Source organism: Aplidium turbinatum, chromosome 16 (assembly GCF_918807975.1).
Source record: "Aplidium turbinatum chromosome 16, kaAplTurb1.1, whole genome shotgun sequence".
In the NCBI taxonomy this organism is placed as follows: Eukaryota; Metazoa; Chordata; class Ascidiacea; order Aplousobranchia; family Polyclinidae; genus Aplidium; species Aplidium turbinatum.
In genome coordinates, this window is record NC_137487.1 from 16,106,197 (window position 1) to 16,178,285 (window position 72,089).

The 72,089-nt window shown below is 36.9% G+C and overlaps 3 protein-coding genes and 2 non-coding genes across 6 annotated transcripts in view; 3 read left to right on the plus strand and 2 right to left on the minus strand.

The window, feature by feature from the left end:
- Positions 1 to 2,502: 2,502 nt before the first annotated feature.
- Positions 2,503 to 12,698, plus strand: LOC145785749 (uncharacterized). Its single transcript, XM_082597457.1, has 9 exons — positions 2,503 to 2,692; positions 3,508 to 3,592; positions 4,673 to 4,808; positions 5,235 to 5,424; positions 5,698 to 5,838; positions 5,948 to 6,047; positions 6,526 to 6,591; positions 9,139 to 9,231; positions 12,251 to 12,698. Exons 1-9 carry the CDS (start codon positions 2,550 to 2,552, stop codon positions 12,437 to 12,439), a joined length of 1,143 nt encoding a protein of 380 aa, XP_082453583.1. The 5' UTR covers positions 2,503 to 2,549; the 3' UTR covers positions 12,440 to 12,698.
- A 1,840-nt stretch (positions 12,699 to 14,538) lies between these two features.
- LOC145785259 (very-long-chain 3-oxoacyl-CoA reductase-like) lies at positions 14,539 to 35,768 on the minus strand. The gene is made up of 9 exons (XM_082596940.1): positions 35,627 to 35,768; positions 35,237 to 35,283; positions 34,848 to 34,923; positions 33,902 to 34,035; positions 29,645 to 29,663; positions 20,248 to 20,312; positions 18,513 to 18,695; positions 15,535 to 15,684; positions 14,539 to 15,332 (listed from the first exon to the last, which is right to left on the minus strand). The coding sequence occupies exons 1-9, from the start codon at positions 35,766 to 35,768 to the stop codon at positions 15,246 to 15,248; spliced, it is 903 nt and encodes a 300-aa protein (XP_082453066.1). The 3' UTR covers positions 14,539 to 15,245.
- Positions 24,806 to 24,888, plus strand: Trnal-uaa (transfer RNA leucine (anticodon UAA)). Its single transcript has one exon. It is a non-coding gene; the product is annotated as a tRNA-Leu (tRNA).
- On the minus strand, positions 29,409 to 29,491 carry Trnal-uaa (transfer RNA leucine (anticodon UAA)). Its single transcript has one exon. It is a non-coding gene; the product is annotated as a tRNA-Leu (tRNA).
- Positions 35,769 to 54,198: 18,430 nt separating the features above from the next.
- Positions 54,199 to 72,089, plus strand: part of LOC145785635 (uncharacterized) — a 21,157-nt gene continuing 3,266 nt past the window's right edge. Inside the window, exons 1-6 of one of the 2 annotated variants that reach the window (XM_082597314.1) lie at positions 54,199 to 54,385; positions 54,657 to 54,764; positions 62,881 to 63,147; positions 64,002 to 64,049; positions 68,252 to 68,299; positions 69,192 to 69,383. In XM_082597314.1, coding sequence (XP_082453440.1) covers positions 63,003 to 63,147; positions 64,002 to 64,049; positions 68,252 to 68,299; positions 69,192 to 69,383 — 433 coding nt within the window. In that variant the 5' untranslated portion in view covers positions 54,199 to 54,385; positions 54,657 to 54,764; positions 62,881 to 63,002. The remainder of the gene's footprint in view (positions 54,386 to 54,656; positions 54,765 to 62,880; positions 63,148 to 64,001; positions 64,050 to 68,251; positions 68,300 to 69,191; positions 69,384 to 72,089) is intronic. The other variant, XM_082597315.1, reaches the window with a different exon arrangement.

The following is a 72,089-nucleotide window of genomic DNA, read 5'->3' on the forward strand; positions in this document are numbered from 1 at the left end:
CCTGCAGTAATTTTTTCTGAAAATTAGATCACTTAGTTGTAATACTGAGTTAATGAAGTACTTTTAGTCATGGCCTCTGAGAGAAATTTTTACTAGGGGTACGAAGAGTCACTCCGGGCCCCCTTTGTCTTGGGCATAACGCGTGATGTTTGCTTAGGCGTATTGCACACCATACAACATTTTACTGCAGAATTGGACATCTTTATCTATTATTTGGTGTTTTGTGCAATGTGCATATCATGTGATCTGTCTCTCGCCAATTTGTGTATCCTGCATTGAATTCGTGTGTCAGTTGTTAATGGTAGGCTACTCTTGAGAGGTGTACTGATGAGAACACTATGTGGTGTTGAAAACGTTGGATTTAGTATTTTCTTTTCTTGTTTTTTTTTTGTGTGTTAAAAAATGTTAAATCCGTTGACGTTTTTAACCCCCCCCCCCCCCCCCGGACAGAAAAATAACCAACTTTTATGATTTCATTTAGGGTAGGCCTATGCTTTTGACAGAACATTTTTGCACGTAAAGCATTAAATCACCACTTTGGGTCCCTAATTTGCTTGCAATGCACTCAATTACCTTTATGGGCCCTTTTTCTACATTACGCCCCCCCCCCCCCCCTCCCAGGACTAAAGAATAACAACTTTTATGCTTGAATTTAGTCGTTTAGGATGGTTTTAACCAAACGTTTTTGCGCGTAAACTATAAAAACACAGTTTCGGGCCCCCCAACAATCACAGGTCTGGGCCCTCAAGGCAGTGCCGGTCTTAGGGTAGGTATTTCGGGCCCTGTGCGGAATATGCTTTGCAGGCCCCAATGACAATGATCCAATTCAGTAGCGTACGGTAGCTAGGTATTTTGAAAAGGGGGGGGGGTTGACGGCCGGGGAGCGAAGCTTGACGGCGTGTTTGTCAAAGGCGACACCCAGCGACGGGGGGTCTGGGGGCCTCCCCCAGAAAGTTTTGAAAAATTACTTTGAATTTGGTGCATTCTGAGAGCATGTTCAACAAAAATTACTGCATTTTCTGAGTAAATTGCGGGCCCCCTAATTTGCGGGCCTTGTGCGATCGTACGGTTTGCACACCCCTGAAGACCGGCACTCCTCAAAGGTACGCCGTACCCTCTGTACCCCCCTCTCATAGGCCTACAGGCAATCATAAATCGAAATCGATTTATGATTGCCTAATTGAACTGACTTGTGTAAAAATGAATGTGTTAGCATTGCAAGACATGTAACAGAGTCGTTGATATCAAGCATTGTTGTGGTTATGGGTTTGACACCTGTCAGAAGATATTTCATTTTCTTGATTATTCATTGGAGCTTTTATGCTGCGGCAGAATCATGTGCATTGTGCAACACTGCTGTAGCCAGGATACCACAACGCTTGCTCAGGTGCATTTGTTTTGGTTTTTAGATTTATGGTTTTAGTTTTGCAGCAAGAGGGATAGAGTAGAATTTCTATGAAAAAAATTCTAACATAAGTACCGGTATTACAGTACAGTTTAGTAGCATACACGGCCTTGGTGTGATACTTTTTATAATATGAGTTTACTTCAGTCGCTTTTCATGTGCTGTTGACCTAAAAATATAGCCCAGGGCACCCTCCAGGCAAATACTACGATATAGCCTAAGTAGTAGGCTAGACTATACAATTTTTTTCAGTAGTTAGCCTAAATTGACATTTGGTGTTTTTCTTATTATTTGTTTGTTTATGCATCAAAGACACAGATAAAGCAGCACATTCCAGATCAAACCAACAATTATGTCAGTAGGTTATTGTAGCCTTTTTACTTCTGCAATGCATAACTCTTAGCATTCCTTAAAGAGAGACAATGAAAGGGCTTAACCGCATTGAGCTCAACATTAGCTGGATCTCACTGGTCAGATACATCAATCTTGCAGCACAGTGTGGTCTAGGTAGACCACAAATTTTTGGAAGGAACTAGCAAAGTATGACGTAGCCTTGAACAGGAACTTTACCTACCCAATACTCCGCAAGGTGAGAAAGACACTTTCAACAGACAGCCAGATCATATCCTCGACACAAAGATTTATGGCCTGTATACTCAAAATTGGTTGATCAGGCTTATAAACAACAACAAAAACTTTAAGAGAATATGTGCAAGTCAATGAATGGAAAGAAGTGGTTCAATCAGTGCCACATGAGATATGATTCAGTACAATAGGCTATTGAAATAGTCTAAAAAAGGCCTCTTCGTCTTCTCAGCGTAATCTGACAAATTTTCAGTTAAAGGTAATTAAAACAGCATTTTTTAAAAGAAAAGAAATAACCTATCTTTTGTCGGAACGTGCTCCATGTCTATCTTTTAAACTCAATCATCTCACCCTTGCAAATTCTTATCTATATGTTGCTGTGCTTTTAGTATTACAAAAACAAGTACCATGCAGAAAAATTGTACCCTTTGTAATCAATTTTCCAGACTAAGATAAATAGACTAATTTTTCCAGACAGACTAGTCTACATCTGATTTTATGCGCAGATTACAACTTCAACAATTATAATAGGTTTGTATATGCAGAAACAAGCTAGGCAATGAGTAGTGTACCACACTCCACACACGAGTACCTGAACCACAATAAAGCTCAAAATGAAACTGAAAAGCATCTTTCTGGAACTGATAAAACAGAAAAACCTCATATTGATACTGATGGAGACATAAAAATTTTAAAAACTGTGTAAGTTTGTAATGGACGTAGGCTATAATGGTAATTATTATTATATACTTGATAACATTTCTCTTGATATTATACTTAGTTTACTTTATACCATTTTAAGTTATAAAATGTATATATGCTTTTTTTAATTAAAGTGAAAACATTGTTGGTAATAACATGATCATATTGGGTGATCATATGGTGTAAAAAGTGATTTAACTTACTATTAATTACCATTTCAATGAGTTGTAGGTCATATGTCCGAAATAGCCTGTTTTGGAGAATTGGATTCGAAGAGATTGATTTAGAGAAATTCCAATTCGAAAACAGCCTTTTTCAAAGAAAACCGATTCGGTGATTTCTTAAATCCAGTGACGACTTCTGTTTATTTAGAGAATTTGTAGGGATCATTTGGGTAATCGGTTTTTGTGTTTACCTTCCCATACCCATGCAAATGAGAAAGTTATTATTTCAGTGAGATAGATGTAAATTAGCTGATATCTTGCGGGTATAGGCTATAGCAATATCTAGCAACGATATTTAGTAACTTTAGTTAAGACATTTTCGCTGAGACTTCATTTGATTAACCATTATTGTTAACCATGAAACGCCATTTAACAAACGTTTTTTTTTTCTTGCTGAGACTTCATTTGATTAACCTCTATTCTAAGCTAATTCCTGTGAATAAACAGATGCTGCTGTAAGATTTTAGAAATCTCCGAAAGAGGCTTTCTCCGAATTGGGATTTCTCTGAATCGGATTCTCCGAATTGAATTCTTCGAAACCTAGCATCATATGTTTGTACAGTACCGGTACTTATTGTGTTTCTAACTTAGAGATCTCAAATGTACTGGATTATGCTGCAAATTTTCAGAAACTGGTGAAAAACTTGCGGTTGGATTAACAAATGGAGATATTCAGGTTACTTTTTTGTTTTCAACCTAATGTGTTTTAACATTTTATGGCCAACTGACAAACAGTAGCCTACTATTTGCAATTAGCATGGGAAGGTTTTAGCCTTTTGGAACAACGTTTCGGCCAAACCTTTAAAACAAACTGGAATGTATTTAAAAAATAACGGCAACAAAATTTTGATAGCTGGTATACAAGTCCCCCCCCCCCCCTTGGCAATTCATGACAAAGAGGAATTGACCAAAACATGTGGATTGAAGTGTGTGAACAGTAAAGCAAAGGTAAAGTAGTTTCACCCTATATGTTTGGTTGAGTCCTGTCTTTGTCATGAGTTGCCAGGGGGGGGGGGGGGGGGACTTGTATACCAGCTCCAAATTTTGTTTTGAAATGTTGTTGTTTTGAGCAGGTAAGTTAGAATGATTAGTGCTGTATGCTCAATGCAATCAGTCAAAACAGAAAGAAACAATTTTATAAAAAAATAATGGCTTTATTATTGTAATAATTTGAAATTATGAAAACACACGGCACGACCTCTGGTTGAAAAAAATTTGGATCGGACTTCAACAAAATATCACAGCATTTAACAAACTGAACAACCTAGCAAACAAACATTGAAAGCATACAAAAATCATACAGTAGTATTAATAAGATCAATCCAGCTAAAATTGCCTAAAAGAAAATATGTCAAGTCGATCATTGATGATGATAGCCTACGTTTAGTTTTCATGCATTTGCAAAATAGGCAATTTAATGTAATATTTTAAAAGGTTTTTCCATTTTTCCGCTGCGCACCTGGCAACCTTCCATGACCACCAGTGCGCCGAAACGCTGCTGTGATTCAATATAAAAAAACATTATGTTGCTCGTTACGCCTATGTAGCATATATGCCTATTGCCTACATATAACTAAAACATTTATTGAATTTGTGTGACAAAATAAAAAATTTGAAAATTAAGTGAGTTAATTAGTTTTAACTTTAGACCGTTGGCAAACAAACGCAAACAGTTCTTCAACACATTATGTTGTTTTTTCGTTGTAATGGTCAGAAATAGAAACAAACTTGACAGAACACATACATTATTGGACAGATATATCGTGGATCAACTGGCAGCCTAATTTGCCAATTATCCGATGAGCACACTAAAGCCGATCGTCTTCCGGTGACATCGATAAACTTTATTCCACCAAGACTTTCTGATCATGGAGAATTACTAGCTGCGACATGTACGTAAGAATTGTAAGATGATCGTTTTCCATTCAACAAAATGTTACTTTCACTACAAGATTTTTATCCAATTGTAACACCATTTTCTTGTGGATGACTTAAGAAAAACTTGAAAGTTGTTACAGGTTATTTTAAATCTTGTCAGTTATTGCCCAGACAGCTATCATTTTTGCATTATTCAACGTCTAATCGTCTATAGACGTTAAAGCAATGTAAAAATGACGGATTTTGCTGTTTGGGTGTTGCTCACTAGTGGGTTTGCTGGGTGTGTCATCACTGCAGCTGCTGCTCAAATTGACTAGTTTTTATTGCCTGCCAAATAGTTTGGTTATAATGTATTGTTATCATAGTTTGGTATATATATGTATTGTTATCATATCTCTACAAGATTCTATCCGACAAATCTGGAACTTTTTCTCTTGTAGATGCCAGCGGAACAATAAAATTTTGGCATATTGGTTCTGGAACTGCCGTGCAGACAATTCATGAAAATTTTCAGCTGCTCACTAGCTCTTTAGCGGCTTCTGCGAGTCAGTTAATTGCGGCCGGAAATTCAGAGGAGATATTTGTGTATGATGTCAAGTCCGGAAAGAAAATTCACACTTGCTGTCCAAGGTAAAATCAAAACTGATAAGATGATATTCAATTTACAAATGTCCGCTGCATGGTCCAGTGGTTGAGAGCCGGTTGGAAACCTCAGGAGAGCACGGTAGATATGGCTTGGCAAGACAGTCAAAACTGGGAGCAGCTGACTCGATGAGTGCAAAATCTCTCGCTGCTTTCTGTTGTTGTAGAATTCATCACGTGACACTGCACGTGACCACAATGGGGGCAAAATACATCCGCATCTCCAAGTTCTAGGTACTAATATTCAACTTCGTTTTGTAGTCATAATCGGTTGGAAATGGACGGACACAGGTTCCGTATATGTGCCGTCAAGCATCATCCAGAAGAAGACAACATTTTCCTTTCCGGTGGATGGGATGATACCCTCCAGATATGGGACCAGCGAGAGGAACACGCTATACGGTAGGTCTAAAACTTGGTATGTCAGTGTGGTCCATTTACGTTAGTGTATTTTGGTGATAGGTCACAACTGTTTGTAGCGGATTCGTATTATTATGCTTTTACATCGCAGGAGGATATTCGGGCCTCATATTTGCGGGGAAGGCATAGATGTCGACGTAGCACAAGGCACCATCTTAACTGCATCTTGGAAAAAAGAGGATGCTCTTCAAGTGGGTTTGATTGAATCATATACTCCCTTGTCATAATTACTAAGAATATCACTTGCTGCACTAAAAGTGACGGAAATTAAGCAATCTGTTCAACCATGAGCATCTGACGGACTAATCGTAATATTCCCAAAAGTTGATTATTATACAGTACATTGCTTCAACCATAGAAAATATTCACTCCCCTGTAACAAAGAGTTTAAGGTTAATTCAGAAAGTTGGCGCTCTATCGCACAGTGTTACATCACCAGAGTTGTATACCTTACAACTTCTACTTGCTTCTAGACCTCTGCTATGTTTGACTAGTAGGCTATTGTTTTCGTTGTGATGTAAGAAACTGAGCTTTTGTTTTCCAATGTGCAGGACCTCAAAGTAAAAAAAGCGCAGTCAATTAGGACTTTTTTTTTATTTTTTTTATTTGGTGTAAGTTAGCAGTTTATAGATTACCCATGTTTGCAATGAACGCAATAACCTCTTCCAGGTGTGGGATTACAATACGGGAAATCGCATCAAGACAATTCCTGCTGATTTTTCGTGCGACTCTTTGGTAAGTTTGTCTGCATGGCTGATGTACTAGAAGTGCTAGACCTTGCACATAGTTTAATTGTAAACATATTTGTTGATTTTGCTATCCGGTTCCAAGCAAACTCAGTGGCGAACAGCAGTGGGCCGGCAGCAGTGGCCGAGTGGTTAGCGCGTTGGGCTTGCAGTCGAGAGCCTGCATGTTCGACTCCAGCCACCCGCACTTGCTGTTGTTTCTCTGGGCAAGAAACTTTACGATAATTGCCTCTACCCAGTGACCGATTTCGAGTAATGGGTAGTACCAAATTTAAATCATAAGTAGAGTAGACAACCGGAAACAGACATTGCAGTCGGCTACAACGTGGGTCAGGTGTACGTCGGAAGGCGTACACTGATGCATAGCGCTCAAGTCCGCTTTCCCGCAATGCAGGATAAAGATAATAAAACAAAACAAACAAAAAACAAAACAGTGGCGAACAAGTGCCTTTGCTTCTAGCACATGTAGTATAGGTTCGATTTCAGGTTTGCCTATATCAAAAACAAAAATTATACTGATTGTGTTCTTTCTTGCCGAATGCACTGGAGATGTTAGGGTTAAACTTTAAGATGATACATTATGATATATAATTGAAAAATATATATATTCACTTTAACTAAGTTGAAAGTGACCATTAATAAACCGTAGAGTCATTATTTTTGATTTAATAATAATAATAATAATAATGTTAGTTTTTATATAGCGCTGTATCCATCGCAGAATGCGTTGCTCTACAGCGCTTTACAAAGCAGACAGTGTCAATGCAGCCGTATAGAGGCGCAACTGAGTACATTATTACCCGAATCCATTCCATTGCTCAGTGCCAAGCAGAAATTAGATTCAGCACCATTTTTAAAAAGTCTTTGGTATGACCCGACAAGGTATCGAACCCATGCCTACCGCTTCAGAGGCGAGCGCACTAACCACTAAGCCACCGAGCCGATTTCTGCGGTGGTGGTTGATTGCAAGCGATGGTTGTCTGGTAAACGTATTATGACAATTTTTATTGAGTCGTAGTTTGGTTATCCAGTATCCACTGCTAGCATTTAAAACTTTTCAAATACTATAGCTCCAATTGTGTTAACACGTCAACTATGGAATTGGGCAAGTGCGGTCACTGTTGGAGTAAGTTCAGTGTTGCCAGCATTGATTGAAAATTAAAGTTTGCTTGATGGATGAGATTACACGGAGGGGTAAAGTTTCAAGTTGAACCTCTGTTGTAAAGTGGCATCCTCCCATCTTTGTTCATGGCTTAAAAATGTAACTAAAAAATGGACAAAGAACAACTAAATGCTGCTTTATCGTTTAAAAAACATATGTGCATGTTGTTTTGAAGTTTGCTGATGGTTATGTATGGTGAAACTTCATTCTAACTACTTCTTGAAGTCAATTGCAGCGTTATTTTAAAAATTGCTCTATTTTCTTTTTTTGCAGTTTCAAAGGTCAGCAGAATGCTGCTGTTGTTGCTTATTCTCCTTTCTCAAAACGATCTGTAATGAGTGTTGTCGTGCTTTATTGATCAAAGCTTCTGCCATTATCAGAACGAAATCTGAATCCCCCAGCTAATCATCTATTGTAGCACGTTTCAACAGCCCATTCAAACCATTAAGGTTGACTTTTATTTTGAAGGGCGGCGGAGATCTTTCCCTTTGTTTATGTGACATGGAAGTTTGATGTTTATTTTCTCACCTTCTGTTGCCTTCTCAACTTACAGGATTATCACAAGCAAAACAAAACTCTTTAGAGGGGAGTTTGCTGTAGAGGGGAGATTGATTACTGGTGAAATATCCATTTTTAAACTGAAATACCCCTTTTGAAAGTTCAATCCTGACAGCTTCATATACTTGTAAAGTTTTAGAATGTCTAACGTGAGCCTGGCAACCTGGTTTTATAAGTTAGAGTTTTTTTCGTCATAAAGTAGAATTGTCTGAATTGATATTGACTATTACATTATTTCACCCAAAACTTTCTTTTGAGTCTGGACGACAAACTTCTTAAGGCCTGCAGTATAATCCTATGCTAGGCTACGAAACATAGAATCGCTATCAGTTAAGCGACACGTGCAATACTAACATAAACAATTATGCAAAATATAAAATACATATACAAACGCAAGCCTCTTTTACAAAAAATATAATCCTCCTTCAAGTAGGCATCGTCTATTAATCGACGCCGTCTGAGTGGCTGAGTGGTTAATGCGCTGGTGCAAGATTCGAAAGGACGTCGGTTCGACACCTACCGAGAGCATGCGCTGTGTATTCGTCAAGACGCATAAAGATATGTTTGAAGTTACACACGAATATTTGGTCCCTTGCTTTCCCTGAAATTTAGGCCTAATCTAAATCCTGATCAAACAGCATTAGTCTTGTAGTTTATTCTGCTGTTTAATTTTTTTCTTAAAAGCGACAGCGTGACTCTGTCTTTACTTTACGGAAGAAGTTCGACTTTAAAATGAACTTCAATTGCAAGATCAGAACTTCAGGCTGACTTCTTGACGTCATGGCAGTTGAACAAATGACTCACATTGTGTTGCAGCTCTATTGCGGCCAGTGGTTGGGAAAGGACTCTATACTTTGCGGGGGTTCGGATAACCACATGCTGCGTGTTGTAGAAAAAACAGCAATGTTGGTACGTCATAGAGAGAAAAAGTGTTGTATAGAGCTAGATTATGAGTTTGTGGTCACTTTTGAACGAGCATTGACGTTATCTCACTACTGAGAGAGAAGTGGCGTTAAAAGTGTTGCCAGATGTTTTTTTTAAATGTTACCAGATGATCTTTAAACATGTTGCGAGATGTTCTTTTGGCCTAATTGCTATTTTTAAGTATGTAACGCATTGGTAGATCAACCCTGGCTTTATGAAACTAGTGGTGCCGGTTTGACTCTCGCGGTGTCCGCTTGAGCAACGCATTTCAGGACTGCTCTCCATTCAATGGCACCTAGCGGATGGAATAATTTCCAGGCAACAATATTTCAACAATCGGAAACTTCACTTTGCCAATCTCTAACCGGCCCTGGGTCAAAAGCCTCTACAATTATGCGAAACAACCCGGAATCAAGGCTTGGTCCGAGGGTAAAGGTTCAAAACCAACCAAAGTACATGAGTTTGGTAAGACAAAAATATTCTCTTTTTAATGCATATGTACCAGTGGCGTATCCTCAATGGAAGCAAGGAAAGCATTGCTTCCCCTGTCAAGATTGAAAAAAGAGAAAATTATATATTTTCAGTAAAACGGTTTCGTAATTTCTATACCTGAATATAAATTAGAACGGTTTCTAACTCATGTCACGTGTGATTTCAGCTCGGTTTTAATTTTAAAAAAGTTGGAAGCTTACGGAAGCGACGATTCGTGGGCTATCGCTTCCCTTGCTCTCGTTTTTGCTACACTAAGAAACAAGTGAGAGACTAAGGAAAAAAAGCAGAGCAAAGTTTGCGCGAGTTACGTTTCTTTTAACTAATCCATGGAAGCAATTTTTCAATCGCTTCCCTGTCGCAGGATTACCAGATTGGCTAAATTCCTCAAATTAGGCTTTTTTTAAATTAATTCTTCAAAATGCATAATAATCAATATTTCTCAAATATTGTAACCCTACCAGATGAAACCATTTTCACCATTGTTCAATATATGTTCTATACTTGTTTAATACTCGTAATGTGGCGAATTAAAACTCATCCACTACAGTCCTTTGTAGCCTACTTGCTATTTTTCGGGCTATACTTGCAGAATTATTTTTGCTATAATTTATTGAAATCCGCTACAAGTCATAAAATGTATGTACATTTTATTATTTTTAATAAAAACAGGTAAATATATCCATTTGGCCCTTTTGTCTAATTTTTCCTTGTTTTGGCCTATTTTTGTATTATTTTAGCTTTTAGACCTTATCATAGTCTGGCAACTCTGCTCTGTTGAATATTGCGTCGCGGGCTAAAAATAAAAAAATTTAAAGCGCTGTTATGGTTATAATATCGGCCTAGTAAGCAAAAGTTTGAGCCAAATGTTGGCTTTACACTGCTATCCTGGCTGGATAAACTTTGGCATAAGACAGGATATGTGAGGTCGAGGCTAAACTTGACTGAAATGAATTCTGGCTTAAGCTACTACAGCAGTAGGTAACTGTAGCTGAGTTTTGGTGTTTTCCAATTTTAGCCGTATTTTTTGCCCGTTCGTGCGTTAGAGCTACCAATAATAAGTTAATAGCTGTTTATCTGCTTATAAATTTTATACAAATGTTACCCTAAAAGTGTTTACAGAAAGCACTATAATCCATTATTTGAGTAATTTTGCAAAAAAAATTCCGGGGGGGCATGCCTCCGGACCCCCTACAAAACACGTGCCTTCGGCACGTTCTGATCCCCCACGCAGTGCTTCCACTTTGAAGAATTTTATCCCGAAATCGGGATTTTTCAACGCTTCGAAGGATAAAAAAGGGATTTGAAGAAAAAAAGGATTTTTTAGGGATTTTTAACAATTTTACAAGGAATTTTTGTCTTAAAAAGGGATTTGTTCTTTTTAGCAATTTTAAAGAAAATTTTATTTATATTCCCTTTCAAAAGTTCTAAAAACGACTGGAATAGCGATGATCAGCTGATTTCCATCGTCACTCGCCATCCGGAACCCCTCTTACTCTCTGTCCCATCCTCGCCTTTCTATCGCTTGATTTCTTTTATCGCCACTTTGGGAATTGGACGTGATTGCAGACTGTAGTGAGAGAGATAGTTCTCTATTCTTTGAGTTAAAATTAGGTAATCCGTTGATTTACAGTTGAAGTTGAGTAGCAATGACAAAGTTCACTGAGGTTCGACGTACAGTTAGGTATGATAAGCTTAGGCTAGTGATATCTTTAGTGCTAGTGATATGTTTAGAAAAGTTAGTTTTTGCCTATGCTAACTGATGGTGTCATAATAATAGAGGCTATGTAGTATGTATACAACATGTATAGTGTACACAGTCAGACTGAGTCAGTATCATGAATAGGCCTATAAGTATCCTATTCCTGGAGTTTTTCGTCAGTCTCAAATGATTGTGAAGGCGTTACTGACAAGGGGAACTAAACTAAACACAAAAATAAATTTATTAATGGATGGATAATTCGTTGAAACTGGACATTTACCACCTGTACATTTTTGCTGTTAGGGATAGGTTAGGAACTCCGGGTAGGAAAGATGAGAGTGGTAAATGATGTCCAGGACTCCAGGTGGTAAATGTCCCAGAACCGACTAACTGACAAGCAGTTTTTTGGCTGGACAGTGAACAAAGGAAGTAAACCATGTTATTGTAAAATATGGGCTGGTTTTGTGCAGCCTACTGTTCTAATAAAACAACGTTGCTTCGACATACCGGTGCTACTGAATAAAATCGAGATTAAAATAGCTTTAACTGAGATTATAATAACTTTAAAGTTGTATTAGCACTTTTTTTAACCTAAATAACCTCGCCTGTGAAGGAAATTTTGAAAGATATCCGACTGAGGAAAAAGGGATTTTTCAGGACAAAAAAGGAAATTGAAGAGGGTTTATCAATTGTCAGAAGTGGAAGCACTGCCCCCACGAGTTTTATTGCTTCCCTTGCTCAACCAACCAGGATACGCCACTGATATGTACCATGTTTTTAACTAACAGCCTACACACATATGTTTGTCAACAGAGCTCGGGTATTATCACTGGCCTCCCATCCGGAGTGTACAGCGTGGATCACGACAGACATCGCTTGCTGCATCATCACCATGGGCATAATGACATCACAATGATTACAGCTGTGGCAGGGAACAATCTGTATTTCATTTCAAATGCTCCTGTGAAACGTGATAAAGCTGCTTCAGAGGGGCAAGCGTAGAGTTAATAGAAATATCTATTGTGTTTTTTTTAATTGCACTATTTTTATAAATGCCGCCAGAGATCTTACTAGTTCTTGTTACATCATTGTCTATTTAGTTGTCTATGCAAGCAGCAACCTTTAACGTTTTGTTTGGATATGAAACCGTTCAGTTCAGTTTTATTTTTTATTTCTGACCATATAGGCTTACCTAAAAACCGCTAGTAGGCTTTCTAGAGTAAGAATTTAAAAATTGCGTGGTGTTTCAATAAAATATGTAGAGAGATTGTTGTCTTGCAAATGCCAGTTTGCGATGAATGCGAATTAGCTGTAGCCGACTGACCATCGCAGCGAAAACAAAACGTAGCAGAGACAGAGACCCTTTACCAATTCACTATGCAAAATTAAGAGAATTGCCAAATGGAAAATGTTTAGTTTGGGAAAGGTGAGTTAGGCTCAGTGGCGTAGCTAGGGGGGGGGGGGGGGGGCGGCACTTTCAGACTACGACTTTTGATTTTGATTATACTGTAATCAGATAAAAAAAAAACGCACTTCATTTTCACATGCTTTTTCTTGAAGGGGCGGCAAAATCTGAATCCGCCCCGGGCGTCACATTCCCTATAGCTACGCCACTGGTTTGGCTTCTATTTTTTGAAACCGTCTCTAGTCACTTACTGGCTAAAACACAAGGAAAAACAGGTTAGCCTATAGGAGCCGCCACATGAACGCAGTAAGCGTAGAGCATGTGCTAACAAAGGAGAACAAATACCTTAGAAGAGCACTGAATTTGAAGTTGAGTTACATAGGTGTCAGTCTCCTGATGAGAGAGCTAAATAAAGAATTTGTATAAAAATATAGTTGACCGACTGAATGCAGCTAAACATTTATAAAACGTCATGCAACATGTAATACAATGTCATGGCCGAGTGGTTAGCGCGTTGGGCTCGCATTCGAGAGCCTGCATGTTCGACTCCAGCCACCCGCACTTGCTGTTGTTTCTCTGGGCAAGAAACTTTACGATAATTGCCTCTACCTAGTGATCGATTTCGAGTAATGGGTAGTACCAAATTTAAGTCATAGGCCTAAGTAGAGTAGACAACCGGAAACAGACGTTATCGTCGGCTGCAGCGTGGGTCAGGTGTAGCCTACGTCGGAAGGCGTAGGCTACACCGATGCATAGCGCTCAAGTTCGCTTTCCCGCAATGCAGGATAAAGATAAACAAACAAAAAAAAACATTAAAACGTTGCAAAAGTATTAAAAGCATATTTTTGGAGAATGGAAACATAGAACTTTGGGGTGGCGATTGTTCCTCAAAGCCCCTCCCCCCGTGGCTCCGTACCTAAGATTCACTCTGGCAATCTCGGTAACCGGCCCTGTGTCAAAAGCCTTTACAAATATGCGAAACTACCAGGAATAACCAATCAAGGCTTTGTCAGTCCGAGGATAAAATTCAAAACCAACCAACCTAGTCCAGGCTAGATATCAGAACAAGTGTCGAAAAGCCAGCGGCATTTACTTTTTGCAGGCTACACGAATCTCGTTTAGCGCACGCTAACCTCGTAGGTTAGGGTAGGCTACCGGTAATTCATTCATGGTAGGTAGGATAACCTACACATTAAGATGGTGGAAGAAGGCAATGGACACAGCCTCCTCCCATCTGTAGGCTATATAGCCTATCTGAGCGTAGGCTAATTACCTAGATCTGAAGAGGAAATTAAACCTTTGAAAAACAACAAGTGAAGGATGAGGCAAACAAAAGTTGGATTGGAGAAGGAAGATGAGACGATCCGATGGAGAAAAAACAGTCACACCCGACTAGACTAAAATTGGGGAGTGATAATAATGCAACTGATTTAACAACCAACAATTGACTCAAATTGTGATTACAACAAACTCAACCATGGCTTAATGATCATTGAATAATTTCACAAGTGTAGATACAAACGACCTGTTTTAGCCTGCTGGTTCGCCATAATAGTAGCCTATATAGCCTAGCGGTTTGTCACTAGCTAGTGACACTTGTGAAGCGAACAACGATCGTACTGCTAAAAATAAAACTCAATCTACTATCTTTGAATAAGTTTATTGAAAAATTATTGAAAAAATACTTTGAGTCAAGCAGAGACGTGAATCACAAACAGCGTATCATTTTGTTTGTTTAGCTTAGGCTGCAAACAGAAATATAAACATGTCAAAAACCATACTCATTCGTATGGTTTTAAATCAAAATAACAAGTCATTGCCATGGATGTAGGCCTACGTTCTTGCAAAACTTGTCACTAATGTCACATTTCGAGGAAAATGACGGCAAGTCACTGGGGACAAAACCAAAATCGGATGATGATGATGATGTAAACACGCAAATAGTCTTGTCATTTTGTAAGCTAGCCCAGGCCCTAGGCTACGGCATAGACTATTGTATGTCGCAGCGGTCATTAAATTGATTGAACAGGGCCTAAGAATAAGAATGTTTAGCCTAAAATCTTAAAACAAATAAATTCAATAAATAAAACAATTTTATCCTTTTTTTTAATTACCGTACTGTGGATTTGAATAGGAATAAACTGTAAATCATGAACTGATTTTCAAGCTCATTCAAATCATAACTAAACCCTAATTGTAAATTAGTGGCACGTAATCTGTAACAAGTTATATTTCTTCCTAAAAAATTTTCTCTAACATCATAAACGTGTCAAGAATTGACAACACACAGCTTGGACCAGAATAAAGCCCAATCAAAATGGATTTCAAATGAATTTAATTACGGTAGGCTACGTTTCTAATATGAGGAGGTCTCGTCCCAAGATTCGGAAACGCTTATTTGTTCTACATTTGTTTATCTTCAAGTCGTTTCGTTCTAGCATTCATATACCGCTTCAGGATACTTGCTGGAATCAAACTAAAGATAAAATTCTGAAACAGAAAAAGCATATTTCAGTTGAATAACCTGTCTTCTTCAAATTTCTTGTTTAGGTTATTCTAAAATTGCTAGTAGTTGATAGTCTTATTGAAAATTTTGAGAATAACACAACTGTTAACACCATTGATGCTGTTTTTTTTATTTTGTATTTCTGAACAAAAATGCTTACCCTACAAAAAAGTGCAAATGGCTTACTTGCAGCGCAAACCCAATACTTCCCACTGTGACTCTTTCTTTACCAATGGTTGCAAGCATAGACCGTACATAACCTTCTGCTGAGGGCATTGTCTCCCAATTCGGCGCAATTTTTGTCATGTTGGTTTTAACAAAGAAAGGACAACAACACTGCCAATGAAAAACAACATGTTATTTTTTCAAATGCGTTGCACATCGAGTAAAATAGACAAGGATTCACTTACACGCAGTAGCGTTTACAGGGGTACTTTTGAACCCACCAGATACTTTTCAACTGGAAGTAAACACAGCGTATTTTCTGGTCCTGTGGTGATACACTGCATTTGCACAACGATGTCTTGTTTCAAGAGCGCGATAGGCTACCATTGGTAATGAGCCCGAAATTAGTTTTTTTAACGACTTGCTCATAGTCATACAATACTAAAAGATGAAGAAAAACTGTCGACATTACGCGAAGTAGGCTACAGGAGTGCCCAAAATAGGCTTATATCTACAAAACTTTGAGAAGCCATAAGATAAACAGATCACTATAATTTGTTAGCAATTTAGGAAAGCCTACTTGAATCAATTTAGCCTATATCAGGTTAAGCGATTGTGGCGTCAGAATGGCTGTGAGTGAGATTTTTTTAAATGTGGCCACTGGCCAGCAATGCTAAAGTCACAATGTTAATAAACTAAATCAATCAATCATTTCAATCCTTTTATTTTTCGTCATTTACGCGTCCGGGACGAAAAAGATACTAACTACAAAAATCGATATAGAGTCTATATCGATAATATTTATTATCCATTATAGACCTACCAGCACGTTAATGAACGGGAAAAGGTGGCAAAACCTTGAAAGGTTTAAAACAGGGGTGTGCAACCTTTATTACAGGAGGGCCAGATATTAACAACTGGGTGAAACCGCGGGCCGCACGTTTATTTAACATATGATTTCTAGTAGTTGCAGGCACAAAAAGTAGTTTTTTTGTTATTCATGTTATTTTTATGGCATTATTAGGGGTTATCTCCTTGCAGAAATAATAAGTTAAGACGCATAAATTTCTGAAGAAAACTGCTATTCAAATTTATCGTCACACCATCTTTAAACGAGTTCAGTGCGAAATTTGCAGCTGGTTTCTTTTCCCGACGACTTTTTCCAAATTTACTTTAATGGCAGTGCTCGCAATTCGAAGTCCATTTTCCAAGTGTTCGTCTGTCAGAACCGATCGATAGGGGGATTTCATGACGCCCATTTTAGAAATAAATTATTCGCACAAATACTATGAGCCAAAAAGAGCCATTTTTGAAGCCATGGATTTTTTGAAATGTGGAAAGTCATCTTAGTTGAGATGTTTTCGATAAAAATCGCCAAGATTTATTTTTAAATACTTTACTTTCAAATCCGTTTTCTCTTGAAGATCAATCAGTTCAAGTTAGATGCTGGTGCTTTGTCAATGTCTGTGTTGAATGGCGAAGCGATTATACCAAACAAATGTTCATGAGATTTAAAGTCCTTGAAACGAGCCAAAAATTCATACAACAATTTTTCAAGTTGGTCAGCAACTTCAGTTTTCTTTTCTGGATGCATTCCATAGTCTCTTAAAGTTGGAAAGTGGAAAAGATTTCCTGTCTGTACGTGAGCTTTCCAAAGTCGTAATTTGTTCATAATGCCTTTTATGACCATACATTTTACGTTCCAAATAACTAAATACAATGGATTGGTGGTGGCCGGTGGGAGTTTTAAAATGATTAACAGAAGGTACGAAATCTACAATAATCCACTCCACAATAAATAGTTCACACGTACCAGACTAAACTAAATTATAAACACGTTTCGCGGGCGCACACAATTCAAAATTGACACATCTTCGCGAGAATCGCGGGCCTCACAATTTTTCTTCGCGAGCCACATTTGGCCCGCGGGCCGCACGTTGCACACCCCTGGTTTAAAACATGCCTGAATGGAAAATCATGTAGTAGGCTATAATGTCAGTAGCCTACTTAGCACGGCCACAAAACCCAAAAAATAAAACAAAAATAGAGAGAAGCACACATGTAGTAATGAATGACAGCCTAATGAAAAGTGTTGTGGATTGAATTTGCCAGTTCTAATATTGATGTGGATGAGCAGTCTTAATAATAATAACAGGATGGAGAAAGAAAACCAGACATAAAAGAAATCGATCCTCAGGCAAAAGCCCGTTTCGATGTGGCCCAGGAGAGCAGGTGTTAACTGTTAAGCTCTTTCTATGGTCAGACTGCACATCACACAGTAGCCTAAACTTGAAGGTTTAAAGTTAAATACGTGAGGGTACTGGACTGCACTGTAGAATATGACACAAAAATGTAGGAATGCGAAACCACAGTCGGTACTAATTAACCTTGACCCTCAGTGTTGTCACGTGTAGCCTAATCGGCTAAAGACCACCTGGACACAAGCCGGATTAAGGTTTTCATGAGCAGCCTAACCTAGCTATATGGGGATCAAAAGCATGTTAACCTCTTGGTTAGGCCACTTTATTTCGTTCTACCCACTATTTATTGTAGTAGTAGTAATCTTTATCGTCGGACTGGGGATGCTTCTTAGAGAGATTGTTTGTGGCAATTTCGCATACTTGTGCAGGATTTGAACCACTGACGCAGGCCGGTCACTGAGATCGACAGAATAAAGTTTCCGTTTGTTGAAAAGTTATTTGCATCAATTTTCAGAAATACTATTAATTGCTGGTCTACTTTTTATAGATACTTTCAAAGATATCTGTTTCTGGCCAAACACGGACTTGTATGTGTTACAACAACTTTAGACGCATGGATCCATTATTTTGGATCCATTATGGAAACATTATCGAAACCATTCTAGGTGTACCTTTCCATTGACATTGCAAAGGTAAATTATAACTTCTGAAGCAATGCATACCAAAGCATGAATATTTACTTTTACCGAATCAATCAATCAATCATGATTTCATTGCAAGCAGCTACATGATGGTTACCTGAACTATAACTCCTTTGTCTTCACACTCGTAACTGAGAATTTCGGAAAAGTGCTTCAGGAAAGCTTTTGACGCGGCGTACATTGAAAAGCGGGGAAGTGAAAACAAGGCACTCGCTGAACTAACGTTTATGACGCAGCCACGTCTTCTCTGCTCCATTCCAGGAAGAACAATTTGACTCATCTGAAGTAACCATAACTAACGTCATAAAATCAAATTAGTGTCGTGTTAGCAGAAGTTGAAATCACCATTAAGCTATTCAAAAGAAGACTATATTTTTACCAAAACCAGGCAAAGTTTGAAGAAAATAAGAAAATTTCTTTGTTAAACATGAGTATTTTTATCTTCGGACTGAGCAGGCCTCTGACTGGTTATTCTTGGCAAATTTGCATACTTGTAGAGGCTTTGAACTAGCCTACTAACACAGGTTTAGTCACAGAGATTGCAAAGTGAAGTTTTCGAGTGTTGTTGTTGGGTTGTTGTTTGTGACTAATTACATCTACTGAATGCTGTTAAAAAACGAGCAGTCCTAAAAATGCGTTGCTCAAGCGCACACCCCGAGAGGCAAACCAACGCCGCTTGATCTTGAGTTTTTTGTGGATAAACTCAGGGGCTTAACCAATTTAGAAACTGGGACTGGCTACTGGTTGAGGCTTTGAACCATTAGCCCGGTCCACAAGCGTAAAGTTTCCGCTTGTTGCTGCTTGGAACGTGTTGTTGCTGGACGAAGTTATCCTGACCTAATTTTCTTTGACCTGCCCTTAATTTTGAACAATCTGTCTGGGAAGAAGAACCAGCAGTTCCCAAAGGATTTTTTCTGTTCGCTACCACTGAAGAAAGAGGTTCTCAACGTTGGCCGTTTAGTAAAAAGGTAAAGGTGAGTTCCATACTTAAATCCAAGCATCGGGAGATGAGAAGATATATAAGGTTCTCATTATACTAAGCCTTCGGCACTAACGAGAGTAGGATGGCCAGTTCCTTTCTCTCGGCCGCTTTTCCTTCAACAACTACGCCCACCCAATTTATTACACCCTGGGTAGAGGTGAGCGGTATTTTTCAACAACCAGCTTAAGCCGGGAGTCGAACCAGGATTGCATGATTGGAAAGCAAGCGCCTTATCCACTGCGCCATCCCACCGCACTGCCGTTTAGTACCCCAAGCTTAGAACCTCAAGTTTAGTACATCAAGTTATAAAACAATCAGCCGGAACGTTTTTTAAACTGTATATTGACTAATCCAATATAAATTATGATGCAAAGAGTATTTTCATATGATTTAAAGTTTAATGATTTTATATGGTAGGATCACAACAAGTAGCCTATAACCAGCACTTTATAACAATATTTATTAACAATATTTATTTCAACTGTTTCTACTGAACTTTAGTGTGAAGGCTGTGCATGTTTGTTGCAAATACGTTTCTCAATCCAGGAGTGGTATCAGACAAGTAGCCTACTGCCTACATGAGTATTGAGTAAGTCATGCTCCACGTGGAAATCTTCACGTAGGCCTAAACCCTTAGGACTTCGCGAACCCCAGTTGAGAACCTCTGACTTGATTTTCTCAGAAAGACAGCCTAATAATCAATTGGTGTAACAGCCATGCCTGTCTTTTGTAAGTCATCATGACCGCCAAGAAATGAAAGATGTTGTTGATTACACATTTTCAGTCATTTCTATTTCACAGTTTGTAATGTAGACAAATGTTTTATTTGAACAATGAAAGCTTACTTTACCTTCATAGCGCTCGTCATGTTGATTCTGGTAATGTTTGTGATGAGTTTGGAAAGATTTGGCATTTCTGAGTAGTAGTAGAGGGATGGTATTGGGAGTAAATGTAAGAACCCTTGGTAAGAACAGGTAAGGACCCTCCCTCGGTAAGAACCCTACCCTTCGGTAAGAACCCTGCCCCTCGCTCGGTAAGAACCGAAGATAAGGTTGTTTGGTCTCAACTTTGTGGTAAGAACCCTAGATAAGGTTGTTAGGTCTGAACTTTGTGGTAAGAACTTGTAAGAACGGATGTTATGACGTAATGATGTGTAAGAACTGTTGGTAAGAACGGATGTTATGATGTAGCCACCGGTACTAAGCCTAGTCGGTACGAACTTGTAAGAACGAATGTTATGTAAGAACGACCGGTAAGAACGACCGGTAAGAACTCTATGAACGAACTTGGTATCGAACCCTCCGACCTAGGACGGATTCGGTACGAACGAGTGATGCTAATAGGTTATGTATTAAATCTAAGTACGAACTTTAGCTAGAAACTACAAGCTTACTTGCTATATAACTTGGTTTACTTATAAAAAGCAACAAATAAATATTTTTTCGTTTGTGGTCTGTAAAGAGTGATTTTTTTTTATGTTACATTGCTAATGATCAGTGACCTGGGTTCAATTCCCATGACTGAGGTTGTTTTTTTAATTTATTTAACTAGTGATAATGTGATCTGAGGAACTTTTTTAATCAATTTTACTAATGATGATGTGCTCTGTGTTCGATTCCCATGTCTGAGTTGTGTTTTTTTTTTAAAGCAATAAAAATGTAAAGTTTCATACATTAGATGTCTTGTTGGTCAGTTTGCATACATGCATAATCACAGTGGTTGGAATGACTACAAGATATAGAAAAGACTTTAAAACATAACCAGCTTATTTTTATTAATTCACAAAGCAACCTTTTAACCTGAAATTAAAGTTAACAAACTCATTTTTGATTTAACATCATTGTGGGTTATTTTAATGTTGTTCTAACTGTAGACACACAGCTGGGGACCACTGCAATAATCTAACTTCTACCAAGCAAATAACCTAACACCTCGTATGCTAGTCAATAGGAAAGTCATTTTTGATGTCACATTATTGTGGATTCTTTGATTTTGTTTAAATTTTATAACTGTAAACGATGTAAAGTTCATAGATCGGTTAATATACAGGGTTTGTTTATTAATGTGTGGGTTAATATGCGGGGTTAATTTTATAAACGTTTTGTTAACTTTTTGTCGGATTGGGTGTAGCTATGTTTTTCGCAAAGGTGTTTGCTTGTAAGAATAGAGTTTTCACTATTATAGGTAGGTCTATTCGCTCGATTCTAGATCTTTCCAAATGCTGTGTTTTGTTCTTGCTGAATTTCGGTAAATCAATGAGGTTTCACTGCTTTTTGGTTTGTATAGGTTAGTTAATTTCGTTATTCTTTGATTCTTTTAATCAGTGGCTTGCTTTTAGTTTATTGTAAGGTAAATGGTCAAAGGGGTGCTTAGTCGCTTATTAGTTGGTTATATATAAGACTTATTATAATCTATGACTGGTCTAAAAGCTTAATAAATACTGCATTTTAGCATTTTTATTTCGGTTAATCTTCGTTTCGGTTTATGTTGGTTTCGGTAAACCTTTATTCCGTTAGGTCTACATTTTGCTAAAGCAGTGTTTTTTTACTAAAACTTTATGGTAATGTGTATTAAATGTTACTAGTCTGAAAAATTAATTTTGTTGGTATAATATCACTTAAAGGTTGTGAGAATCATAGCTTGACCAAAATGACCTAACTTTAAGCTTGTCATGAAGGCATAACATTTACGGTTTTGTTTTATGATCTTTACAACAACTGCACTACTCCATGATATTAACATAAAGGTACAACTCAACACACAAGCAGTACTGTAAATTGAGACATAGAACCTCCTGTTTTGGTTGTGTTCAACTTAGATCCATGTATCTTATCGTGTTTATCTTATCATTTTGCTAAGCATCCATTTCATAAAGATCGTTACAGCAATGATTTTAGCTAAAACTTTATGGTAATGTTTACAAAATGTAACTAACTTGGAAATTATTTTTGTTGATATAGTATTGCAATGGCTTGGTCAAAACAATGTAACTTTTGTTATTTGTGTTTGCATAAACAACTTTTACGTTTTTTATATGATGCTAATAACAGCTAAACATTTAACGTTGTCTTTTATGGAATGAGAACAACCAAATGAACAGCTATGAAACCAATTGTTGCAACACATAATCACACTTGATGATAATAACACACAAACAAGATCCTGAACACAAGTTTTACTTTGTAATTATTAAACAGAAACTCGAAGGTTGTGATGTTTTGTTGTAGTTTCTATAAACTTGTAAAAAAAAACATAACATTTGTTAAACTATTTTTCAGTTTGTGAATTATGGAACATAAACTTTGTAGTTAGTTAATAATATTTTTTGATGGTTGGTTAGTGCAATAAAAACTTTGTGATTTGTTGAAATTATTGTTCAGTTTGTAAACAAAAATTTAAGTTGTGATTTAAAATAATTTTTCGTGTGTATGTTATTAGAATAAAGTTTTTAGTTTACACTTTGTCAAAACTACTTTTTAGTTTGTAAAACAAAGCTTAACTATTTTTGCATTTATGTTATTAGAATAAAACTTTTAGTTTAAAATTTGTCAAAACTACTTTTTTAGTTTGTAAAACAAAGCTTAACTATTTTGGTATTTAAAATAATTTTTCGTGTGCATGTTATTAGAATAAAACTTTTAGTTTAAAATTTGTCAAAACTTAACTATTGTTTTATTTAAAATAATTTTTCATGTGTATTTTTTTAGCAAAACTTTCATCATGTTTCCTTATTTCACATTTATTAACTTTACAAAATTTCATGTTATGTGAATAATTATGTATATAATGTAAACTTCATATTTGATTTAACTTATAAATTAATTAAGATAATAATAACTCAAATTGATAGCTTTTTTGTACATAGTTTTGTTTGAAACAACAAAAAATTATGATAATGTTTAGTTTACAATAACTTATTACTACTTATTGTGAATAAATGTGAGTTATTCTCAGATTGATATTTTGTTTTCTTATTTCTAAAAAATAATACATCGGCTTATCTATTTTTTATATGTTGCACAATTCAGTTTTTAAAGTTTTAGAGTAAGAAATCAAGATGAGGTATTCCAGCAACCATATCGGAGCGCCTGAAACCATAAAATGTAGCTACTCAAAGCGCACTTATAATTTGCAAACGCTTCAAACATTTTCGATGTGTCACATTAGACTTTTAAATGGCAACACCGTTTACTTAAGGTTTCACCTCCATTCTGTTCTGAAGTTTTTATTGTTGAGCTGTTGGTTCCGTGATCGATCCCATGCTTCCATTTGTAAGAAGTATTAGTTGTAAAGAAAGGAGCGTTGTTCCCGGCTATCAGCACAAGGCTGAGCACTCACTAGTACAGCGAGCAGTTGCGATTCGCTAACCATATCGGTGTAGCTTTCACGCTTGTTAATACTTGGGTCACAGGTATTTTTTCACATTTTCAACCCTTCTGTTATTTTTTGTTAAACACAAGCATGATTTACTTTGTAAATGGTAAAATTTTCATGCTGGTAGTTTTATCAAGCATATTAGAATATAATACAATTCATCTGTAAAGATAATGATTGCCTAAACTTACTGTTTTAATATAGCAATGTAATATTTTTTAAATCGTGGTAAGTTGTATAGTGCATAAATCATTTTTAAGGCCTTTGTGTTTTGCAATCTCCGGAACCACTGTAGGCTACAAGATTCTTTTAAGAAGCAAAGGAAGTTATGTTCTTCAGCTTTTTGTAATTATATCTAACCTAATAGATAAACATTCAACCTCTAACAGATATACTAAACTATTTTATTGCATTGAAAGATGTTTTCTAGCAACCCATCGTTTTACACGTTCTATATGCCTCTAACTTTATGTAATAATTTTACCATATCTACTTATAGCTTAATTTCAGTGAGGTATATTTAAAACAACAACTTTTTTTTTTTACGAGTGTAAACCCACAACTAAATTTTTTCACTTCTATTCGTTGGTGGGTGGAAGCACACAAGCAGGTCTTGGAAACGAAAATTTATTTATGCCTGTTCTAATGCATTGTCTTGTATCCAAACCACACACTTGATCTGTTAGCCTACACTGATTGATTTGTATAAAAATGAACCCACATTTCCTTAATTCCTATCAAATTCGTATAACGAAGTGTATCATACAACTTAATCGCTTGCTTTAATTGGATAACACCCTTTAATAAACTGCTAGCACCTCGTGTTCGAATAGCTTAGGCACCTGCTATAGCACATAATTTCATGATCACAAGTTTTCACAGTCGAATTATGTCTTAAAAGTCTTTGTTTTATCACAGTCAAAACATCTTTTAAATGAAATTACAATAAACTGTTTTATGTTGTATAAAACATACCTAGTATAACAAGTTTTAGGTGGGTCATGCGTACTGAGCACTTGTTTAGGCCACAACAAACTAGATTGACCGAGTGGTTAAGGTGTTGGTCTTAAGTACCAATGGACTAGCGTCCGCGTGGGTTCGAATCCAACATCTAGTATTTTGATTTTCGGTTATTTTGTAACACATACTTTGATTTATTTTGTTTCTTAACATCACTTCAGTTGCTTGTACACACGGTTGTATTTTTTTCTCAGTCATAACAAGGTTCCTTTTTCGCATAAAAACATAGAAATCTAAACATTTCCAATAAGTCACCTTTTGTTTGCTCAGATTTCAACATAAATAGATGAAAAATCTGTTTACCTTTGATCTATTTGACTATTTTCTGATAAATAATAACACTTTTGCAACAACTTATTAGGTTTTTACGTGTGTTCTAACTACAATCTACTTATCACGAGTTTACATGGCGGATAAAAATAAAGAAACTCAGCTTAGAATGGTGTAACCTTCGTGATTTGCGATAAGTTTGTGCCTACAAAATGTCAATTTTGAAACTGAACCAAAGTTAAGCACATATAACCATAACATCTTACTTATTTGTATACAGCAATACCAAAAGTAGTAATTATTTCCAACCATATAACATCATCCATTCTGTTAGAATCGATGTAACCTATTTTTTAAACAAGTCAGAACACGATTTATATTAAATTAGCGCTTTATTTTAAATCGATCACAACATCATTTCAAATTGATTCTCTGGTAATTAAGTTTTTTTTTTAGTTTTTGGTAAATGTTTATTTGTTTACATCATGCAAAGGCACATTTTTTATTTCGCTGTGTTATTGTTTGTTTTGTTTTTTTGTAAATATCTCCATCTTGTGTGTAACTTTAAGTGTTTTGTAAGATCTAAACAACACTCAATCAATGTGATACATTTCATGGTAGCTTTTGAACAGGTCTAAACCGGTTTTGATGAAAATATGCTTGTAAACACATGATGATGCTTTATTAAATGACCCACGTTCACGTATATCAATCACGAGCCAAACCAATTGCAATAATTTTGTTTCACAACATCAGAAGACTTTGTTTTCGTAGATTTTAATAATTGTTTGGTCTGTAATCGACTTTACCGGTTTGTTTACCATCAACTTACGTTTAAACATTAGAAAATTACTTGAACATTCTACTTCGTTACATAGTACTATAGCATTTACGCGTGATGACTTCTTGTAAAAACTACAAACCAATGACACCAATTTATTTAACAGAACTATCAAGTGAAGATTTGTTCATCATTACCGCAACTATTTCTATTGTCTTTTCACCATTCACCATTGAATCATCTCCTCAGACTTTCTTTTGTCGTGTGTTATCATCATCATCAGCCGGTCATCCCACTGCTGGCAGATGGCCTCCACATACATGTTTCCACATCATTCTGTCTTTTGCTGTTCTCATCCAGGTGATGCCAATCTTTTCTTCTATGTTATCTCGCCATCTTCTTTTTGGTCTCCCTCTAGTTCTTCTTGCATATCTTGGTGTCCATTCTGTGGTTATCTTGGCCCATCTGTTATATAATGTTTAATTCTTAAAAATGTGTTATTTGAACAATTTTCCGCTTTTATGCTTATCCTCATCTCAAATAGATTGCTTGTGAAGACAGTATATTTTAATTGTTTCCATATTATAGTAAGGTAAAGATTTCCATGTTTCATTTAACTCTTTTATCTTGCTCCTACATCTAAACTTATTGTTTGGTTCCTCTTGAACTGTCTTTCGGTCACATGTTCCTGGTGCTTCATCTTTATTACCCTATCTCACTTAGAATACCCTGGTTTGTGGTTAGTCTTTGTAATACCGACATAATATGCATATTATGCACTTTGTACTAGTTTTTGCTTCCAAACAGTAGATTCGACCTCTTTATCTTCACTTAATCTTACAGCACAACCGCTTTAATTTATTCCAAACACCTCTTGTTTAGTCTTTCTCTGATCTTATTGGCTCAGAACTTAATAAGTTTACCAACTCGTCTTTCTGTCTTTACATATCCATGGTATTTTACCACCACTCGTGTGTCTTTTCGCAGATATAAACCCAAAGGTAAAGCTTTAATTTTGTGTAACTTTTCAAAATAAATTCAAACGATTTTTTAAGACATGCCCAAAATATCATAAAGTTGTGTTTGAACCTAGAAACAAAAAGAAAAAAAAAATGTATATCTATGTAATACTTTTCACTAAACACAGATGCAAAATTGTTAAATCACCCAGTTTTGATGATGACTGTCTGTTACACAATAACAATCTATCTTTTGCTTGAGAAAAAACGCTTTTCTTTTAGATAAGTCACATATCTGTACACACTTTTCCATACAAGTACGTCACCACAAACATCTCGAGTAAGTGTTGTGGAAGGAGCACCACTTTGTTAGACAATCACTGCGGAAAAGTGTGTACAGATATGTGACTTATCTAAAAGAAAAGCGTTTTTTCTCAAGCAAAAGATAGATTGTTATTGTGTAACAGACAGTCATCATCAAAACTGGGTGATTTAACAATTTTGCATCTGCGTTTAGTGAAAAGTATTACATAGATATACATTTTTTTTTCTTTTTGTTTCTAGGTTCAAACACAACTTTATGATATTTTGGGCATGTCTTAAAAAATCGCTTGAATTTATTTTGAAAAGTTACACAAAATTAAAGCTTTACCTTTGGGTTTATATCTGCGAAAAGACACACGAGTGGTGGTAAAATACCATGGATATGTAAAGACAGAAAGACGAGTTGGTAAACTTATTAAGTTCTGAGCCAATAAGATCAGAGAAAGACTAAACAAGAGGTGTTTGGAATAAATTAAAGCGGTTGTGCTGTAAGATTAAGTGAAGATAAAGAGGTCGAATCTACTGTTTGGAAGCAAAAACTAGTACAAAGTGCATAATATGCATATTATGTCGGTATTACAAAGACTAACCACAAACCAGGGTATTCTAAGTGAGATAGGGTAATAAAGATGAAGCACCAGGAACATGTGACCGAAAGACAGTTCAAGAGGAACCAAACAATAAGTTTAGATGTAGGAGCAAGATAAAAGAGTTAAATGAAACATGGAAATCTTTACCTTACTATAATATGGAAACAATTAAAATATACTGTCTTCACAAGCAATCTATTTGAGATGAGGATAAGCATAAAAGCGGAAAATTGTTCAAATAACACATTTTTAAGAATTAAACATTATATAACAGATGGGCCAAGATAACCACAGAATGGACACCAAGATATGCAAGAAGAACTAGAGGGAGACCAAAAAGAAGATGGCGAGATAACATAGAAGAAAAGATTGGCATCACCTGGATGAGAACAGCAAAAGACAGAATGATGTGGAAACATGTATGTGGAGGCCATCTGCCAGCAGTGGGATGACCGGCTGATGATGATGATAACACACGACAAAAGAAAGTCTGAGGAGATGATTCAATGGTGAATGGTGAAAAGACAATAGAAATAGTTGCGGTAATGATGAACAAATCTTCACTTGATAGTTCTGTTAAATAAATTGGTGTCATTGGTTTGTAGTTTTTACAAGAAGTCATCACGCGTAAATGCTATAGTACTATGTAACGAAGTAGAATGTTCAAGTAATTTTCTAATGTTTAAACGTAAGTTGATGGTAAACAAACCGGTAAAGTCGATTACAGACCAAACAATTATTAAAATCTACGAAAACAAAGTCTTCTGATGTTGTGAAACAAAATTATTGCAATTGGTTTGGCTCGTGATTGATATACGTGAACGTGGGTCATTTAATAAAGCATCATCATGTGTTTACAAGCATATTTTCATCAAAACCGGTTTAGACCTGTTCAAAAGCTACCATGAAATGTATCACATTGATTGAGTGTTGTTTAGATCTTACAAAACACTTAAAGTTACACACAAGATGGAGATATTTACAAAAAAACAAAACAAACAATAACACAGCGAAATAAAAAATGTGCCTTTGCATGATGTAAACAAATAAACATTTACCAAAAACTAAAAAAAAAACTTAATTACCAGAGAATCAATTTGAAATGATGTTGTGATCGATTTAAAATAAAGCGCTAATTTAATATAAATCGTGTTCTGACTTGTTTAAAAAATAGGTTACATCGATTCTAACAGAATGGATGATGTTATATGGTTGGAAATAATTACTACTTTTGGTATTGCTGTATACAAATAAGTAAGATGTTATGGTTATATGTGCTTAACTTTGGTTCAGTTTCAAAATTGACATTTTGTAGGCACAAACTTATCGCAAATCACGAAGGTTACACCATTCTAAGCTGAGTTTCTTTATTTTTATCCGCCATGTAAACTCGTGATAAGTAGATTGTAGTTAGAACACACGTAAAAACCTAATAAGTTGTTGCAAAAGTGTTATTATTTATCAGAAAATAGTCAAATAGATCAAAGGTAAACAGATTTTTCATCTATTTATGTTGAAATCTGAGCAAACAAAAGGTGACTTATTGGAAATGTTTAGATTTCTATGTTTTTATGCGAAAAAGGAACCTTGTTATGACTGAGAAAAAAATACAACCGTGTGTACAAGCAACTGAAGTGATGTTAAGAAACAAAATAAATCAAAGTATGTGTTACAAAATAACCGAAAATCAAAATACTAGATGTTGGATTCGAACCCACGCGGACGCTAGTCCATTGGTACTTAAGACCAACACCTTAACCACTCGGTCAATCTAGTTTGTTGTGGCCTAAACAAGTGCTCAGTACGCATGACCCACCTAAAACTTGTTATACTAGGTATGTTTTATACAACATAAAACAGTTTATTGTAATTTCATTTAAAAGATGTTTTGACTGTGATAAAACAAAGACTTTTAAGACATAATTCGACTGTGAAAACTTGTGATCATGAAATTATGTGCTATAGCAGGTGCCTAAGCTATTCGAACACGAGGTGCTAGCAGTTTATTAAAGGGTGTTATCCAATTAAAGCAAGCGATTAAGTTGTATGATACACTTCGTTATACGAATTTGATAGGAATTAAGGAAATGTGGGTTCATTTTTATACAAATCAATCAGTGTAGGCTAACAGATCAAGTGTGTGGTTTGGATACAAGACAATGCATTAGAACAGGCATAAATAAATTTTCGTTTCCAAGACCTGCTTGTGTGCTTCCACCCACCAACGAATAGAAGTGAAAAAATTTAGTTGTGGGTTTACACTCGTAAAAAAAAAGTTTTTGTTTTAAATATACCTCACTGAAATTAAGCTATAAGTAGATATGGTAAAATTATTACATAAAGTTAGAGGCATATAGAACGTGTAAAACGATGGGTTGCTAGAAAACATCTTTCAATGCAATAAAATAGTTTAGTATATCTGTTAGAGGTTGAATGTTTATCTATTAGGTTAGATATAATTACAAAAAGCTGAAGAACATAACTTCCTTTGCTTCTTAAAAGAATCTTGTAGCCTACAGTGGTTCCGGAGATTGCAAAACACAAAGGCCTTAAAAATGATTTATGCACTATACAACTTACCACGATTTAAAAAATATTACATTGCTATATTAAAACAGTAAGTTTAGGCAATCATTATCTTTACAGATGAATTGTATTATATTCTAATATGCTTGATAAAACTACCAGCATGAAAATTTTACCATTTACAAAGTAAATCATGCTTGTGTTTAACAAAAAATAACAGGAGGGTTGAAAATGTGAAAAAATACCTGTGACCCAAGTATTAACAAGCGTGAAAGCTACACCGATATGGTTAGCGAATCGCAACTGCTCGCTGTACTAGTGAGTGCTCAGCCTTGTGCTGATAGCCGGGAACAACGCTCCTTTCTTTACAACTAATACTTCTTACAAATGGAAGCATGGGATCGATCACGGAACCAACAGCTCAACAATAAAAACTTCAGAACAGAATGGAGGTGAAACCTTAAGTAAACGGTGTTGCCATTTAAAAGTCTAATGTGACACATCGAAAATGTTTGAAGCGTTTGCAAATTATAAGTGCGCTTTGAGTAGCTACATTTTATGGTTTCAGGCGCTCCGATATGGTTGCTGGAATACCTCATCTTGATTTCTTACTCTAAAACTTTAAAAACTGAATTGTGCAACATATAAAAAATAGATAAGCCGATGTATTATTTTTTAGAAATAAGAAAACAAAATATCAATCTGAGAATAACTCACATTTATTCACAATAAGTAGTAATAAGTTATTGTAAACTAAACATTATCATAATTTTTTGTTGTTTCAAACAAAACTATGTACAAAAAAGCTATCAATTTGAGTTATTATTATCTTAATTAATTTATAAGTTAAATCAAATATGAAGTTTACATTATATACATAATTATTCACATAACATGAAATTTTGTAAAGTTAATAAATGTGAAATAAGGAAACATGATGAAAGTTTTGCTAAAAAAATACACATGAAAAATTATTTTAAATAAAACAATAGTTAAGTTTTGACAAATTTTAAACTAAAAGTTTTATTCTAATAACATGCACACGAAAAATTATTTTAAATACCAAAATAGTTAAGCTTTGTTTTACAAACTAAAAAAGTAGTTTTGACAAATTTTAAACTAAAAGTTTTATTCTAATAACATAAATGCAAAAATAGTTAAGCTTTGTTTTACAAACTAAAAAGTAGTTTTGACAAAGTGTAAACTAAAAACTTTATTCTAATAACATACACACGAAAAATTATTTTAAATCACAACTTAAATTTTTGTTTACAAACTGAACAATAATTTCAACAAATCACAAAGTTTTTATTGCACTAACCAACCATCAAAAAATATTATTAACTAACTACAAAGTTTATGTTCCATAATTCACAAACTGAAAAATAGTTTAACAAATGTTATGTTTTTTTTTACAAGTTTATAGAAACTACAACAAAACATCACAACCTTCGAGTTTCTGTTTAATAATTACAAAGTAAAACTTGTGTTCAGGATCTTGTTTGTGTGTTATTATCATCAAGTGTGATTATGTGTTGCAACAATTGGTTTCATAGCTGTTCATTTGGTTGTTCTCATTCCATAAAAGACAACGTTAAATGTTTAGCTGTTATTAGCATCATATAAAAAACGTAAAAGTTGTTTATGCAAACACAAATAACAAAAGTTACATTGTTTTGACCAAGCCATTGCAATACTATATCAACAAAAATAATTTCCAAGTTAGTTACATTTTGTAAACATTACCATAAAGTTTTAGCTAAAATCATTGCTGTAACGATCTTTATGAAATGGATGCTTAGCAAAATGATAAGATAAACACGATAAGATACATGGATCTAAGTTGAACACAACCAAAACAGGAGGTTCTATGTCTCAATTTACAGTACTGCTTGTGTGTTGAGTTGTACCTTTATGTTAATATCATGGAGTAGTGCAGTTGTTGTAAAGATCATAAAACAAAACCGTAAATGTTATGCCTTCATGACAAGCTTAAAGTTAGGTCATTTTGGTCAAGCTATGATTCTCACAACCTTTAAGTGATATTATACCAACAAAATTAATTTTTCAGACTAGTAACATTTAATACACATTACCATAAAGTTTTAGTAAAAAAACACTGCTTTAGCAAAATGTAGACCTAACGGAATAAAGGTTTACCGAAACCAACATAAACCGAAACGAAGATTAACCGAAATAAAAATGCTAAAATGCAGTATTTATTAAGCTTTTAGACCAGTCATAGATTATAATAAGTCTTATATATAACCAACTAATAAGCGACTAAGCACCCCTTTGACCATTTACCTTACAATAAACTAAAAGCAAGCCACTGATTAAAAGAATCAAAGAATAACGAAATTAACTAACCTATACAAACCAAAAAGCAGTGAAACCTCATTGATTTACCGAAATTCAGCAAGAACAAAACACAGCATTTGGAAAGATCTAGAATCGAGCGAATAGACCTACCTATAATAGTGAAAACTCTATTCTTACAAGCAAACACCTTTGCGAAAAACATAGCTACACCCAATCCGACAAAAAGTTAACAAAACGTTTATAAAATTAACCCCGCATATTAACCCACACATTAATAAACAAACCCTGTATATTAACCGATCTATGAACTTTACATCGTTTACAGTTATAAAATTTAAACAAAATCAAAGAATCCACAATAATGTGACATCAAAAATGACTTTCCTATTGACTAGCATACGAGGTGTTAGGTTATTTGCTTGGTAGAAGTTAGATTATTGCAGTGGTCCCCAGCTGTGTGTCTACAGTTAGAACAACATTAAAATAACCCACAATGATGTTAAATCAAAAATGAGTTTGTTAACTTTAATTTCAGGTTAAAAGGTTGCTTTGTGAATTAATAAAAATAAGCTGGTTATGTTTTAAAGTCTTTTCTATATCTTGTAGTCATTCCAACCAATGTGATTATGCATGTATGCAAACTGACCAACAAGACATCTAATGTATGAAACTTTACATTTTTATTGCTTTAAAAAAAAACACAACTCAGACATGGGAATCGAACACAGAGCACATCATCATTAGTAAAATTGATTAAAAAAGTTCCTCAGATCACATTATCACTAGTTAAATAAATTAAAAAAACAACCTCAGTCATGGGAATTGAACCCAGGTCACTGATCATTAGCAATGTAACATAAAAAAAAATCACTCTTTACAGACCACAAACGAAAAAATATTTATTTGTTGCTTTTTATAAGTAAACCAAGTTATATAGCAAGTAAGCTTGTAGTTTCTAGCTAAAGTTCGTACTTAGATTTAATACATAACCTATTAGCATCACTCGTTCGTACCGAATCCGTCCTAGGTCGGAGGGTTCGATACCAAGTTCGTTCATAGAGTTCTTACCGGTCGTTCTTACATATCATTACGTCATAACATCCGTTCTTACAAGTTCTTACCACAAAGTTCAGACCTAACAACCTTATCTAGGGTTCTTACCACAAAGTTGAGACCAAACAACCTTATCTTCGGTTCTTACCGAGCGAGGGGCAGGGTTCTTACCGAAGGGTAGGGTTCTTACCGAGGGAGGGTCCTTACCTGTTCTTACCAAGGGTTCTTACATTTACTCCCAATACCATCCCTCTACTACTACTTTTCTGTAAATTTTTTCATAAGTTGCGAAATTCCAACATTATTCACTAAAACCCCAACGTCATAATCTTTAAGAAATTCCTCAATTTTCTCGTATATCGATTCATCATCAGTGAAGTCGATTTGCAAATATTTAGTCAAGACGCCATGGCGCAAAGCTGTGAAGATAAAGGAACAGGTTTCATTCATTGTTGGTAGGCTACAAATTTTCCATTGCTACTACTTTTCAAAAACGATGTTTCTGTGACTCAGGTATTAGCCGATAGCCTACATTTATGTTTAAGTAGGCTCGGAGAAGATAAAGTAGGTAGGCCCATTGGACAAAAACTTGATAGTAATGTAGCCGAAGAGGTTGAACTACGCAATTTGCATAGCACCGGAAAGTTCATCAATGTTGAACCGTACTCGATATTTTTGTAATAAATACATTCAGCAGGCCTATTCGTCAAGATGATTATTTTAACTGTCGGTCAGTGCTATGTTTTTTTATTGCGTACAGTTTTCTCGTGTGCAAGTTTATCTTCGTCGGTGAACAGTTTAGATGACGGCAAGTCATTGTAAGGTCTTGCCGTAACCTATTGTCGATGTGGCCTTACTTACCACAACTTTTTAAACCTTTGCAGTGGACCACTTTCAGTTTGACTGCAATTTTCAAAACATTGAACTTCACCTATTATGCTACTTGAATTGTTATAACAACTTGGTCACTTGGGGAAGGCAGTAGAACGAGGGAAACTATGACTTTTAGACAATTTCAGCATGACTGGACATTTCCAAAATTTTCAAAAGGCTGTAAGCTATGGCAAGGACCAATATTGGGCCACCAAAATCAATGAAGTCAATTTGTAGGCCTAAGTTTTATATAATAAAATTTTCTATGTTTGCTTCGATTGCTCAAGGCATTTGTTAGACCACTCTGGTAAAATGAACATAGTGACGTGTAACTTATTAAATGATCTTTGTCACTTGCCTATTTCTTTCGAGACTCTTTCCAACTTTTCTATGCTTCTCCCGATTGAAATAATGTTTTGACCTCTCGAAGCAAGCTGCAAAAATATGGCAAAGTTAAATAAAAGGAAGTTATAATATCGTTTTTGTGTCGTGTGAGTTCAAGGAATTCCAATATTCGAATAATATCAAAATGACTAAACAAAACTTATCGACTTTTGTGAATGGTACTGTTTGTGCAGTAAAGTTCAGCGAAAAGTCCAAGTGACATTTTTGTGGACTGGCTTGCTCACATTTGGCGTTAAACAAATAGCAAAACATTTTCTTTCAAAAGCGATGAATTTAATTGATTTATTGTGGTAAATTTTACAGCTAATTAAACTAATTGTTTACATTTGGTCTAGCAATCACCTGGAGTGCAATTTCCTCTCCTATGCCACTTGTTGCGCCGGTAACAACTGCATACAAATATATCAAAACTTTTAAGTACAAGCTACACATAGCCTACCATCAGTGTGCAACCAAAAATGTCAAAGAAAAATACTTGTAGGCTTATGTTTACTAATTTGCTCTTCACTGCAGCCGATGCACAAAAATATTTGGATTTCTGACAGCCTTTGATAGTGATATAGCCTAAGTCGCTTAATGTTGAACAATTCGTTCTGATTAGCCAGGAGCAGACAAAGACCAAATTGTTATCAAATCAGCTGATCCTAATTGGTCATAGCCAACTATTTGAATACAAGTCTTAGAAACGTAGTAGCCTACGTAAATACAAGTAAAAAATTCATTTTCATTTACCTGACCATTTTCCAAACTTTGAAAAGTCAGGATAAGTAGGAAAAATGTAAACTCTCAGAAGGTGGTAGATGTTATAAGTCAACTTTAGCCCAAGGAACAGGGCAAACAACTTTCCAATCAATGTGAAAACACACTCATACATTTTTATCTAGTAGTTTACACAGTATATCAACTCCAAACACCTATAAATTAATTGATTTTAAATTGATAAAATTTTAAATAAGTTACATCGTTAGTAGGTTTCCTAAATAACTAGTTACCTTTGCAAAAAAAAATCTTAAACTTGGTTTAAGCTGCAAATACATATAGGCTATTTACCGTTGTTACGGCCAATCTCTGTACAAATCAAACGTCATATAAAACCGTTCAAGTCTACTGAATATTACGTCATGGAAATTCCTAAAGCATGTGCCAAAATTGCACCATCGTTCATAAGACCTGTTTGGACTTGTTTGGGCCTGTTTAAACAGGAAATATTACATCAGCTTGAACACCTGTTGGAATGACTTCATAATTGTCTTTCATTTATTGCGTCACAGTTACTTTCTACGTGAATTTGAGATATTGATATCTATTCTGGTCATTCGTAAAATGATTGTTTGAAAGTTGGCCGCACATTTAACTGTTGGCTTAGTGCTTGCTAGCTGGACAAAAGTTCCGTCTTTTATCCAATTAATCTGTATTGTAGTGACAGTTTTTAGAGGTGTAGGCGTTGCACCTATTTTCGATAGCCTCGGGCTAATTTTACTGGAATACACTGTTTGAATAGACGTTTCGAAAGTGTGTTTATTTTTGGGTCATTGCATGCAGACGAACGGATTTGGGAATCTTACGTTACAATTTTCCCACGAAGAGATTATGGTTTACCGCTGTGACCATAAAAAATAAAAGACGAGTTCTTGTTAGCTGGTGGGCCAAGAAATTAAAGCAAAAAAAAATAAAAGACGATTCTCTGGCTAGTGTTTGTACGGAAGCACAGGCAGCATAAAAAAAAATAAAAGACGAAGTTGTTGGTTGGTAGGCTACAAAAGCAAAGAAATAATAAAAGAAGATCTTGTTGGTTGGTAGTCTAAAGAAGCAAAGAAAATTAAAGACATTTCTTCTCGGTAGGCAACTGAAGAACTTTAAGCTAAAAAGTAAAGACATTTCTTCTCAGTTTGGTACAGAAGAAAAAATAACTTTGACATTCATTGGCAAGAAAGAAGATTAAAGGCAATCCATCTGTGCTTGAAGATTCAAGTGGAAGAATCCAAGCAAGTTTTGTGGACGTTTGGACTTCACATACTCGTACAGCTACGGTATCGTGCATTTAAATTCTTTTTTGTATTTTTTACGGTCTTGGCAGTTAAGTTTTTTATAACTACTGTAATTTGTGTGTTTGTGTAACTTAATTTTTTAATTGTTAAATTTAGCCCTAACATTTAATATGTCTACACTCGGTGGTGACAAGGACTCGACCGCCGTAGACTCGACTGAGTTTAAGCCTGATGATGTTCTTTGCGGTCGGGCAGGCCATTCTGGGGAGGGACCCATTAACGATGAGGCTAAGTCAGTTCGAGAGGCCCGGCATCTTAGACGGGATATTTTGACTCAAATTGGGGAACTTTCTGTAGCCCTAGGTTCTTTGAGTGATAAGCAGGAACTGTTAATTTTTCGATCTAACTTATCTACTTTAGAAGAGGAATTAAGGCATTTCCATGCTCTTTTGAGTAAAATTGTTAACTCTGCAATCTTGGCAGAACTTCGTGATAGGTTAGATCCCGAATTTAACTCGTTAAAAAATAACTTCGAACAAAAAGAAAGTGAGTTCTCAGATAGGTTGGATGCTGACATACATCCTGAGGATAGCGCCTCAAATGTAAGCACTAGGATGTCTGAGAGCTCGTCACGGATAGTTGCACAAATTAACCTACAGTTAAGACGAGAGGAGCTCCAGATCCAAGCTGAGGCCGAAGCAAGAGCTGCTGAGGCCATCGCAAGAGCAGAGGCCATACGAGCTGAGGCCGCACGAGCAGAGGCTGCCGCGAGAGCTGAGGCCGACGCGAGAGCTGCTGAGGCCGCACAAGCAGAGGCTGCCGCAAGAGTTGAGGCCGAAGCCGAAGCTAGAGCTGCTGAGTTCGCACTCAAAGACGCTCAGTTGAGGGCCGAACAACGTAAAGAGGTAGTTTTAGCTGAATATCGTTCTGAGTTGGGCTCCCGGCGTAGTTCTAGGAAGGGCTCTTCTAGGCATTCCAGAAGTGAACATCAATCACAGTTTAATTTACCTAACCTTTTCCAGACGCCTGTTCAATCCGTAAGTGGACCTGTACAATCCACATGTTTTCCAGCTGTTTCAGGAGGTCTCGGGGCCGCGGCTAAGGGTCTTCCGAAGGCTGTAGAGCCAAGGCCTGCAAATTACAACCGAACTCCTCCCCCAGAGCGTACAGGTCACGGGGCCGCCATTAGCAGTAATGCTTTGCCCCCTTCACAGTTTTCAGCGCCGCTAGTTTTTGATCGCCCAGCTACACGTAATTTGGGTGGTTGTGAGAGGCGTATCGCGTCTCCTGAATTTAACGTGTGTGAGGATCGTGATCGGGCTGTGCATGTGACTGAGCCCACTCAGCCCCTTAAGGGATATAGCTTGTCTTCTCCCGCTAAATCGAGTTCTCAACAGCAGGATTGCTTTTTTGAATACCAAAATAGTAGGACGTTCTTCGATAAGGCGGCCTTGATTGGTTACGACGGTAATAATATGCCATTTGTCTTCTTTAAAAATCGTGTTATGGCCTTGATGGCAGCTTCGCCCTTTAAGGGAACTCGTTTGACTTTGTTGCAAGCAGCTTGTGTTAGAACAGCTGCACAAACGATTGCTAATTTGGTTTCTGACACTCCTGGCTTGTCAGAGGAAGACAGGATAGAAATGTCGTTAGCTCGCTTGTCCCAACGTTTTGGAGTTCGTGGAGGTCTTTTCGCAGAACCAGAAATTAGAAAGTATCGCTATGGTAGCAAATTGACTTCTATCTCTTCCAGTGATTTGAAAGAGTTTAAAGATGAATTGTCGCAGTGTTTGCTTTACGCGAAAGCTTATGGTCAGCGTGATAAATTAGAAGGACGTTTTGTTTTGGATTTGGCTAAGCGACTCCCGTTTGACGCTAAGCAGCGTTATCTTGACTTTTTAGGTGATCAGTATGGTAGCACTGAGGAACCTACTTTTCAGAGTTTGTTTGATTTTTTAGTACGGGAGGAAACGCGCAAGTCGACTGATTTTAGCATTATGCTAATGGGCGATTCTGGTGAGTCGCAGCATTTTAAAAAGTTTGGCAAAGGAAAATTGCCTTCATGTCCGGTTAGGCAGACGTCGGTAAAACCCCATGATAATGTGATTTCAGGGAGTTCGCAGTACTCGACTGCTGTTGGCGCACCGCGCGGCGGTGTGGCCAGACATAGTGACATACCGGCGTGTTTTTGTTGTTCGTCACGTGGTCAAGTTGAATATCATTTTTTGTCTAATTGTAAAGAATTTTTGCGCTTGACACCTAAACGTCGGAGAGATGTCATTGTGAAAGCTGGAAAATGCTTGAACTGTTTGCGCCAGCATATGGTTAGAGACTGTAATCATGCAAACAACTGTCGTAAGTGTGGACCTACCAACGATAGGAAACACTATTTTCTTCTGCATGATTTTTATGTGACGTCACGTGATTCTCTGGATTTGGTCGGTAAAGATGAGGCTGGTGCTAGAGTTCCTGTGCGTAATGTTAAGATTGGAAATGTTAAAGCAGCCTTTAACCGCGTTACTGCTGCTCGTGTTTTGAATCCAATGACTGGCAAATCGAAGTTGGTGTATTGTCAGCATGATCCTGGTTCGCAGTTGACCTTTGTTTCGAGTGACTTGGTGTGCGAACTTGGTCTTAAACCGTATGATAAAGCGTCGTTTAAAATGGATACTCTGGCTGGTCAGAAACCTACTTGTGCTGACCTTGTTAAACTCAACATCCAGTCGTTAGAGACTGATGAACTGTTTTGTGATATAACCTCGGTGGTTAACCCAGCTTGGGCTGACGATGTTAAAACTTTACCCCATAAACAAGATTTAAGTGGTTTCCGTCATTTTCATGACGTGAATATGTTTCATTTGAATGATTGTAGTACTGTAGATGTACTGATTGGCAACGACAACGCTTATTTGATGTGTGCAAAAGAAGAGCGTGTTGGTGACAATCGTAGTGAACCGCATGCTTTGCTCACTCCTCTCGGTTGGTTGGCTTGTGGTGGTAAGTCACCCTTAGTTGAAAGCGTTGCTAAAGTGTGCAGAGTGCAGACGTCTTCAGAGTCGGATGTCATCTCTGGCTTTCAGCGTAAAATTGAGTCTCGCGATATGGAAATAGCAGACCTGAATAAAGTCATTCAGGATTTAACTTTGCAAAATGAAACCTGTGAATTGTCTCGCAATGATAATTTGGCTAGAGAACTTGTCGAACCGAATATTGAGTTGAAAGATGGTCGATTTGAGATACCTGTTCCGTTGAAGGAAGATATCGATCTACCTAACAATTTTGTGTTGGCGTCAGATAGAGCTGCTGCTTTAAGAAAGAAAGCTTTAAAACAACCTGAACTTCGTGATTTCCTTACTGACACCATGAAAGATCTTAAATCTAATGGCTATATTGAGCGTGCTGGTGAAGCAGGAAATGTCAAGGGATTTGAATGGTACTTACCATACTTTGTGACGTCACAATTAAAAAAGCGCATTGTTTACGATGGCAAGTCTGAATTTCGAGGAACTTGTGTTAATGATGTGATGTTTTCGGGTCCTGACTTGTTAAACCCTCTGGTAGATGTCTTGGCTAGATTTCGGCTTGGTAGATTTGGTCTCATGGCTGATGTGACTAAATGCTTCTTTCAAATAAAGTTACCTGAGTCGCAGAGGGATTTGTTTCGTATATTGTGGTTTGAAGATGATGACCTTGAAAATGGTAGAATGGTACCCTTTCGTTTTTGTGTACACCCTTGGGGAATAAAGAGTAGCCCATATATCGCTTGCTTGGCTATAAAGAAAATGATCGAGCAGAATCCCAGCGGTGCTGGTGACCTGACACTCTGCAATATTGCAAATAATATGTACATGGATGATTTTATATTTTCGGTTGATAGCTTAGAGGAAGCTCAGCAAATCACTCATGAATCAATTGCTTTGTTTGATAGCCGTGGGTTTAAACTTGTTAAGTGGAGTGCTAACAAGGAGGCTATGATTGTCTTGTCAAATTTGGATAATGAGATGCTCTCACCTTTGATTCGTGATGTGGACTTTCAGACTGAAAATATGACTTTGCCATCAGCGAAGACATTGGGTTGTGTGTGGCAAACCGAGTCTGACGAGATGCGTATCGCATGTTCCTTAAAGCCCTTAGCTAAACACACGCGCCGAAGTATGCTCAGTCAGCTTGGACAAAATTTTGATCCGCTAGGCTTTGGAGCGCCATTTTTTCTAAAAGCACGCCTTATACTTCAGCAATTGGCGATAGACAAGTTTGATTGGGACACCGAGGTCCCTGATAGCTTTGTTAAAGAGTGGGAGTCGTGGCTTCGCTCTTTGGACCTGCTTAAGGATTTTTCGTTACCGAGATGGTATTTTGCAAACTCTGGTGTGTGCAGTCCGGATGATATTGTCTCATATCAATTGCATGGGTTTAGTGATGCTTCGAATCAAGCTTTCTCTTCTGTTGTTTACTTACGTAGACTGGTTAACGGAGTTCCGAGTGTGTCTTTCGTTCTGGGTAAATCTACCATTGTTGTAAAAAATCAGTTTTCTTGGCCGATAGCTAGGAAAGAGCTTGTTGCCGCTTTGAATACAGCAAGACTCGTGAAGCAGGCCTACGAGGCATTGAAGATGCCCGACTGCAGTAAGTATTTTTGGTGTGATTCTCGGACTGTGTTGCAGTGGGTTAAGAACCCTGATTTACGTTTGAATAAGTTTATTACGCGTCGAGTTGAGCATATTTTATTGTTGTCTGGAGCCCAGGATTGGCGTTTTTGCCCTACCGATATGAACCCAGCTGATGTTGGCACAAGGCCAAATCTTATTACAAAGAAAGAGTTTCGAGAGTTGTGGTTAAATGGTTCTAGTCTTCTCTATCAGTGTGAAGAAATTCCATCTGTAGAAAACCCCACTCCAGTACCTGTCCATAGCCTATATCTTCGTGACGAAGAGGGGTCGCTTGACGTTGCACAGGGTGGCCTTCACAGATTGATCGAGGCCGCACCTTCTTTGTATGTTATGAAAAAGAGAATTGCTTATTTGGTTGCTTTTGTTGAATTTTTGTGCTGTAAAACGAGAAAGCGTAGCTTTATGAAGCCAAAACTGGACGCCTCTTATCTTAATAGAGCCTTAGACTTAACTGTGAAGTTTGTTCAGAAGAGCGTGTATGGCGATGTGTTACATTTAATGACCAAACGATCGCCGGATGCACTTGAGGAAGTGATAAAGCGGGGTAGTGTTGGCGCTTCGCAACGTGAGAAGGAACGCTTGAAGGAATTGCGTTCACTTAAGAAGTACAGACCTTGTGTAGATGATGCTGGTGTAATCCGCATTGAAGGGCGCTTAAGTAACTCTCCCGAGATTTCTCTAGAAGCAAAGCATCCGATTGTTTTGCCTTCGAAACACCCCTTCACTAGGCTTGTTGTACTGTCGCATCATAATCGAAATGCGCACTGTGGAGTACAGCACACTTTGTTGTCTACGCGACAGAAGTTTTGGATCGCTAATGGTAATGCTTCCGTGAAGAGGTATCTTAATGATTGTGGTGTATGTGCGATTGAGAAAGCTCGGCCTATAAGGCAGCTCATGTCTGATTTGCCTTTGTCTCGCACAACTGCCCATAGGAAACCCTTTTTTGATTGCGGCTTAGACTATCTTGGACCATTGACCTTTGTTGAAGGTAGGAGTCACAAAAAAGCTTGGGGACTCTTATTCACATGTATGGCATCTCGCGCTATTCATGTTGAGCTGGTCACGTCATTGTCGCTGAGTGATTTTTTACTTGCCTTTACAAGGTTTACAGATTTACGTGGGCAGGTTAATGCTATCTATTCCGATAATGGAAGTACCTTTCAGGCAGCATCTAAGAAGTTACCCGAGTTGATAGAATCAGCTGAATTTCACAACGCCCTGAGACAGAGAGAGATAAACTGGGAATTTATACCTCCGTATGCTCCGGCGCAAGGTGGCGCCTGGGAGGCAATGGTAAAACAATTTAAAATCGCATTTTTTCACATTTTGGACTCTTCAATTCGTAAGCCCAATTTTATTGAACTGCTTACGTACACAGGCAGTGCCGTTCGGATCGTGAACGAACGCCCTTTGGTACCTTTGAGTGACGACCCTAGGGATTTTACTGTCATCACCCCTGCCTCACTTTTGACCCCATACTTAGACCCATACTGTGCTGTTGGGCAACCACATGATCGTGACCAATTAAGAAGGGATTATCGGTTCAATTTGTCACTTTCTCAGCAGTTTTGGAATAAATGGATCGATTTTTACTTGCCAGGTCTTCAGGGCCGGAAAAAATGGCTAAAAATGGCCGAGAATTTGGAGCCTGGTCAACTTGTAGTGGTAGGTTCTCTCCAAGACATTGGTAAACGTGGGAAGTATCAACTTGGGAGGGTGCATGAGGTAGTTCCACAAATTAGGAAAGGGAAGCCTGTGGTTCGTAGAGCCAAAGTTGCCGTCTGCAACTATGATGAGAGTACGGGGAAAGTGAAAGTAGACTACGTGTTGAGGGATATTTCGTGCCTCGCCCCCGTAAAGAACACCTAAGTGTTAGGGTTTGAGCCTGGTTTTGTCTGCGGTGGCCGATACTTGTCTGAGCCCAGAACAGTCGGTTATTATCGCAATAATTTATTGTATATAGCGTCATTTTAGCGTGTACCTATGGTACCAATTTCATGTATCGTGTATTATTTCGTATTGCTGTTCATTCTTTGCATGCCCTTTGTATTTGCGTATTAACTTAACGTGAGTGACTCAAGCAATTTGTGTATCATGTGTTTTATTCATTGGCTCACGATTGTCCTTCAATTCTTTTTTAGTTATGCCATGTTAGACTGTCATAACTAGGGGCCGCTATGTTACGGCCAATCTCTGTACAAATCAAACGTCATATAAAACCGTTCAAGTCTACTGAATATTACGTCATGGAAATTCCTAAAGCATGTGCCAAAATTGCACCATCGTTCATAAGACCTGTTTGGACTTGTTTGGGCCTGTTTAAACAGGAAATATTACATCAGCTTGAACACCTGTTGGAATGACTTCATAATTGTCTTTCATTTATTGCGTCACAGTTACTTTCTACGTGAATTTGAGATATTGATATCTATTCTGGTCATTCGTAAAATGATTGTTTGAAAGTTGGCCGCACATTTAACTGTTGGCTTAGTGCTTGCTAGCTGGACAAAAGTTCCGTCTTTTATCCAATTAATCTGTATTGTAGTGACAGTTTTTAGAGGTGTAGGCGTTGCACCTATTTTCGATAGCCTCGGGCTAATTTTACTGGAATACACTGTTTGAATAGACGTTTCGAAAGTGTGTTTATTTTTGGGTCATTGCATGCAGACGAACGGATTTGGGAATCTTACGTTACAATTTTCCCACGAAGAGATTATGGTTTACCGCTGTGACCAACCGTATCATAGTGTAGGCGTATTGTTCGCAAACCATGGCAAATTGCTCAGAAAGCACATTCGATGCATTTTGAAGTGGGTCTAAGCATTCTTATTATAGTAAAATCACCGAAAAAAATTTCAAAAAGATAAAACTAAACAACAGGAGCTCCAAACTTAAACTGCTGTTTTCGTAAGGCCCTAAACTTCTGCTTGTCATCTAATCTCCCTACGTATAACCTAACATTAGTCCCTGCGGTGTAATGGCTTAAAAGCGAGTTGGTCTTTCTCTTGGTCATGCACATTTCCTATGGGTTCATTAGGCCACACGTACATGGTCGTCGGTCCACTCGCTATGCGACAACTCAGGAAGTGCTTCAACTCAGCAATCACATTTCAGTTTTTGCCAAGTCAGCAAATGAGATTTACGTGCTCACGTCGGACTTGCTTGGTCATCGTTTGTCAAACTCGCTCTGCTAACTTGTGACATTTCAAGTTTCGGCTAGCTCAGTTGTTGCTTGCTCAGTTTCATCATTTACCAACTTCAGCCACTTGCTGAACTGTTGCTAGCTCAGTTGTCGCTTCCTCAGTTCACAACTGCTGACTCGTAGGAGACTCTATGTAAACATAATAGATAACTTACTATTGAAGGACACTCCAAGTTAATTATAAACTAACCATTTTCAAGGCCGGTCTACTTCACTGCAAAACAATCTCATGCGGCTTGTGTCTATTTATAATATCCACTAAAAACAATTAATAAATGTTGAAGTACAGCTGTACCATCGCTTGCTGACAAACCAACTCATACCTTCAATGGCTATAAGAAATGTTCATTTTCAATGCATTTTGAAATCAACTTTATCACGAACTTCACGAGGGCACCATTAAACCAACGAAGTAAAATTTGTAAGAGAGAAATAGAGAATCGACAATGTAAATCTTAAACTTCAAAAAAGCAAAGAAGTTAGCAAGGCGTGTGTCGAAAGTGTTTTCTCCCACTCTTTTTTACAAATTTTCTTTTGTCTTGCTTCAGCGTACTTTGTACCCAACAATGCCTCTTGCTCTTGTGTAACGTATGCTTTGTATTTATCCAGTGCAGGGCCGGATTAACTATAGTAGCAGATGTAGCAGCTGCTACGGGCCCCGCGCTTCACAAGCCCCCGCGCTTGGCGAGCAAAACTTTTTTTTGCAAAAATATATCGAACATGGCAAGTAATTTTTGGCTTGCAAACTGGAATGGCATAGGAGAACATATAATTGTAGGATTAAATTACTAGTCCCAACGTCTTGTCCTTTCCTAATTATTCTAAACTTAAAAAACCGGTAATTTCCGCTGTAGGCAACTGCCTGTTCGAATGCCACTAGCCCACGATGCTAAGTCCTAGTTGTTTGAGGGTACATTCGAGAAAATTGCAACTTCGCGCATTGTGTTGTCACAGGAAAGAATTTAATCCGCAAGAGCTGATGCCATTAAAGTGCCCCTGACAGGTTGGATCCAAGTATAGTAACTTTTTAAAGCATTTCCTAGCGCAGAATTATACTTAGCAAACTTTTTAATCTTAACCTCGTAGCTCGACTGGTTAGGGCGTAATTTATATCAAACGACTGTTCCGCAGCGCCACCACAGGCGAAACTCATATTTCACTGCTCTGGGACGACTTTGGTGGTATTACGTCATCCTAAGTGGGCGTCGTTAACGACGGATGAAACAAACGCTTCCTAGATGTAATTGGTGGATCCCAGTTTGGTCAGAGTTGGTACAAACGGTTGCTTTTTTCAAAGATTTATTGTTTTTTGCAGTTTAATAAAACTGTACTGGATACGTTCCTACAAAACCTAAAATATACTTGAATGTATAAAGTTCGCTAAAGCCCATTTTTACTTGAGTGGTATTAACAAAATCATCTTCATTGAAGTGAAGAGAACATAATGCGACTAGTTTTGTATGGCCCATCCCACTTTCGAACACTTGAAGAAAACTTTGACCATTTTCTTCTCAGCACCTTGTTTTGTGGGAAAGCGTGAAAAGAAAGCACAGCACGGTCTTTGTCACTGACACTGTAGCATAAACAGCAATTTGTAGGCATTGCCTCAACCATAAATTAAAGGTAGGCTACTGTTTGGGAGATACTATTGTTACACTGCAATGGCTATAGCCAGATTAGGACAAATAAAAAAGTATCAAAATTGTAGCCCTATGAAACTGCAATTTCAATTGAACTGAGATGCTGTTTGATAAAAATAAACTCAACCTATTTGATAGAAACCTGATAGTAATAATAAGTTCACTTTTTCATTTCTGTAATTCTTAATTTGCACATGCTTTAGGCCAACAGAGCCCCACACATTCACGTTTTGCAGTAGCCGTACTATACTTTACCAAGTCACCACAGAGAAAGAATGTATCCTTCCCGCTTACTGTGACGTCACAGCGGTGTTGCCGTTTTTATTTTCGTAATTGACTGATTGCCAGATTCGCCGAAAGTGAACGAAAGTTTGCAAGCGTGTAACTTAGTAACCTGTTGATATTTTTTACGATTTACTGGTCAGTAAAGTTTGTTAGTGTCATTATTTTTGTATCTTAGGTAAATTTACCGAATTTATTTACCTGTCAGAGGCACTTTAATGTTATTAAAGAAAGTTTTCCTTTCGTAAAGGAGGCACTGGAGAAACTTGCGAATGACCAAGAGTAAAAGGCAGAATGTCGACAGCAGGCTAATGGAATTGCTCGAAACTAGAATCTTAGTAGTTTTTTGGAATAGCTTACTCGAGTGCTTCCAGGCAACTCAAGCCTCTCCTCAAGCAAATCAGCAAAATCTCAACATTGCTTCAGCGTTGTGTGCCTCTTTGGCAGGATCTCTATACAGACTTTCAGAGAACAATTCGCTAAGTTTGAGTAAGAGGCGCAGAAGCTGACTCAAGTGCCGGATTACCGACCAACAAGCACAAGAAGATTTGTCCGAAATCGAAGGCGCGATGAGGATGTAGGCAGCGGCCGTTCAGTTCCAGATGCAATGGATATAATCAATCACCTAAAGACAGATTCCGGGTGGAAGTTTTCCTTGCAGTATTGGACAGCCTATAGAATCTGCGCTGGAGCAACGTCGCAAGGCATGCACCCAATAGAACACACGGTTTATTTTTTTGCAAAATCTGCATGACCTAACACCTGCGCAGATCCAAGAAAGTCTGACAGACTTTTAGAAGCATATTCCAAGGACTTGGATGACGGATTGAAAGATGAACTACCTCAGTTTTCAGAATTGGTAAAGCACATTGCTATTGATTGCTCCTCTCCAAAACTCAACTATTTCACTTTGATTAAAGAAAACAATATTGACACCACGTTCCCTAACATACCGTACACAATTTGTTGCGCATTTATCTATGTATGATGGTAACTAATTGTACTGGAGAGAGATCATTTTTAAAATTGAAGTTGATTAAAAAGTATCTGCGAAACACGATGGGGCAAGAGCGGCTACACTATGTAACTCTTTTCGGTATTGAAAATGACATTCTGAAGTCACTGAACTCATCTGAAATAATTGCCAAATTTGCAGAGATCAAAATGCGTTGAAAAGACCTTTGAATGATATTGTTGAAGTTTTATATTTCTCCTTGAAAATAAAACATTACATTAGACTTTTGTTATTTTTGTTGTGGTAGAATGTAGATCAAATCTATGCAGTATTCAATTACTTCCCGGGTATTATCTATACATCAAATCAATCTGCTACAGGCCCCGCACTTGGTTAATCCTGCACTGATCCAGTGTATGATCACCCATGGCCTTGGCCACCTACTAGTATGGTCATGGATCACCAAATCTAAATTTCTACAGATAGCATAAAAAGCATGGCTTCAAATTGAAAAAAAAATGCACTCCCGTTTGTTCAATAGAATGTAGTATTCAAGTTAGTTGTGGGTTGCTAAGTTGGTTGGTAAGCGCAGTATAGCCTATTTAATTTTACCAAGCATGTCTATGGAAAGAGATCAGACAAAGTGTCCATGTTTCCTCCACATAGCCTACTTTTCTCTAAATGTTTTAAAAAAACAAGCCATGTTACTAAGTAGGCTATATATTTGTAAAAATTCCTTTTCAACCAAAAGTCAAATGCAAGATGTTAGATGTTGTACGGGAAAACATTTTCTATTTGTATTTCTCCCCTCATGTTAACGAGGAAGCAACACTGTCGCAAGGCCTTCTTTTGATGCAAAAAGGGTCAACTGGACGACACTTTGGCCTATTATACGAATTCTCAGAGTTAAAATTGAACCATGCCTCTTGAGTCCAAGGCGAAAATGTTTGTTTCAAACACTGTTTCAGATTGAAATTATTGCTTAAAACCATAATGTCTTCAGAAACCTTATTATGATTTGATAGCGCCATTTTTATTTTGATCTAAAAAAAAAAATTTTTGACTTTATTTTTATCAAATTTTGACTTTATTTTGACCTAACGAAATTACTTATTTGTAAAGGCCACAGTTCTTCCTTGAATTGATACCAGTTACCCAAACATAATATTTTGTCGATTTCAGACCCAAACGTCATATTTTTTCGAAAAGTCAAGGTGTTGTATGGATTATGAAAAGTGCGTGGTGTTTTTTGGCGATAGATTTAGGCAGCTTGTGTTATTTTGTCCTTGTGAAAAAGGCACTTTGCCTAGATTTTCTCCGCATGGTAAATTCTAGTAAATAGCAAATTAAACAGGAAAGAAGTAATGCAACCCCCTTCACGCGGTTTTAAAGAAATCACTACAGAAAAGTGTTTCAACTTATTTATTGTAATACATCACATGGCCTACTCAATGCCACTTACAGCATCATGTAATTTTTAACATTTTCAGGCTTGAAATTTCTGTCTTTTCTTGGTTTGCAAACTTGCTTGCTTTTCTTTCTTGCTTGCTTACAGTAAATAGCTTTTTCAGCATAGAATTAGAAAATGAGCGTTCAACCGCAGCTGATATTGGCTGAGCTTTTTGCAGTAACGCATGAGTGGCTGGAGTAATGCTCGAGTTTGAACAGTACATTATTGATTGTTTCCACGTCTGAATTGGCTAACCCTTGCTCGACGTAATCTCGAATTGAACAGTTAACGCCTAAACTGTTGCTACGATTGCGTCTACGAGACGTTTTTAAAACAAGCACGCACTCGCATTGCGCAGTAAGTGTGCTGAGCAAGTGATAGAATTCTAGTCAAGATAAAATTCCTTGAGTGTCCTGCCGGCAACCGTCATATATGTGGGCAGCATCCGTCAAAAGTAAAACAAAATGTTCACGCTTAGTCCCAAGTTGTCGCAAGACATCGCCCACAGTGTGAATAATGCTGCTACCATCACGAGTAAGACAATCAATCAGGAAGGTTTGAGTTGGAGTTTCCAAACTTCCCACAAGTACGTTGATGTACATTTGCCCAGCCACATCCGCCTCATCTACGACCATGAATTGTTTTTATCATATATCAAATCACAGATTTCATTTTCTTTTTGCCTTGTTAGCGTGGCAACGCACGTGGCAACGCTAGCTCGAAAAGCAGTCTCAGAAGGCAAATTCTTTCCATCGTGGCAAACATGGATTTTAAAGCTGGATGATTAAGCTTATGTAGAGGAATGTCAGCGGATAATGATGCAGAAACTACGTTGTTCGTAAATTTCTTAGTGGGGGCTTGTTCAATAAAAGTTTGCCTTGACTGCGATGCTTGTTGTCGCTCCAATCCAGCTTGATGGCGTTTACTTTTCCTGTGGCTTTCAACAAAATACTTTTTTATCACACTTCACTATAAACTCGCAAAAATTGCACCTTAAATCACCCCCGGGAGTTGTATTAAATTCATAAGGAAAATCTCGACAAATCTGTCTAACTTTTGCTGAAGACCATTTAGCTTGCTTAGGCATTTTTGTATTACAGAATGTCAGTAGGCTATTCCTAAAATCCAAACTGTTGATCGAAAAAAAATACGTTTCTGAAGAGGAAGTGTTTTATAAGAATTATTTATATACGTAACAGTGAATAAACAATGGACAATTTGTGATAAAAATTACTGCTGAATCAAGTGGGCATTGTGACATAATTCCTGCTTTTATGGGTTAATATGGTTTAATTGTGTCGCAGTTCCTGATTTACAATGCTTCCACGAAGATTTTGACAAAAATTACTCTCAAGAAACACAAAAAGTTCATCAAAAGCCGTAATTTGACAAATTTTGACTTTATTTTGACCTATAAACTTCTTAGAAACAGTCCCCCAGGTGCTGAAAACAACTTTATCTTTTGATTCGTGGACAGATGAGGTCCTTAAAAAATTTTGAGTTTATTGACTTTTTCGGGTCCAAAATTAATAACCAAGGTCAAATTACAGTGCCGGTCTTCAAAATCGAAGCATGATGGGCAGGGCCGGATTTAGCTGATATTGTTGAAATATAAATAAATATAAAATAATATAAGCGATAAAACTCAAAATGCCATAAAAGAGAACATTCGAGCGGCTTTGAGTCTCGTAGAACCATTCATTTTTCTTGAAAAAAGAGGACAAATCCTCAAGAGGACATATGGGAGCCCTAGTCTAGGGGATCATGCATAATTAGTTTGTGCATCGTTTTTCGACTTGTAATTTTTCATGCAACATTTATTACGTTATTTTTTTCCATTTGTGCGTTGTTTTTTTCCCTCGCTTTGATCGCTCAACCCCATTTTATTTACCTTATCAACGACGTTGTGCATGAATAGTCTCAGAAGTGGAAGAAAAGAGTAAAAAGTTTTTGTGTCCCTCCAAAACCTAACAAAATAATATATTATCCCGAAGAAAAACATTGCTCACCTAAATAGACTCATTAATTAACGATTAAATTGATAAATTTCAGTGGTAAGTTGAGATAGGTAAAGATCAGTGGAGATAGGATATTAAGTGAATATAGGTGAAGGTGGAAATTGGGAACACCTCAGATAGATTTTCGAATTTTTATTCTGCTGAAACCATAACAGGCTATAAAATTTTCAAGAAATATAGGCTACTGCTGAAATTTCTGTGCTCGTGAATGATTTTGTTTAATGGTAAGCTAGCTTAAATTTTTGACCAACCTTTCTACGCAAATCCACTTTTAATTTGATGAATTTGGTTACATACTAAGCTAAACAAACTAGGCTATGGTTGCCATGCAATATATGCATCTTGATAAAACAAAAACATTATTGCGTCAAAAATGACCAAAACAAGATAATATTTGTCAAATTTTTCAGGGAGCAAGCCTCCAACACTCTTGTTCATACTTGGCATTAAGTTTTGCATCGTCCATTTACCTTATAATTGTTGCTTTGTTGAAACGCCGATTCTTCTGCAACTTATTTTCAGATCCGCTACTGCATTATCGAAATATTTACTCTTTTGTTTCAGAAAAATCTTATAGTTCTTTACACTTTGCTGAAATGATAAACAAGAATTTTTTCTCTAAATTGAAAGAGTTTGCAACCATAACCAAACGCTTTCTTGTCCTATTTTTAAGAGCCATCACTAATCATAAAGGCCCACTATTGGATTTGGGAGAGGGGAAAAATGGTGCTCACACGGCCCTGGGTATGATCCAACAAGGTATCGAACTCATATATTCCAATTCAGACCAATAAACGTTCTAATCACTGTGACTAAGTGAATGAATCGAAAAATAAAATGTACTGAAAACGAAAGTTGTTGACATTGTGTTGAGGAAAAGCCTCCATTCCACTTTTCACTTGTCTATTTTGTTTAATAAGCTTGCTTCGGCAGTATTATGGTGCCGCTCATTTTTTACACTTGATGCTGCCATGGCCACCTGGAGATGCGGCCTGATTTGTCACATTTTGCAGATTTTGATTACAGCTACTGCTAGTGCTTGACTAATATTTTCTGAGATGTTTTTACTTTTTACGGTTTCCTAATGACATAAAACTTTTTTGTTGCCTTGGGGAAGCAGTAGCAAATGAGAAAAAGTAAGTTGAAAAACATCAAATCAGACTGTTATTGAAAATTAACAGTCTGACTAATATCTTCAAAGTCAAATTTTCTTTGTTTTTCAACATGTAAAGATGTTAAAACCTATTGTGTCATCTGGGAAAAGAATAAAGAAAGCATAAAAATCTAATTTTTAGAAAAATTTATTTAAACGTTCGCCCAAAGTTAGAAAAACCTGGGAATTTCTGAAAAAATGTGGCAAATCAGGCCGTATCTTTAGGTGGCCATGATGCTGCTTAATTTCGGGTTTTAAACTTGCTGTAAGCTTGGCCGTTTTTTCCTTTAAAATCCTGTTTCAAACTGTTCAAATCCTAACGCATGGGGACGCACTTAAGTTGTGAACTACTGAAAGATTTCTTCTTTGGTTAAACAAGCAAAAGATTGCTCTTATATTTCAAATGTTTAAATACTGTAATTGGCAACAACGCTAAAATACATCTCAGTCAGCAAGTTAGTTCTTTTTAATATTGATTTAACGTTTTCAAACCTTAAAAAAGGTAAAACAGACCGATTTGCTAGTTGGGATGCACAGAAGTAAGGTGAAAATTCAGTACTACAGTCAGGTTTAGTGTCGTCTACTTTTAATAAACAAAACAAAAATTTTAAGAAAGATTCTTTTTAGAGAACAACATTTTGTTGTAGGCTAGACACATTGATGTAACTTTCTTTCAAGCGTAACTTTCTTTCCTGTATAAAAACAAAGAAGTGAGCATTGACTTAGTGAAGGTTGTAGCAGCTGAAGAAGTGCTTTGATGCACAGTTGCAAATCTATAAAAAAATGCTTTGTTATTAAAAAATGTGAAACACTGTAAATTGTAATAAAAGTAAAGTATTTGTAGGCGTTTTTACTAAATCTTTAATCATTACTTTTGAATACTGTAGCTTATGATGAAGTAGCCTATTGATCAAACCTCCAACTAAAGGCACAATAAAAAGCTATATAGTATACCAAGACGCAATATAAATTTATGCAAAAAAGACGTCAGCATACTTGTCCAAATGATACTAAACTTGATGTAAAGAAACTAGTAAGATCAAGACTCGTTTTCACAACTTTCACTGAAAATTTTTACACCAAATGCCTTGTTTTTAAGTTTTAATGCCGACAGGTAGATTAGATTAGAACCAATGTCTGAGGGGAGGGGGGGCGTTAAGATAATAAGCCGAGCCTAGTGTTAAGAAAATATTTAGGCCCAAGAATAAACTGAGTTTCTCATAAAGCACTTCTGCAACGAGATAGGTGGAATGCATCATTTCATGTAGGCTACATCGTTTAAAATATCCAGCTGTGCGCTGTGTCGGTAAGTGAATTGGCATGTTTACAGGAAAATTGGAGTGTAAAAACTGTCCTCATTTAAAGTCACACGCCCTAAAGTTTTCAGAAGTAAAATAATTATTTAATTATGATGATTTCTAATAGAATTAAGACGTTCTGGTGGAGAAACTGCTAGTCAAATTCATGAAAAAGATCACTCCAACCATTTGTGCATGTAAGTTAATCGTTTGTGTGACAGGCCGGTAGGATGAGCTTCTTAAATAGGATCCGGCCCGCTTGTCGTCTCTCGGTTACGTGGATGAGTGGTAAGCCTTAAGTGCTTCGGTTCGACACCGTTTCACAGCAAGCGGCTATGAATGGGAGCAGCTGACTCGATGGCTATATGCTCCTTCGCTACTATAAATCTCCAATGGCAGTGCATGAGTGCACTCTATGTTGACACAATGAGCGCCGCAAAGAAACAGCATGATTAGTTTACCATTGAAGTGCAGTACTTCTGGGTTGCAACGCAAGGTGAACTTCTCTATTGCTTTCAACGCGAAACCTAAAGCGGCAATTCGTCTTTGTTTTATCACAATGGCTTTCAGTTATATCACAGTGTATTGTTGCTTAGCAACTAGTATCAATTTACGATAAGTAAAATAAAATACGTTGAAGCAATAAATAAATTAAAATAAGATGGTTTTTCTAAAAAAATTACTTTTTGTCTAGGTGCTTCCGTGATAGTTTGAGCTTTTTTTCACAACTAAGTTGGCTGTGTGTGTCAGTATTAAATATCGCTTTTTGTTTGCATTAGCACTCCTGTATCATACCAGCTGGTAAATTTTGTTATTCTTGCAGAGAAAAGCGGTAAGTTGGATGTACGTTGTGAGCATATGATTACGCAGATAGCTTGCACATTATAACCCACATAGTCTTGCCTAAATCTATTGTATGCCAGTAGAAGGGGGATTTTCGTGTTGAATCTGGAAAAAATAAGAAATGACACCTTTATTGCATCTTAACTTACGTCTTACATTTAATTGAAATGTTTTCGAAAAAAAATCATTTTTTGAGCGATAAACAGTCTAACTCTAAAATGAGCCACTTTTTAAACAACTATTGTTCATTTATGCTGCAGTTATCCTATACACCTAAGGAAAGCTTCATACCTTATGCACTGTGAGTTGGGTTTTTGGAATTGTGGAACTTGCGATTTTTCGCGTTTGGAATTTGAAATATTAGCGTGGTAAGATATAAATGTCTTGAAAGTAAAACATCTTAGGAGCAAAATGGTTGGAACGCCTGGTTAATTCAATCAAAAAATAAAGAGCCCAAAATGTAGATACCAAACTCATGTTCAGCAAACAAACGTTTCGAAAACTATACTGTCTTCATCTTCAGTGTTATAAATGCTTATAAACATTCTCTATAAATGCTTATAAACATTTATAACACTGAAGATGAAGACAGTATAGTTTTTGAAACGTTTGTTTGCTGAACATGAGTTTGGTATAAAACAGGTTTTTTAAAGACATTTTACGAAAGAGATTCCACCGACTCAATTAAAGTGCTAATATATTTACAACTTTTGGCTTTGTATTCTCAATGTGAAAATTCAACTTTTTTGCATCAATTCAACCTATGCAAAAGTTAAATCAACATGAAAAGAAGTGGCTGGATAACTAAGATTACAACGTGCGTTGGTAAAAAAGCTATTGCACCAAACCACCAAACGTTTTCGACTTGCGCATTTAAAACAAGGAAAATACTACTAAATGTTAAACAAACTGATTTTTTTTTCAATACAAACGAATTTATTTTCACACGAGTCACTTCAATCATAAACAGCTAAAAATCGATTTCGATCAGCTAATAGCGAGATAATCTTCAATTAAGCTTATTCAAACAGATTCTATTTGATTTTTGTTTTGTTTTTTCGTCAAAACATTTTTGGAGTTTGTTGATAAAAGTAACAAGGTGCAATTTCGCAATATTACATTTAATCACAGAAACCCACTCGGTTATCGACATTAAGCTTAACGTATTTGTGATGTTTCTGACCGCAGTTTTTGTCAAAACATCGATGACAGATTTATTTGTGAATGCTGTTTTTCAAAGCTACGCACTTAGATGTGACTTGCAGTTGCAGGCTAGTTAAGCCAGGGCCGGGTTTAGCTGATGGGAGGCCCGGGGCACTTTTAGGACGGATAATTTAAATAATTGAAAGAAAAAAAAGAGGCATTTTGCAGAAACTTTAAAGGCTGAAATAAAGAAAAAAAATAATGCAATCACATTTTTTCCACCTCGAGCGGGGGGCCCTTTAAAAGGGGGGCCTGAAGCAACTGCACCCTCTGCCCCCCCTAAATCTGGCCCTGAGTTAGGCCATGTTTTTGAGAATTTGCTTGGCTGTGTTACATGTTGGTTTAGGTCTGGAGTAACTGATTTCTTAATGTAAAACACGCGAAGCTGTTTTATTAATATGTTGTCAGTGAAGTTTTGTACTTTAAAAACAGCTTCAAAAAGGGCTGAGTTAGTGAACGCTGTGTCAAGTCAAGTCAATTTATTTTGTTTTAACAGCGTCATATATTAACAAACAAGCAGAGTAAATGTAATTGTCAAAACAATGCATTGTATAACTGGTGGTTATGGTTAGATTATGGCGCAATCAGGATGGTAGCGAAAGACCATAAGCAGTTATCTAGTCATCCACCACCCCATCACAGTAAATCTAACTGCACATTCATACACACTAGTGTGCAGAGGAAGGATGAAGTAGAAAGATATTTATCTTGACGCAGGATTTAGAAAAATAATAAACTTTATTTCAAGGAGACAAAGAAGCTGCTAGATTTTTTATCTGGAGACTGCTGGTGTTCAAGGGCATCCTCTGCGGAGGTGGGATGATCACAACGTAGCTAACAAAACTAGTACTTTTCACATTGTTTAAATGTCTATATATACTGTACATAGTAACATATAGACATTGAATCAATATATAAAAGACGAATTTGTTACCTGAGATACCAGCTCCTTGATCTCGTAGTTATTGCCTTCAGCTCCGGTCAGGGCCGGATTAAGGCGGGGGCTGATGGGGCTGCAGCCCCAGGCCCACCAAGAAAATAGGCCCACCGATAACAACTTACTAAGAGTAACTGACATGCTTCTGGGCATGATCTAAAGAATAAAGGACGAGAATCATACAACGAATATGCTAACTGTGTAAACCAGTGGTTCTTAGCCAGGGGGCATGCCTCCCCAGGGCGCGTCAGCTAATTTCCAAGGGAGGTGCGAGACATAACCGTTAATTTAATTGAGTTATGGTCGTGCATAATAGAACGGTTTCATAAAACTAGTCGGGCACTGCAGGATGGCAAAACTACTTTGAATAAGGCAACAAATTTTCTTCATGATCTACATGACTTTGTTCAAACATTAAGATCCCAATTTCAAGAATTCGAAGAAAAGGGTAGAGTAGTGACTGTCATCATATTGAAGAAATTTCAAGAAAGCAGAGAAGAAAAGTATGCTTGGATAGCGAAGGTGGATCTGAAGACACATCACTTGATCCATCGAGCAGATTCATAGTTAACTCACATTTGCCAAACATTGCCCAAATTATTTTGTGTATGAAATCCCGAATTGCAGCATACGATCGTCTTAAAATAATATTGTCGTTTCTGGCGGAATTAAACACCATGTCTAACTGAAACATTGAAGAGAGTGCAAAAACATTGCTTCACAAGTATCCAGATGATCTAAATTCTAGAATAATCACTGCTTGGAGAGATGATTCATTTTTCTTCACTGCTAAAACAACACCATTTTAACAGCGAATGCAGGAAAGACACTCCAATGTTTAGATTTATCAATGAAAATGAGTTTATGTATGCATTTCCTAACGTATCTGTTGTAGCCTACTAAGAATGTATCTGTGTCTGATGATTTCTAATTGTTCAGGTGAGCGCTTATTTTCAGTGCTTAAAAGAGTAAAGAATCAACTGCGTTCATCCATTGGGCCAGAAAAGATTGCATTCCTTAGCTCTACTCTGCATTGAAAACAAAATTTTGGAAAAAAAATAGACACCCATGATGTTATTACCAGCTTTGCTTTGTTTAAATCCAGAAAACATGTCATTTGAATGTGTTCAATAAGTAAATACTGCAGTTCGGGTATAGTTTTTGTTATTTCATTTTAATTGTGATTGGTACAATAAGGAGAATGAACAGTGTTGTACGCGTCAATGAAATAAATTGACGGCGTCAGCGCAAATTGCCTAAAAACTTTACGCGTAAAGTATTGCGTAAGCTCTTAAAGAAATTGACGGCGTCAGCGCTAATTTCTAGCGCTATTTTAGCCAGGGTCTCACAAAACGGAAGCATTGCAACCAAGTTTAGGCTAACAATTATGGCTATAAATAAAGAACAGGTTTTATGTTTTGAGACTGTATTGTAATGAGCTGCTTAGCTTATTAGTTATTTACTTGTAGAAAAACAAGCATTTCAAAACGTTTGTCTGACAATCTGCTGCGTTTGGGACGCATGATGTCCTTTCCAAGTGAAAACATGCGTTCCACAGTAGCGCTTAATGGTATTGTACGTGTGTTGTATTTCAAGGACAAGTCTTGAAAGCGTTTACTCGGAAAGGGATCACTGTTCCAAGCGTGCTGTGATGGTTTAGCACAGGGGTGGGGTAAGTGTGTGGTACAAGTAGCACCTTTGAACCTTGGGCAGTCGCCATGGATTGTTAGGCTACACCATGGGTCTCGGGGAACACTGGTCTTATCACACACCAAACTAACAAGTGGGTCCACGTCCCACCTCATGGGCAACAACCTCGACTGGTTGGCTAAAACTTGTTAGAAATCCTGCTGCCTAGCAGGAAATACTTTTTTAAGTAAAGGCTAGGCCCACCGCCAATAACTGTGGTTAGCGTCAGGTAAGGGCATCCGGCTGGAAAATCTATGCTCCAAAATATTATTTTCGGCCCCCCCCCACTAGTGGGGAACAAACCGACGATGGATTATGATGATGATGTGGGGAACCTGCGGCCCGCGTGACTGTTTCATGTGGCCCGCGTCAAAATTTCTTTACCCAAAATATATTGAAACAACAGCTCAAAAAAGAGTAGGCTCTACATTCTCGGTATATTGCGAATGGCCTGTGACTAGTTAATCCATCGGCTTCGCTCCAGACTGACTGATAAAAACGTGGAGATGCAGATAAGAGTTGCAACATCTTCCGTGTCAGCAGACATCACACGACTCACCAAAAATAAAAACTTTCAGCCATCTCACTGGCTGTGAAAGTGAAATAAATCATTGTCTACTTCGCTGCATTTTTTATCTGTAAATAAAATTTCGAATTTTTTAGTGGCCCGCCTGTATTATTTCTCTTTTTATGTGGCCCGCAATACTAAAAAGGTTTCCCACCCCTGGTTTAGCATATATAAATCTTTTAACGCGGTCCACTGCACCAACATCGCTGTTTTCAAGGGTATAGAGCTCTTAAAATAATGTATCTTCAACCTCCGCGATGACATTCATTGATTTTCCTCTTTCTCTCTTTGATCCCTCGTTCTCGATACTGCTCACGATATGAGTGATCACTATTTGGGGAACTTCTTCCGCTTGTATATTCCAGGTAGCCATTCCAACCAACGCGAAAACGGGTAATTCGGATGAGTCGCGATGGCCAAAATACATCGTGAAACTCTGATTGTGAAACGACATTTTCCACGAAAACAAAAAATGACACATAGCGCTTGACGCTTAAAATCGGCCAAATAGTTGACGGCGCTATCACTTCCGTCAACTAAAAAATAAATTGACGGCGCTAGCCTCAGCGTCAACAAAAAGTTGACGCCGTCAACGTACAACACTGGGAATGAAATATAATATAGGCCTCAGATTACCATATAGCCCCAGGTCCATCAAAACCTTAATCCGGCCCTGGCTCCGGTGCTGGTATTTTTGGGTTCGTTTCTAAGTCTGGTCACAGTAGCCTACCGAATGTGTTATTTTTTCCATGAAGCAGTGATGATAGGTCGGGTATTAAAGTGGTGACTTGAAAATGTGACACAAAATTGAAAATCATTTCATGTCTTGACGCACTTTTTTCGTTTTAATTTGCGCTTTGAAGTTTAGATTTTCTGATCAGAAATTCGACAATCCTAATAACTTTGAAATGAGAAAAACTCTTTTTCCAGATAAAGAATACTGTCCCAGTAAATTCATTTGTTTCGATAGCGCCAAATAAAAAACCAACATTATGAATAAAATTTTCAAACCAATACATTGTTTAACAGTAAGGTTAGATTATGGCAAAGTCTGGATGGTAGGGAAAAACCAAAAGCGATGATCTAGTCTAGTCTTATATGGCCGTTGCAGGCAAGAAATTTTGTTGTGGAAAATTTTAAAGTTATGTGTAAGAAAGAGTCAGACTTGGTTTTTACTTTTTTAGAGACGCACAGAGACATTGGAAAAATTAGCTGGAGATTCATTAATGGCCTCTGGCAACACTTATTCCTGTACCTTTGCAATTTGCATCGGTAGAATGGGGCAGTCATTTTTCTTGCGGTAGCAATTTGCGTGTAGGGTAGGCAAACAGGCTTAGCCTTATAGCCTATGCCTTGGAATCAGGATGAAGTAGAAAGATATTTATCTTGACGCAGGATTTAGAAAAATAATAAAATTTATTTCAAGGAGATAAACAAGCTGCTAGATTTTTTAAAACTTATTCCTACTTTTTCTCTTTTAAGTATTTTGCTATTTTAAGACAGTGGTGACACTGTTTTATCCATGTAGCCTACACTTTAAAGTTTAAACCTTTGCGTTTTGTCATATTTCCCTTTTGTTGGTGTCAAACTCGTGTGTTCACTGTGCCGTTCTCTACATGTTTGCGCCAGCAGCAAAAAATTAAATTGAACAAACGAAGCACACTTTATACATAGCCTAATCATAATTAATCTTTTAGTGAAATGATTGAAAGTTGTTTAATGAATAGGCTACTGCAGTGACAGTATATTCAATGTTTTGTAGAGTTTTATTGAAAGTAAATTAAAAAATTCAGGTTTAGTCCACCCAAGAATAGCGTCTTTCGCGCAGTGCAGGTATTGAATTTCAAACAAAGTTTTGTAGTGTAACTCCAGAAGAAAACGTAGTCATTTAAAAACTTTCAAAGAGTACTTCTTGGAATTTTCAAGTATTGTAGTGTGCTTATACAGAAGGCTTGCTAGTGAAAGTGAATTGCACATAGCTAACAAAAATCCTGGGGAAACCACAAAGATTACGTTATTATCTCATGCATCCAACAAAACACAGCCATCACTGCTTTAACTCAGTCAACCCTTTTCAAAAACTAAGTGTGATCGTGGTTCAGCTTGACCTGTTTGGCAACAGTAGGCTACATTGCCGTAATTTGAGCTGTGTTAGGCTACTTTCAAAGGGTCATCCCATGTAATTGATAAACGTGCTCTGTGAATTCCAAGCTACGATAAAAATGTGCACCACTTTCAGTTACGGTAATGAGAGTCATAATGTAATTGAAATTCCGTATTCATTGCAGGGATGTTGTTTGTTGACTATTAGTTGCTTTTGATTGTTTTTTTCCCCTTTGCAGCATTAACAAAGCAACATCATTGCAAATGGAAACGTTGGAGCACTCTCTAGTAGAGTAAGGTTGGCTTTACACTCAACGATGTAACTTGTAAGATCTATAAATATTTGTCCGAAGCAAGAATGGCATTTAGGCCAATCGTTATTTTGTGCATTCTGTCATGACCAGAAAAAGTGCTGCCAGACAAAACATTCTTACAGCCGCTTTAAAAAATTTTCAACTTCATATCACCAGCGCTTCTCAAAATCTTTCTTGAGTGTTTTTTTGTCACCTTAAAGGCAGTCTCTCAAAAAATCTTTTGTTTCACTTTTATTTGAGCCACTTTCCCATTTGGCAACGCTGACCGTGTGAGACTTTCTACAAATGTTGGCACTTGGCAGATGCCAACTATTGATTTTCTGCAACTTCGTTTGTATTTTCCCAACTTAAATTCACTAAGGTATGCTTCCTAATAAAGGTGTTCTACTATACACCATTTAAAAATTGTTTTTAGATGAATTCCTTCTTAATTGTAAAAAATTATAATAAGATTTATTTGTTTAAATCAGTGTTTTATTTTTACTGAGAAAGCCTCTCATTGGTTCCGCTGACTTTGCTCAGGCTAAATTTACCAGAACTCCGTCATGTTCCCACTTTGCAACATCGCTTTTACGTTTGATCTGTTTTACCAGACCTGTGAACAGGGTTGCCAGTTTTGTGGTTTTTGCAAAATTGAGCTAGTTTTGCTGCCGATTTGTGGAAAATTTTCAGGAGCAGTTGATGGTTGTGGACTGGTTTATTTATTTGGTTTTGTTTTATTTTGAACCAATATTTAAGGAATAAATACCATTCCATTAATAAAATTACAAAAAAAGGTTATAAGAATAATTACGAAACAAAATTACTATGCTCACACTAATTTTTTATTTTTCAAAATGAACATCTTGAAACTAAAAGACATACATAACATTGAAATAAAAAAACATATGTACAAAGTTCATATGAATGAGTATCCGTCTACGTATTGTGATTTATTTACAAATGCTTCATCTATTCATCAGCATAACACAAGATATCAAACAGGCAACAATTATTTTATAAACAGATCAAACACAGAATTTGGCAAGAAGTCCATGCAGGTATTGGGACCAATGCTCTGGTCAGAGGTTCCAAGTAGGCTAAAAAACTTATCATTTCATTGTTTCAAAAAAGAGATCAAAACGTTAATTTTACAAAGCTACAGTGCATCGTAAGTGATATGTTATGGAAACCGACTTGTCAGTTGCTTCGGAAACTTTATTATTCTCTGCTTGCTTCATGGAATTTTGTGTTTTGGCCTACGTTATCATCAATATGTTTTTTTTTTGTGCGTATGCTGTTGTTGAAGCGCGGGAACGTTTCAATTATTATTTTTCTCTTGTAAGCTTATTTTAAATGGCAAAATCGTAATTTCCGTAGGGTGGCAATTGACTAGTAGACCGTATGGTCGTCTCGTTGTCTCCCTGTCGGTATGGGAACTTGTGTAACTTTTGTACTGTGTATATTGCATATTTCAAACATGTACCTATGTTCCTGTTACTGACAAATAAAACATTGATTGATTGATAGTTATATTTTTGTTAACTTAACTTTACGCAATTTTTCTAACTTTGAGGCTACATTTAGGTTGTGGAAGTTAGGGTGAAATTTTTGACCACACTTGGCATCTTTCCTGTAAAAGAATGGCTGCTAAATGAAGTCTAATTTTACTTCATTTTTTGTGTGTGCAGGTAAGACGTAAAAACGTTGGTTTTATGCGTTGAAAACGACAAAAACAACCATATATTCTGTCTAGTTTGTTTGTCTGTGTTTGTGCAATTTGTCGGTGAGTAAAGTAAACATTCAAGCAACGATGGGATGTAATGGAAGTAAGACTGTGGACGTAAAGCCACAACAGGCTGGAGCAAAAGCAGCTACCGGAACTTCTACAAATGGAACTAAGCCTGGAGTCCAGCCTAAGCCAGCCGTTGAGCCTGCATTGAAAGCTACTAAAGCAGGTATTGAAATCTTTTTTAAAATCCTTCATTTCATTGGTGAAAAAGGGATGGAGTGTTTATTATACTGATATTTATACATGTCTTTCGAGATTTTGCCTAAAAAAACAGTACACAATTTAAACGACTTGACACTAAACTTCTGAACTTAGTTGATGTGTTTGTTGAATGAGTTCTAAATTTTGCTTTGTTTGTATGTTTTTGTCACTTAATATATCGTGCTGTGTAAGTGTAGTTAACAGAGGTATACAAGAACAGGATTGGGATCTTACTGTTTTTCAACGAATCCGGATCTCGTTTTTTTTTTCATAGAAGCAGGATTCAGATCAAATCCGGTTCCTAAATTTTCACGACATTTTTGAATTTTAAGCACAAAAACGTAAATTTTTGAAAAAGCTTCTGGTGACATTCCCAAACTTGGAAAAGTTTTTAAACCGTGTCGTTTGTTTGAGTTAGTAATTACCATGTAAAGCGTACATGTTATGCTTTGCCTAGCGAATGTCATGCTTTAAGTTTATTGCAAACATTTTTTAGCAAACAATATCAATACGTTTACTTGTCATGTAGTGAAATATTTTTTAACGAATCTGTTTCGGAATCGGATCTGAGATATCGAAAAACAGTCGGATCGATCCGAATCTCAAAAAGAAAAAGCCAGATCGGATCAAGATCTTCTGATAGTTAGGGATCTGTAACACATGACCCGAAACGCATTGAGATATTTGCAAAATACTGAGCAGTTATCTCTTGCAGCGCCATTCATTAATTTTTCTTAGTTTGTGTTTTCGTGATAAGTTTCCTATCTACTATTGCTGTTTTGTTTATTCGCTGAGCAATGACGTTTTTATTTTTTGAAGATGACAAAGCTCTGCAAGCATCAAATCCTGCCACTAATGGTAAAGAAAGTAAGTTTTTTTGAAGTTTAATTATTTGTAGATATGTAAAATATATTCTTATAATGCTCAACCTTGTTGTGTTGTTGTGTCTTGCCTGTCTGTGATACAAAAAAGCGTACTCTCCACTGAAATTGTACTGTTTTAATTACGTGAACAATACGGAATAGCTCCATAGATCGTGAAATTCGGATTATTAAATATTCCTAAGCTGTAAACAAAGCTACGTTTTCGCAATCGGTTTCAACTTTTAAAACAAAGTGTTTCGAAACTTTTTATTGAAATGAAAAGTAGAACGAAATTTGTTTTATTTCGACCAAAAAAGTCGTTTTAAAAACAGTTTTTGACCCTAAACCTTATATTTTACATGTTTTTTTGTTTTATTTCAGGTAGGCTAATTATAATAACAGGTGTTTCTTAACGTTTTGTCCAACCATCTTTTATATTGGTCAGAAAGACGAATATATGAACAATTGAACTTTTTAAGCTTTTGTAGTTTTTCTTAAATATTTACGCTTATAAAATTTCGTATCAATTCACACACTTTTTGTTTTGTTACACAAAAATCACTGCTTTTATTGATCATTCTATTTTCAACCCTCTTGCTTCCTATGTGCGTCACTGGTTGAATATTTCTGTGAAAACAATCGATTGCAAACACAAGCTTTCACGTCTGGCTAAACGTAACGAATTATTTTATTTTTCGGTTGACCGAAACTGGTCTACAAATGGAGATTCGTAACATTGATGAGTCTAAATCATAGTCCATCTAGCCTACTACGTGGATTTATTACAACATCACAACAAATAATTTCAGAATTATTAGAGCTGTTGAACACAAAATATTTGCTTTCTGTTGAGCCTGCAGTGACGCCAGTGTTTCGTATTGAGAAATATAGCCTACCAATGTAATTAGGAAATTAATAAATTTCATTCCCAAACAAATGGTATATATACTTTATTTTTTTTTTTTTGTTAAATCCGTTATTGAAAATTGAATTATATTGTCACAAATCTGTGGCCAGCCATTGGTTTTAAATCTATTATGTCATGTTATGTCTGTCTGAGGGTTTAACATGAAGAGGACGAAAAGCCAATGTTTGTGTTATTAAACCTTTAAAATATCATTCAGTGTCTTGACTCCCGCATGATTTTAGCGGGTGTCGACTGTCGAACCGAGGCCCTTACGAACTTCGTGCTCACACTCTCACAACACCGCCACGCAGACGACGATATCTATTCGAACAAAAAATTTCAGTTTGTTGTTGGTTTTCTAAACAAAACTTCGTTATTAAACTTGTCATCAAATCTTCTTACGATTTAACTGATGATCCGATGAGGATGCGTGGTGTGATAAAATATTTGAAACAAAGTATACAGTATCAAACTAAATCAGAAAAATCAATTTATTTATAGAGCTTTCGCCACACAAGTGTGGCTTCTTCAGTATATTCTTATTCAAGTAGAATCGAAAATTTGTGGCGAAAGCTCTTTTAATAGATTGATTATCTGATTTAGTGTGATACTGTCTACTTTGTTGTTAGTTTGTTTGAATACAAGCAACAGACCCGAACCATATTCAACACATATAGATCTTGAAACAATAGTAACAGAAAGGCCAACATGAAGTAAATTAACATCGCAACCCATACAGCAAAATCCGCCAATTTTACATTGATTCAACGTCTGCAGACGTTGAATCAATGTAAAACTGGCGGATTTTGCCGTGTTGGTTTACTTTTCTTGAAACCCGAAGGCATTTGCCAAAAAAAAATTAATATGGCCGACAACTAAACTATAAACTTGAAGCTATAAACTTTTTCCTTCCCCTTGAATAAAAGCGTTGCCTTGATTACTCCAACGAGTCTTTCTTCAAACCTTCATTCCAGAAAAGCATCACAAAACACACAGTTTAGTTACGTTGCCTTGTTCACTTGGATTTCAGCTGCAATGAGGCACTTAAAACGACTATGGCATACGAAACATGTAAATCACTTTCGTTACCATGGAATCTTTTGTCAAACGACACAAGTTTTATGAGCTGTGGTAGTAGGTAGAATTACATGCACAGACAAGTTTGTTTGCAAAGCACTTTTGTTACCAAATCTCTGCCAGTTAATCTACATTTGTTTTATTCAAGGGAGATGCGTAAGGTCAAGGCTGTAATTGCTGGCACCAAATTATAATTTATTGAATGGAATGTTGATACAACTCCACGAAGCAATACACCTATTTTTTTTTGCTTACTCGAGAATTGCTTTGTTGAATGACATAAGTCTTTTCTATAAATTTAACTTCCGCGAACATTGAATTAATGCAAAAATGGACTATTTTGTTGATTAAAAAGAGTATTAAAATTAATCGTTTGTTGCCATCTCATTCGTGACTATGGCCTGCTCTGCCAACTCAACAAGCTTACAGTATTATTAGTAGGCTACTTGCTTGTGAATCTGTCACTGCTTTAGTTTCAAAAACAAGAAATTTTCACTAAATTTTGAACAATTCAGTTGAAAAAATCTTACGTGCATTTTATTAAGGCGAGAAATCAACTCAAGGGTGACGTCTCTCAACTTCTGTTCAGGATTTTCGTTGTTGTGGAGAATGGTGAAATACAAGAGTCCATAATTCAGTCAATACATTAAGTTTCAGGCTCAAATGTTTTAGGGCAGGCACGGCAAACTATTCTCTAGTTCGCCGTGGGGTAGGATGTCCTTCCTGACGCCAACCAAGCATGCCGTTGGAAATGGTAGACACTCCTCGGGCTAAACACTGCTTGGAGCGTCTATGTATTTTATAGAGGTTCGCCCCTCATCATCCACTCAATTAGCGAAAACAGGCTCGCCCGATTAACATATTAAGTAGCCTATTCATCTCATGTGAAGCTTTCGTGCTTTTTCGTCTCTGCAGTAATTCTTTGCGAAAAAGCATATATGCATTTATGTATTGTATGTGTATTGTGTATGCAATTATGCATTCATAGGAAGTTATTTTATTGTGTTTTTACAAATAACTCGCGTTTAGATGCAAAAAGTTCAGGCAATAACTTTTTTTGTGTCCCCAATTCTATTAAAATGAGAATAAGTGCGACAACAAAACAGTATCAAATATTTATGTAATGGACAAAAAAATGAATTTGTTCACAAAACATTTTGGAGTGTTTGCCTTGAATAACCAACAACAAAGACAAGCTTGCATATTTAATGATCCTTTAAACATGATGAAAAAAACAAAACAAATTATGCCTACAATACATTTGAGTTCTTTTACAGCTTGCTTTGCAGCTTTATTCTTGCAAGGCATGTTTCGTCATCTTCGCGGTGCTTACAAATTGTAGCAGGTGACTCCGTTGATCTTGTAGTCTTTCAGCACCATCTTAGTACCAGTAGTATCATATCATAATCTGTGTTGTCTTTAACATATTATTGTAAGCTATCAGAATAATAAAATAATCTGACTCCATGACACATAACAATTTCATAGAGTGTTTTTAAGCGTATCCGCGCGTACCGTACCTGAAGGCAACTTTGATGGTTAAACAAATGTTGTATTGTTTGAAGAATATAAGTTTGTTTTACTAAGTTGATGTTCTGTGGCTCACCAAACTTGCTTCCGTGCCCAAAGATAAAGGCCACCAATCATCGGATCGGTCAAGAATAGTAGCTTTATATACTAGAACCATTCTGAGAAGGAGTTTTTAAGCTTTCTCATTTACAACATTTCAAACAAGCCGATCACTAACTTTCAATCTCAGCCAGCCGTATAATAATGTATTCTTGAATCTAAATCTTCGTTTACACACATGATGTCACCAAAGCAGCTTGCAACAGCGTTTCTTTACAACTTAAATAATTTCATTTGAATAAGTATTGCATTGTTTATTATTTGTTGCAGAATATACTGAAGAAGCCACACTTGTGTGGCGAAAGCTCTATAAATAAATTCATTTTTCTGGTTTAGTGTGATACTGTCCACGTGTCTAGTTTGTTTCAAATATTTTGTCACACTACGCATCCTAATCGGACCATCTGTTAATCGTAAGAAGATTTGATGACAAGTTTAATATCGAAGTTTTGTTTTGAAATTTTCTTTACAATGTTTGTAAAGTTTATTGTTATACTTTATATATATATTATTATCATTAAACTCACAAAACGTTCTGATTAATTGTAATCAATAGCCTTATTATACTTATTAACTTATTTTTTTAATTTAAGCCGAAGACCAGCACCTGGGCTTGCCTGCAAAGAAGACTCCGACACCAGGTATGTCCAAATTTGAGGATTGTGTGCCTTGTTTTGATTTATCACAGAATAAATATGTTTTTGTTTAAGCGGACACACTAAAAAGAGTGGATAGCGCAGAAAACCACAAATTCTCACGCATTCAACGGAAAACACAAATATGCCAGAATGTTAATTTTATACTGATTTGGACCTCGTAGGCTACTGATTCGTATTTCGTAGGATCATCTCGGCTTGCAAAATCCGCTCGTATTAATTGATTCTACGCTTGCAGAAAGTAAAATAGAAGGGTTTCTTGTTTAAGATGTTGTGACCATGGGTAAATTTGCATGTGCCCTAGCAAGTTCTTAGAAAACCACCAGTAATAAGCGGTTCGTACATAGAATTATGGCACTTTCTGTTTGAGTCAAAACGAAAACAATTCCAGGTTTTTCGGTAAAAAGATGAATGGGTTACAAGATGAAGAGATTTGGGGATTTGAATGACAGACAATTTTGTATTAATAGTAACTGCTGCAACTTACTCCCTGTAGTTTGAGTTACGCTACTAATCTTTTGCTATATACACGTTGTACCCAGACAGCAAATCAACCGCTTTTTAGATGAGGCAGTCTGCAGACTCAGACTGCAGACTCAGACTCTCAGACTGCAGACAAACTGCAGACTCAGGCAGTCTGCAGTTTTCTGATTCAACGTCTGCAGACGTTGAATCAATGTAAAAAGTGGTTGATTTGCTGTCTGGGTATCATGTATCTCGTTTGTGGTTAATGATGATATAATTTATAATGGAATGCATCAACAAGATCAAATTTATGGAAGCCTTTGTAAAAGTGAATAATATATACCTAACTAACTCTTTTAGTGTTTTATTGCATGCTTTAGATTGTAGTTTCACTAATTCATACTTCATGCAGAGCCTGATGCAAATATTTCAAAGAGTCCTGAACCTCTTCTTTCTTCTGTGTCACCTTTACCAACGTCACCATCTCCCGTCCCCCCTGACTCCCCTGTAGATCCTAGTCCTTCTCCCAATCCTCCTCAATCTTCTGTAAATTCAAACCTTGAAGCGGCATCGCCCGTCAGATCCCCTTCACCCCAGTCTCCCAGTAAGTATGACATTATTAGTTTTTTTTAGCATTCTGCATTACATATGAATGGAGTAGATTATACCATGATCAGCAAACGTTTGAATCATTTTCTGGTAAAGCGTATGCGTAGCAAAGTATACTTGTACGTAGTAGTAGAATGGGAGATTACTATGCATCTGTCAGCGAGATTCATTTCACTAACCTTTGTAACGGTTAAGCGTTGGCGTTGCAAAAAATGTTTTGATCCCATATTAGTTTAACTAGTCGCGTTTACAGAATGGTTCCGGGGGTATTTTTGGAGCCAGGCCCAGGATCAAAGAGTGCCTGGAAAAAGAAAACACTGCGTATTCTTTGATTTTTATCAAATATCTTGTTTGAGGGTGGCTGGCCACTTATTGGTACGGCCCTGGTTTTAACCTTAGACCTTTGCCCTTGACCTGTCAGCACTCAGTACACGCTATAACATCGAAGCGACGTTTTCGAATGAAAGCTAGGTTGAGACACCATAGTGTACATCGTAGGTTCCTACACGAGTTTCCTATAGGTTCCTGTTCGAGCATAAGAAGCGACTAATATAACAGATTTATGTTTTAACATGATTTTCTTCAACCTCATTGGCAGCTTGAAAAAACTAATTTTTTGAAAAATTTCCTATTTGTTGGGTAATGAGTCTAATGACTCACGAAAAACGGTTTGTTTAAAGTCATAATTTCGTATCAAGTCATTGTTTCAAATTTTACGGTTTCCAGTTATGAAAAGTTAAATAGGATTTGGAAAACTATTTGGAAAACAAATAGAACAAGTACCAGAATTCATATATCTTGGCCACCGACTATCCGCAACCAACGATGGAAAGACTGCAGTGCAACACCGAATTGGCTTAGGCTGGGCAGCATTTGAAAAGAACAAAAAGATTCTAACATCCAATAGACTCCCAGTCAAGCTGAAAGCAAAAATTTTCAACACCTACATTTTACCAGTCGTGCTGTACGGTCTAGAATGCGTAAATTGGACATCATCAACAATGAAAAAACTCACTACCTTTCAAAATCACATCATGAGAAGCATGACCAACAAAAGGTTACTTGATCACACAAAAATAGAAGATCTTCTAACTATGACAAAACTACATCCAATTGCAGCAATAATAAAATCAAAAGTTTTAAAACTGTTCGGCCACACTAAAAGATCACAATTCGGAATCAGCAAAGTTTGCACAGAAGGCAAAGTAGAAGGAAAAAGAAAACGTGGCAGACAACCAAAACGATGGCAAGATAACATTCAATCATGGACCGGACTCCACTTGACGACACTGGGCGAGTTGGCTCAAAATCGCCACTCTTGGGAGCAAATAAGCCATGTTGATGCGCAATCTGCCGCAGGCGGAGATAACGACTGATGATGAAATAGGATTTTGTAAATATAACAAAGGTCTAGCATTTTTTTAGTGTTATATAATTTTTCATAGTGCCTTATGATTTGGTTCATAAACCATAGGCGACTGCCGTCGAGTTGATATACTTCAAGCAGACATTTAAACATGGAGATAGTCCTCGGTTAACTCTCATTATTCCATTAACTAAATGGTTTGCATTATTCATACGATGCGTTGTTCTTCGCAACAGCTCCATACTAACTTCAGTATTTCTATCTTCGAGTTTTGTTGTGTTGCTCCAACAAATGTGTATTGTGGAACCCAACAACATCTTCCTCAATAATTTATAAGCAAAGTGACATTTCTATTAGTAAAATACTTTCACGTATTTTAAATGATAAACTCACCCAACGCTTGCATGTGTTGATCCGCCCCGATAGCTCAGTGATTACGCGCCCGGCTCAAAATTACGCTACGCTTGTTGGACTCTCGGAATGTGCGCTTGAGCATTGAGCAACGCACTTTCAGGACTGCTCTCCATTCAGCGGCATTTATTGATGGAATAATTCCCTAGCAAGAACACTTCAACAATAGGAAAACTTCCCTCTGCCTATCTCGGTAACCGGCCCTGCGTCAAGATCCTCTATAAGTATGCGAAACTACCAGGAATAACCAATCAAGGCTTTGTCAGTCCGAGGATAAAGATTCAAAACCAAACTAAAACCATTGATTATCTAACACAACTGTCGTGAAGATTATTGTGCTTGAAATTAATTGTGCATTAGTGGATAACAAATCAAATTTCTTACATGTTTTGTCTGTTGCGGCGTGGGCTTGCTTGTGAGGTTCAATTAGTGGCATCCAGTCTATTCCGGGATTGGGAAACATTGCTTAGTGAAAGCAAAATCTTCTAAAAAGGCAGCTATTGTGGCAGAACACTACAAAACAGCGAACCCTGATCCTCTAAAGGCATTACGAATATTTTCGAGGCAGAGGCATTACGAATATCCGGAGTTTAGGGATTGTTATTCTTTAATCTTTTTATCCTCCATCAATGGAAACTGAATCTCAGCGAAAGTAAAACGGTGACGGCAGCCTTCCATCTCAACAACAGGGAGGTTCAACGTGACCTGAAAGTGACCATCAACGGCAAGATCTTGCCATTTTGTCCAGAGCTAACTTACTTTGGGGTTACGCTTGACAGGTCACTCACATACAGTCTCCATATACAGTCACTACGCAAAAAACTGACATCTCGCGTCGCTTTGCTAAAACGCTTGGCAGGTGCAACCTAGGTTGCAGGCGCTGACACCTTGCGCACTGCAACCTTGGCTCTGTTTCACTCCACC

Bases quoted from the DNA above. Each gene is read 5' to 3' on its own strand.
- LOC145785749 (XM_082597457.1), top strand. From the start codon at position 2,550: ATGAGTAGTGTACCACACTCCACACACGAGTACCTGAACCACAATAAA. The intron at 6,048-6,525 runs GTGGGTTTGATT...AACCTCTTCCAG, and splicing joins AAAAAGAGGATGCTCTTCAA to GTGTGGGATTACAATACGGG. The intron at 9,232-12,250 runs GTACGTCATAGA...GTTTGTCAACAG, and splicing joins TAGAAAAAACAGCAATGTTG to AGCTCGGGTATTATCACTGG.
- LOC145785259 (XM_082596940.1), bottom strand. From the start codon at position 35,768: ATGTATGAGTGTGTTTTCACATTGATTGGAAAGTTGTTTGCCCTGTTC. The intron at 34,036-34,847 runs GCAAGTGACAAA...TTATCTTCACAG, and splicing joins AAGAGTCTCGAAAGAAATAG to CTTTGCGCCATGGCGTCTTG. The intron at 15,685-18,512 runs GTAACCATCATG...TTTCATTGGCAG, and splicing joins ACAAAGGAGTTATAGTTCAG to TGTTGTTGTCCTTTCTTTGT.